Raw genomic sequence first — 72,089 nt, forward strand, 5'->3', positions numbered from 1 at the left:
ACTGCCAGCTCTAGTCATTCACAGTTCTCTCTCCCTATCATCTTCTTAGTGAGGAACATAGTCCAGTAAAGTAGAGTTAGAAAGATTTGAGTTCATATTCTGCCTCAGATACTTATTGGCTGTATGATCCTGATAAATCAATTAACTTCTCAAACTCAATTTCTTCTTCTGCAAAATGGGGATGTCAACAACACCCATTTCCACAATATTTTTTAAGGATATGTATGTATGTGTGTATACATCATAAATAGTAATATATGATATAAGATATAACATAACATATACACATAGTGCACATATAGGCACTTGACAAAATTTAAAGCCCCATGTAAATTCTAGCTACTGTTATGATTACTAACTCCCCTGAGCTTCAATTTCCTTACCTGTAAAATGAAACAGTTGGACAAGATGGACTGTCAAGTTTCCCTTCCAGTTTTAAATCTATGGTCTTATGATCCTGTACTTAAACTTTGTCTCTTCTGTTTGGGATATCTGCCCTTTGATTTATCTCACTTTATATAAACTGGCAACTATCAGGTCTAGATACATAGGGCATGGGTGTATTCTCTTCCTTATATCAAGCAATGGGCTATGGTAGAACGAGACTTTATGTGACAGGAGTCTGAAAAATTAGATTATTGTTCCAACTCTATGACTAGCTTTGGGTGTGACCTTGGACCAGTCACTTCACTTTGCTGATGTTCAATTTCCTGACCTTTCTGATGATGACGACTGGCTTACCTATCTTACCTACTTTATAGAGCTAAGGAAAGACTTTGGTGTAGAGTCAAAGGTATTACTTCTGAACACAGACAACTGAATTTTAAAGTCTGGCTCTCTGTGATCTTGCACAAGTCACTTAAAATCACTGGGTCTAGGTTTTCTCATGACTAAAATCATGGTATTAGACCAGACAAATTTTGTGGTCCCTTTCAGGTCTAAATCAATCAATAATCCTAAAATCTTATGCTTGCATATATTAAAGTGCTTTGAAATGGAAAAAGCATGCTGTAGGATTGCAGTAGGATTAATAAAGTCTTTTGAGGTAGTTTCCAAATCTTGCACAATTACTACCAGCTCTGGAAGGATCCAGTATGGGCATAGAATTGAAGCAAGGAGGAGTTTATCATGCTGGAGATGGGTATGGTCCTGTCCCTATGCATAGGTGGAGTAGGAAACTATCTAAGTGTACCTAAGTATCATGATTTAAGAGGTGCTGAAAGGTCTTTTTCCCCCCAAAACATTTATACTCCCCATTACCTTTCACTCTGTTCCCCTCAATGTACTCAATGATTCTGTGTCATTGGCCTCCTTACAGATTCTCAAAAAATACATTTCATTTCCCGATTTCATTCATTTTAACAGGCTATCTATCACTCATGTCTAGAATCCTTTCCCTTCTCATTTCCACCTTCTGGATTCCCTCACTTCCTGTAAGCCTCCTCTCAAACTTCACCTTCTGTAAGAAGCTTTCCTGAGATTATCTTCATTTAAATATTATATATATATATATATATATATATATATATATATATATTGTTTGTACTTAATCCTTATTGCCACAATTTACTCATCTGTAAAAATGAGTTGGACGAGAAAATAGCAAACCACTCCAACTTACTTAACTCTATTTGCCTCAGTTTCCTCATCCGTAAAATTAGCTGGAGAAGAAAACCCCAGATTAAGTGAAAAGTCAGACTCAACTGAAAACAATTGAACAACAATAACAAAAATGTAGCTGTTTGCATGTTTGAGTTCCTTGAGGACAGGGAATGTTTTGTGACTTTCTTTGTATCTCCAGCACTTAGCACAGTGCCTGCTATGTAGTGTAAGCACTTAACAAATTGCTTGTTAACTTGACAAACCATTTTCCTGCCAGTAAACCAGAAATCCTTAGAGTAACTTCTTTGTGATCAAGATCTTGCCCCTGAAAGGTTCTGTTACAATGCATTTAGTGCTTAAAACTCACAGTCATTCTCACATTGTCACAGTTGAGTTTATCAGATAATCTCATCAGCATTAATGGAGAAGTGTCCTAAGATGATGGAAGCCAGGACAGGTCACTTATAATTTGGGTTAGAGTTGGGAAGATCAGGAAGGAAGGGAAAAGGATACTGAATATGGTTGAGAAGGAAACACATGAATGAAGAAATATGGGGACAAAAAATGAAATTATTGTAAAAGAAGGAAGGGATAGTAGTAGGGAATTTCCAGAGTTTCCAATTCATCCTACCTTGTTTTCAACTTGAAAGGGACGCCAGGCATCTTATAGTTCAATGCATGAACTCTGCTATGAACCTGACAAGTGCTATCTCACTTGAGACGTTTATTGGCTGTATCAGCCTGGGGAAATCTTAACTTCTTGTGCTTAGTTTCCCCATCTAGTTTTGTTTTGTTTTTGTTTGAGACTAGGTCTCCCAGACTGAAACAGTGGGCACTAATGGGACAGGTCTCACTATTGACTGGCATAGGAACTTTGACCAACTCCAATTATGATCTCTATCAATTCACATTCCCATCTCCCCCACTTCTGGGGAATTACTATATTGAAACTTACTCAGAGTAGACACTGGATAATTTTATTTTATTGTAGCTCAAGGACCACCTAAGTTTGTCATTTTCTTCTCCAGCTCATTTTACAGCAGATAGAATGTCAGTTCTGGAGTAAGGAATTCCTGAGTCCAAATCTGGTTTCCAACCTTAGCTGTGTGACTTTGGACAAGTGAGAAGGCAAAACACTTTAGTAACTTTGTAAAGCAAATCCCAAAGGGATCATGGAGAGTTGGACATGACTGAAACAATTGAACAACATTGTGGTCCAGAACTCCCAAGACTTAGAGATCCACTAGCCTCATCCTTGCTGGGTGCTCACTGTGCCCAATTCCATATTTGTAAAATGGCCACCAAGGTCCCCTTCAGTTCTAATCTAATGATCCTATTGCTGTCCTATCTTTGCTTGGAGATCTTTAATGCGAGGTATTCCCAATGGTAGTCTCTTTCATTTAATCTCCTTCACATTTCTGTATGATCCACCCTTATTCCCAAAAGGCTAGGGAAACCCTCTCTTACATTTCTCCTTAATGTGCCCTGCATTTCATTTAGTAAAGTATGAGTTTTTAAAAAGTTAAACCTACTTCTTAATACAGTGGCTTTCTCTCCACATGGTGGAAAATATGCCGAGGTAAAGGGATTTCTGTCTTCACAGAATTATGGCTTTATTTCGGGCTGAGAGGTGTATTTTCTGCAGGGTAGATTAGGTCTCAATCTTGAAAATGAGATCCTAGGCTCCCTTGAGTAGACTCCACAAAAGTCTGATAAGCTGTGGAAGTTTTTAACAAGAGTCTGGCTTAGGCGTGTTAGAAGCCTACATCAGAACCGTAATTGAATAAAATAATTGTGCTCCCTCTCTTGGCCTCCCAAATCATGAGTAACACCATAGGCAGGCAGTATAATGAATGGAAAGACTTTCACTGGAGAACATGTCAGGCTGTGGAGTTTGCAGGTTTCAAAGTGCTTTCACTTGTGGGCACTTTGCCAGAAGCAAGGAAAATACCTGGATAATTAGATGTTGGATTATCAGCCAAATATCCCTTCCCCTCCTCCTCCTCCACCTCCTCACAATACACAATTCTGAAACTCAAATTTGTCTTCTAGTTATCCATTTCATGACCACAGAATGTCAGAGAAAGCCTTGGAGGAAGGAGGGAGAGAGGGTGGGATGTGTGCAGAGGAAAATCACCATAATAATCTCTGTTATTGATACTGTTCCTGTTTCTTTGTTTCTTCAAATTACTTGGACCCTGAGGATACTGAAGACCTAGATGAGTAGTTCTGATTAGAGATGGAGAGTGGACATCAGAGAGTTCTTTTTAGATAATTTATTTAAAGAGGAGACCCAGGGTAGACACCTGACTCATCACTTCTCACCTGGCTGTTGTACTGGAGTTTTCCATTACCTTCAGAAACTCACTTCAGGACTGCTTGTCCCGTGGCCATTTTCTCCCTCTGATTGGAGAATTTGAAAGTTGGATATTATAGAGCTCTTCCCAGATCCTTCATTGAAGTAGGGAGCCCAGGACAGAAACCTCATCATTTTCTACCTAACTGTAGGGCCTTACCATGTCCTCATGAGGGGTACTTTCTGGTGATTCCCTCTCCCTTTTCAGCTTCTTTGAATAAGTTATTTCCCCCATTAAACTGTGAGCTATTTGACGGCAGGAATAGCCTTTTGCCTTTTTGAAGGCAATGATTAGTATTGCCATAGATTCCAGTGGTTAGCACGGTTCTGGTATATATTAGGAACTTAATAATTATTTATTGATTAATTGAATATGTTTGATCTTCTCCCAGACCTGGCTTATAGTGAACAGTAGCTTGTCAAGGAACCCCAAATGGACTTGGGATCTCCAAGTTGCCTTATCTTTTATGGAAAATTCATGACTTTAGGGGGAAACACCTTTTAGACTGGGGACTTCCTTCCTTCTTTCTTTCCTTCCTTCCTTCCTTCCTTCCTTCCTTCCTTCCTTCCTTCCTTCCTTCCTTCCTTCCTTCCTTCCTTCCTTCCTTCCTTCCTTTTACTTTTCTTGTGAAATACAGAATTTTAAAAGTGGTGGGAATGCTCCATAATGACTTAATAATAAATAAATGCATTTTAGGAGACAAGAATGACTTAGTTCTATAGAAAAAAAAGTATTATCCCCAAATGCTTATAAGTTCTTAGATTGATACAAAAATAGGATGATAGCTATAGAAGAGAACTCAGAAACTCTAGTCCGACTCCATTATAATATGAGGAAATTGAGTTGCATGGAAATTAAGTATTTTGCCAAATATCAGTGGTAGTACCTGAATTCAGGTACCTTTGCTCCCTGAGTCAATTCTTCCGCTAACCTATTCTGCCTCCCGAATCCAACCCCTTTACTCCTTTTTGCCTTCATCTCATTCCAAAGGACATATCCAAAGGATGAGTGTTTTTCTGAGTTAGCTTACAACATTATGGAAGACTTTTTCTTGGGAAAGAGATATAGAATGGAAATTAAAATGTATAAATATTATATAAGTTCTGTCTCTTTTTTTCTTTTCTCAGTCACTCTTTTTATTCCTCAATCTTTTTCTCCTCTGACTCTCGCTTTCTCTGTCTCTATTTTTTCCCTCCATCTCTGTCTTGCCCTCTGACACCTTCCATTTTTCTCTATCTTCCCTCCCTCTCCTCTTTTGCTGTGTGTCCCTCTCTCACTTTGTCCCTCTGTCTGTCTCTGTCCCTCTGTCTGTCTGTCCCTCTCTCTGTCTCTCTCTCGATGTCTCTGTCTCTTTGTCTTTCTGTCTCTCTCTGTCTCCCTCCCTTCCCCCACCCCGTTTCTGTCCCTGTGTCTCTGACTGTCTCTTCTTTTGATTTGGTTTGGTTTGGTTTTGTCCATAGATCCCCAGTGCATTGCTCTTGGTAGGCACTTAAATGCTCACTGAACTGCATTGACTCCCCCTAGGGGCTGCTTCTGTTGTTCCATGGTGGAATGTATGTGTACTGGACCTCAGCTTTTCTTTAGTGTAGGGAACTCCGGGTGTAGAAAATCCCTCTACCAGAGCAGGGAGAGGAAGGGAGGGGGAGGAGGGCACCTTCCCTACATGCTAGAGCCTTAGAGATAAATGCCAGAGCACTGAGAATTTAAATGACTTTCCTAGAATCATCCGATGAATAATATATGTGAGGTGGGACTTGAATCTAACTAAATTCAGGACTGCAGTTTCCTGATAGATTCCAGTTAACAAGATAATAGAATCAGCTTGGTAGGGCATGCAAGAGCTTGCAATGCACTGGGAAATTTTGGGGAATCTATGGTCATCTCCCTGCCAATATCTTTTCCGTTTGTCAAAATGGCAGAATATTCTACAACTAGTTTTTGTAGAACTAAAATCATAGACATCCCAAAAGATCACTGGAAGGCATATGACAGTTCTAAGCAGGCTTAAACATGGCACAAAGGATATATGAAAGCTACTGGAGCTCAAATTTATCTATCTATAAAACTTAAAGCTTATCTTCCATTTACTGTGTAGCTATCTTGTATGCACCCTTTATTTACGAGTCATTTCCCCCATTAGAGCATAAACTTGTCTCAAGAGTTTCTTTGTAAAGCATTCAGCACATAGTAAATAAATGCTTCTTGAAATATTTTCTCTCTATCTCTCTCTTTTTAAAGCTTTATTCATCTGAGGGTTTTAATTTTCATTAGGATGGGAGATTGATGTTTTCTTTTACAACATGACTTTTATGGAAATGTTTTGAATAACTTCACTTGCAGTTTCTTAATTGTGGATGGGTATAAGGGAGAGAACCTAGAATGCAAAAAATAATTTTAAATATAAAAAATAGCTTTAAATATAATTGGGGAAAATATTAAATAAATAAAGAGAAATAATTGCTTCTTGATGGATAGATGGATTTATTCATAAAGGATATCCAGGATATGAGTAATAGGCATTGTGAACCTATAAGAGTGAGACCCAAAATAGGTTCATTCAAATGTTACAGTGCTACTCTTAAAATGGTGAGATAATCAGAAGAAGGTTACTTGTACATCAGGTAAATCCACTATCAAGAATTTATGGAAGACATGGGAGGGACCTATCTGAGGGACAGGGGAAAAGAGAGTGATATAGAAGATAACTGCATTGTAAAGACAAAATATATTAACAAAAGCAATCATTTTAAAGAGTTTATGGGACATCACAGATGAGAATAACACAAGGCAAAAAGTCATGGTGACAAACTATGCTGAAGAAAAATAGATCCATTAGTAATAAGAATTATTTAAGAAAAAATGATAATAATAATTAAAATAATAACAACAATAATACCTGACTCTTATGTACTGTTTTAAGTTTGCAAAAGTTGTTCAACTGGATGCAAGCTGGTGAAACAATGGATACAATGCTGTACCTAGTAGAACCAACAGGATCTGAGTTAAAATCTGATCTCAAACACTGTGATTCTTAGAAAGTCACTTAATCTGTTTGCCTCAGTTTCTTTAACTATAAAATGGGAATCACAACAGTACTTACCTATTAGGATTGTTTTAAGTATCAAATACAACAATATTTTCTTTGGGGAGAGGGGCATTTAGCATAATACTTGATGAAGAATAGGTGCTATATGTTTATTCATTTCCCTTTCCTTTTTCAACTCTAAGAAGCAACCTGTTGACTTCTCTGATAGCATAATGGAAACTTTTGGTTTTCTGAATTTACTCAATGTATAGTAATTTTTTTTCCCCACACTCTTATTTTGTATGTATCTTTGTTTTTTAAGTGGTTTTTTTTTACACACTTATAGGTTTATGTAAGCAAGAGATTGTAGGGTTTTTTTTTTCTTGTTAAATGTCACTCTTTTTCACTTTATTGGATTGTTTACTCCATTCACATTGAAAGTTATAAGAGTTTATATATATATATATATATATATATATATATATATCTTTTCTTCCATCTGTTACTAAAATCATATTTTTCAAGTTAGCCCCTCTGCCCCACCCCTTTTTTGCTCTAAACACACAGTATTATGTTCCTTCAGTTATTTTCATCTTTTTAAAAAAGGTATTCTTATTCTCATTGGCTCTCTTTTCCTTACTCCTTATGCCATCTTATCATTTTTTACCCTTTACCTTTAAGGTTTTGTTAATCACATTTTCTCTTCTGCTTTTATCTGGTAAAGTATTTTTCATCCTCTTTTTCCCTTTTTATCCAGACAAATAGATTCCACCTTTTCCTCTTTGCCTTCACCTAAGACTATTCATTGTTGCTGTTGTTTTAATTTAGTTCTTTGCACATTTTTCCAAGAAGTTTTTTTTTTTTTCCTTGCTGAGGCAATTCGGGTTAAGTGACTTGCCCAGGATCACACAACTTAGGAAGTGTTAAGTTTTCACTTCTTTAATTAGCCATCTTCTTTTTCTATTTATTCTAGATCTTCATTCTCTGATTCATGACCTTTATGGTCAGCTTATTTCTTTTTCTCTCCCCTTACTTCTTCCTTCCCTCTCTCCCCTTTTCCCTCTCTCTTCCCCTCTCTTCTTCCATCTCTGTCTCTGTCTCTGTCTTTCTGTGTGTGTCCTCCTCCACCTCCTCCTCTTTCTTCTTGTTCTTGCTCTTGCTCTTCTTGTTCTTTTTGCTCTTGTTCTTATTCTCATTCTTGTTTTTCCTCTTGCTTCCAAAGTATCAATTGTAGGGTCTTCTCTCTAGGTACTTTAAGCCTCTGCTTTGCAGGGCTTACCCTATATATAAATTGTCCTTTAACATTGTGCTTCACTCTTAAAACAATGCCAATTATTATATATCAAAGAAAATAATATCTCTTGGTGAGACCCTTTCCCCTGACCCTTCTAATCTATACCTTTTCTTACTTTTCCTTTAAAAACTTATTATAATATTTTAAGGTTTTTTTTTCCTTTTTCCCTTCCTTCTCCCACCCACTGATAAGATAAGTAATATGAATCCAGATTATATCCAAAATGTCTCCTATCTGTTGTACTCTCTTACACTGTTACAGCTATTAGATCTCTGAAGATCTATTTGCCACTATTTCCTTGTGCACATTTAGAAAGAATTCTTTCAAGTCTTTCTCTTGTCACTGTTTCTTTTGCTGTATATTTCTTTTATTCACTCCTCCTTCGTTTCCATTGTTTGGAGTGTTCAAGAATCAAATAATTTCTTCAAGTCTAGTTTTTTTTTCTAAAAATTTTTCAGACTTTCTTTATTATTTAATATCCACCTTTTGTCCTCTATGGTCAAGCTTAGATTTTCAGAACAGGTCATCTTGGGCTGCATCTTGAGCTCTGGTGTTCTTTGGAAGACATTATTCCATTTCTTTTCCTTTTTAAAAATGGGTTCAGAATAGTCTGCTATTATTCAAATGTTCTCTCAATATTCGAAGATCTTTCTACTTATGGCTTGCACAATGTGTTTCTGAAATGAATAAAATTTAACTACTATGTGTCTTGGAGTTTGTAGTCTTGTTTTGTTGATTTTATTGTTTTCCCTGGAGGCTATCTGTAAATTTGCTCAATTAAAACTTCATTATCTATGTTCAGAAAGTCTGGGAAGTTCTCATCTATGATTTCCTTCATTATGGTGTTAAGATTTTTTATCCTATTGTGTTCTTCTGGGAAATCTATAATTCTTAAGTTGACTCTATGCATTCTGTCTTTGCAAAGTGAATATATTTTCTTTTCCTTTTTTTCCACATCTGTGTATTTGCATGCCTGATCTATTGCTCCTCCCTCCCTTCTTCTCTCCCTCCCTCCCTCCCTCCCTCCTTCCCTTTCTTCCCTACTTCCTTCCTTCCTTCTTTGTTTCTTTCTTTTCTTCTTCCTTCCTCCCTTTCCTCCTTTCTTTCTTTCTTCTTTTTCTTTCTTTCTTGCTTTCTTTCTTTTTTCTTTCTCTTCCTTCCTTCCTTCCTTCCTTCTCTTTATCTCTCCCTTCTTCTTTCCCTCCCTCTATCTCTGCTTCTCTGTCTTTGTCTCTCTTTCTCTGTCTCTTTTTCTTTCTTACTTTCTTTTTGATGGGGCTTGCCACTAGAGGTTCAGGTTTTTAATTCTGTCCATTAAGTTTGTTATACAGGAAATAAATTCTCATCTAATAATTCTTATTTCTTTTAAAAAACCAATTAGCAATAGACTATTGTGGTTCCATGCTCTTATAACATTTCATAGAATTCTCTTTCTTTTTGTTTCTTTCCATCAGATACAGAGTCATTTTCCTTCATTTTATAATTTTTATTCATTGTATATAATTTCATTTGCTAAATCTGGATGCCTTATTTCTTTCTGTGGCTATTATTTCCTCTGTTGTGTTCAAGATCTTCTTTATTTGACACTTTCAATCCTTCCCCCCAACTCTTATTTTCCTTATTATTCACTTCCTGACTCCTTCCCCTCTGACTGCAATTTATTTAGGCATTGGATCTCAAAGCATCTTAGGCTCCTCTTATACTTGGATTCATAATTCATTAGCCTAGGTTTTTCTGCCCCAACTGATTTTTAGGTACTCAGAATTGGCCCTAGCTGTATGTGGCAATCTTCCTCTCAGGTTTGGTAGAGTGTATACTGTTCCACAAGTGTACTGTGTCTTATCTTTATGACTTCCCCTTCTCCCACTATTCCTTAGTTTTCTGGTATGCAACCAACAATTTAGAGTCTGCTTTCCCTTGCATTGACAGTTCCAAGCTTTGCAGCAGTGGTCTTTCCAGGCTGTAGCCCCCAGCAGGCTTTTTCTTCTGAAGGACTGTGGCCAAACTAGCTGTCAAAGCTGAAGAAAACTTAAACAGACTGGGATTGGGGTTTTATCCCAGTAGAAAGAAAGAGGAGGAAACAAAGCATTGGGGAGGATTTTGATATAAGCCTGTATTATATATGTCTTTGGGTTTGCTAGTATAGCCTCATTGCCAGTAGCATGAAAAGTAGGGAAGGGAGTACTGAATGGATTCAGGGTTATTGAACATAAATTTGCTGAATAATTTCTGTTTTGCAGAGTTTTGAGCAGTTGTGAGAATCAAAGAATGTTTCTAGTCTGCTATCTTTATTGCCCATGTCACCCAGAACCTGTTCTTTCAAATCAAGTCAAAAGGCATTTGTCAAGTGCATATTGTGTTCTAGGTATTGTGCTAAGTATCTAGGGATATTAAAGAAAGATTTTTAAAAAAGTTTCCCTGCTCTGAAGAAGTTCACAATCTAATGGGAACTTGAGGCAATTTTTTTGATCTCAGACATGACTACCTCTGCTTTCCACAAACCTTGTAGAATCTTCAGGAATATTTAACTATTAACAACATGTGTGACTGTGGGAAAGTGACAACCTTTTAGTCTCAATTTCCTCATTTATAAAATGAAGGGGTTGGCCTTTATATCCTTGAAAGTCTGACTTTGTGGCACTATATCTGGAGCTCAAAGAGAGCACAGAGGATATCTAGTACAGTCAATCCCTTTTTACAGATGAGGAAACTGAGGTCCCCAAAAGTTAAGTGATTGCCTAAGTTATTCAGGGAAAAAATGTCAGAAAAGAAATCTGAACCCAAGTCCTCTGAATATAGTCAGTGCTTTTCCTATTGTGTCACATTCTTTCTCTAAAAATAATAAAAATAACTAGCATTTACCTAGCACTTTAAGGTTTGCTAAGTGTTTTGTATCTGTTGCTTCACAAAGAACCTATGAACTAGTTGCTATTATTATTTTCATTTTTACCAATGAGAAAACTAAGCTAAGAGAGTTCAAGTGATTTGTCCAGGGTGACACAGCTAGTAAGTGCTTGAGGTAGCAGGAAATAGGATCTGACCCATTTGTTTTTTATATTTTTTGAATGGTTAATTTAGTTTGTTATGATATTACTCAATTGATACCAACAATACTTTTATGGTAACTTTGCTAATTGCATGCATGATCTTTAGCTTTCAGAAAGCAGTAGAATTTGTCTTTCATGTATTTGGAAAAGAGTAACAGCAGAATTATTGCATGGTTATACTTTAAGTTAATAGAGTTGGTGATCAGATCCAGAAAACATTGTCTAAAAGCTACTCACTTACAAGCATAGTTTGTGATACTGTTGTCACCATGGTAGTGACTGATTGTCCCATTTCAGATTTTTAGTTCAATAGTACTATGCAATGGTACTGTGCAAATAAATAGTACTTGGACAATTAGATGGTATAGTGGATAGACCTTTAGGGTCTGGAGTCAGGAAGACTCATCTTCATGATGGCCTTTGACCCTTATTACTTATGTGACTTTGGGCAAGTTACTTCACCTTGCGTGCCTCAGTTTCCTCTTTTATAAAATGAGCTGGAGAAGGAAATGATAAATCACTCCAATATCTTGTCCAAGAAAACCCCAAATGGGGTTAGAAAGAAATAAATACGGCTGAAAACAACTAAGCAACAACAACTATGCAACTACCTTACTTCTGCAGCCTCCCAGCTGATCAGTTATAGAATCATGAAATCAGAAATTTAGAAGGGAGCTCAAAATACATGTAGTCCAACCTATACTTAAGGAGAATTTCCCTTTTTTCAAGAAATGCTTACCTACTTTCTATTCAAGGACTACCGATACTAGGAAACCCTTCACCTCTGGAAGCAACTCATTCCATTTTTTGGACAGCTCTTGTTGTTCAGAAAATATTCCTCATATTGAGCCAAAATCTGTTTTTTGTTTGTTTGTTTTGTTGTTATTCATTCTTCCACTAAATTTAATTCTGCCCTCTGGGACCAAGAAGAGCAAATGTAATTCTTCTTCCACATGACAACCCTTCAAATGTTTGAAGATGATCATCATATTTTCCATCCTCCAAATTTTCTTTTTTCAGGCTTAACAGCTCAGATCTTAAACCAACTCTTATGTAATTATAATTCATTCTTCTAACCCAATTGGATGGATAGGCAATATGATGTGGTGGCTAGGTCTCTGGGCATGTAGTCAGGGGAACTGGATTTGAAACTTATTAGCTTTGACATTGGATAAGATACTTAAATTCACAAAGCCTCATGTTCCTTAAAAGTAAAATATGGAAACTATGATAATGATGATGATAATGACAAATAGATAGATAGGAAGATAGAGATAGATATTATTTATATAGAATTTGAGGCTTGTAGAGTGCTTTATAAATATTAACTCCTTTTATCCTCATGACAACCCTGGAAGATAGAAGCTATTATTACCCCCATTTTACAGATGAAGAAACAAAAGCAAAATGACTTAAACAGAGTCATACAGGTAGGAACTATTTGAGGCAGCATTTGAATTCAGGTCTTCTTGACTCCATATCCAACAGAATCCACTGTGCCATCTAATTACCTCACCTAGTTATGGGACAAAAGTGTTTTGTAAACTTTAAAATGTTTTATGAATGTGATAATTATCTTTTTTATCTTTCTTTTTCCCTAAGTTTCTGTGATAGTACTCTTTTGGTACTCCTTTTATCTCTGTGGCAGCTTTTTTTCTTTCTCCTTTGCTGGATCTTCCTCTAGGTTATTTCTAATTGAGAGTAGCATCCCAAGAAACTCTGTCCTGGGACCTATTATCTTCACTTGCTAATCTCATCAGCTTTTATGGATTTTATTACTATTTTTAATAGTCATTCTTTTTTTTTCCTGAGGCAATTAGGGTTAAGTGACTTGATCACATCCCTAGGAAGTGTTAAGTGTCCAAAGCCAGATTTGAATTTAGGTCCTCTTGATCTTAGGGCTGGTGTTCTATCTATTGAGCTAGGTTCCCCATGCTGATTTCTCACATTTGACTATCTTGCCTCAAACTTTCTGCTGATTTACAATCTTGCATCTCAAATTGTCTTTCAGGACTGAATGTCCAGTAGACAGCTTAACCTCAATATATCCAAAATGAAATTCGTTATCTCTGTCCCCAGTCTCTCCCCATCCCCCACCTTTCCTTTTCTTTTTCCTTGGAGGGCAACACCATCTTCTTAGTTCTTCAGATTCATAATCTAGGAGGCATCTTGGATTCCTTATTATTTCCCATCCCATATTAAAGCTGTTGCTGAGGTCTGTTGGTCTTATCTTTTATTAATATCCCTTGAATATGTCTCCTTTTTTTCCTTGGATACCGCCATCACTCTAGTATAGGACCTTATCATCTTGCACCTAGATTAAGCAATAGCATATTGGTGGATCCACCTGTCTCATGTCTCTGCATTCTAATCTATCCTTCATTAAGTCAGTAGAGTGATTTTCCTCAAGTACATATTAACCCATCTTCATCAATAAACTCCTGTGTCTTCCTATTGCTTTCAGGATCAAATACAAAATGCTTTGTTTGGCATTCAAAGCCCTTTATAAACTAGCCTCTTCCTAATTTTCCTATCTTCTTATACTTTACTTTTGCATACATATACTCTTTGATTCAGTGACATTGACCTCCTAGTTATTCTATATGCAAGATCTCCCTCCACCTCTCAGCTCCAAGCATTTTCTCATCTGTCCTTCATGCCTAGAACAGAGATTCTTCTTCCTGGTTCACTCTGACTACTGACTTGTCTTCCTTTAAGTCCCAAATAAAATCCCATCTCTTTCTGGAAGCTTTTCCCAATCCCTCTTAATTCTAATGCTTTCTTTCTGTTAATAATTTCTGATACATCTTTTATGTAGCTTGCTTTGCATATATTTTTTGCATGTTTTCTTGCCCATTAGATTGTAAGCTCCTCAGGGCAGCTAGGTGGATAGAGTCCCAGCCCTGAAGTCAGGAGGACCAGAGTTCAAATCTGGCCTCAGACACTTAACATTTCCCAGCTGTGTGATCCTGGGCAAGTCCCTTAACCCCAATTTCCTCACAAAAAAAAAAAAAAAAAAAAAAAAAAAAAAAAAAAAGATTGTAAGCTCCTTGAGAACAAGATCTGTCTTTTGCCTCTTTTTGTATCCCCAGTCCTTAGCACAGTGGCTGGCATACAGTAAGTACTTAATAAATGCTTCTTTCTTCTTCATCCTCCAAATTACTTTATTTTATATTCATCTCTCTCTCTCTCTATATATATATACACACACTTACACACACACACACACACACACACACACACACACCCCTATTGTTTTATTGTTTCCCTCAGTTGTTTTGTTATTTAGTTGTTTGGTTATATCTGACTTCATAACCCCTTGGAGTCTAACTGACCATTCTGATGTCACGTCTTTTAGAATTTTAATATGCTAGATAGGACAAAAATACTGGAGTGGTTTTCCATTTCCTTCTTCATTGGATCATCTTTTATCAGAACTCTCCACTATGAACTGACCATCTTGGGTAACCCTGGCATAGTTCATAGTTTCATTGAGTTGCACAACTCTTCTGCAATGATCCAGGAGAAGTTTCCCTCAGTGAGTTTTAATAATAATGATAATAAATAACAGTGCTTCAAGCTTGATAAAATATCTTCATACATATGATCTCATTTGATTGTTGATAACAACCCTGTGAGGTGAATACTAATATTATTCCCATTTTATGGATAAGAAAACTGAAGCAAATGGAGGTTTCATCACTTTCCCAGGTTCACACAAGTGGTAAATGTCCGAGGAAGGATTTAACTCAGATCTTGAATCCAAGTCTAACCCTCTACTTACTCCATCACTGGCTTCTTATTTAAATTTTTACAGAGGGTGGGGGGGGGGGGGTAGTTTCCTTTAGGTATTTGTATCATATGTGCCTAACATAGGACCTTGAGCATAGGAGGTGCTTAATAAGGGCTGATGGAATGAATGTAATAGCCCCATCCTCTCATATTGTATTTGTACAAGTTGTGATTCAAGTATAAAACTTTACTTTTATCAGCAATGAAATTTATATCATTAGATTTGTTCTATTATTCTAGATTTTGAGTTTATTTATTTGCTTGTTTTGGTAGGTTCCTTGTTCTACAATCCAACATGCTACCATACTTCCCAGATTTGGGTCATTCAAAAATCTTGTTTTTTAAAAAACGCTGAAGAGACTAGGACCAAAAACAGACTTTAAGATTTCCATTAGAGACCTGCCCCATTTTATAACCTTATCCCCATATTTCTAGTTAGAATCAATGAAAACATTTCATTGGGCCTAATCATCTTTTTTCCAAATATTCCTTTTTATCTTTTTGTCCAAACTTTTCAGATTTATCTATACAGATATTCTGAAAGATCAAATGATTTAGTAGAGGATATGGCCTGTTTGTGTCTTTTGTTGCTCTAGTTCAGAATATAGGCAAAAGACTTTCTGCCATCTTTTAATGAACTGAAAGAAAATACCCACAGAATACCAGTACATGCTATGAATTGGAGAATGGGTCTATATTTCTTGAATAAGGCTCACCTGACATGCTTGTTTTTAGCAGTAGGCCCTCATTATTCTGTCCCCTCTTTTGCCCATTATAATTTTTTTCTATTGTGCCTCACAGAGATATCAATACATGAAGAAAACATTTAGAATAGAAGTAGTAGCCTGTGTAGCATAAATTCCTGCGTGTCTTAAACCATGTAGTCTAATCTTATATAACCTGTCTCCTGATGATTCTCCTTCTCATTTGCTCTGCCATATTATCTCCATGTCTTCTCCCCCTAGTTAGATGATGACTACTTTGAGACAGAAAGGGAGAGGTTGGAATCTCATACAGTTGTAGTAGGAACAAAGTTAGGGATTATTATTGTAACTGGAGATAAATCCCATGAATGGCTATCGCAGAGATGATGGAGTGCATTCTATCTTCCCATCTTCTGATTGGTTTGCCATGTATTTTTGGAATCATCCCACATATACAGGAGGCTCCTGGACTCTACTTTGAAGATTACTAATCTAATCCAATCTCCCCATTTCACAGATTATGAAACCGAAGAATTTTGCTTGGAAGTGAAATGTAATAATTCAGCAACTAATTCAAAGAATTCACCTTCTCTTTTTTAAAAGTAAGAAAAGTATTTGCTCATATGCAGAGCAGAGGTCACTTGATAAAGACAGAGAGGTGGGTTTACATCTTTTTTCATACTTTTTGTTCCATACTTTTAAGTGTGAAATGTATTCTCTTTGAGAAAAAAAAGAGGATAAAAGTAAGATTTAAGCAGTTTGTCTCCTCTTTGTTGTCAGCTTTCATCAGACTTGTGTGACTGCATAGAAAATTCATCAGCCAATTTGAATTTTTAAAAGACAGGTAAGGAAGGTGGAAGCAAGGGTAGGTCACTTCAGATGAATACAAAAGAGTAGCAAGGTCCTATAAGAATGTCAGGAATGTTTAAAGGCCAGAACTAGCTGAGGCTTGTGATGAATGCTAAGGACAATAAAATAACGATCTTTTCTTTAGCTATGTTGGGGGCAAGGGGAAGATTAAAGAAGAGAGGGCTATTTGTCTGCCTTGGGGCAAGGAGAGAGAAACTCATGAGCCTGTAGTCAGTTTTGCCTTGGATGGCCCAGCCCACACACCAGGCCATGCAGCACATAGCAACAGAGGTCAGCAAGACTCTGTTCTGCATCTAGTGTGGTCATAAGAACCTCCATCTGAGCCTTGGGAATGAAAATCTGCAAACAGAACTACAGGATGGGAAACTTCTTGATAACTCTGCCATCTGAAAGAATCAGAACCCTTAAATAATTCACATTGCACCACTGACAGCAAGATGTCCCATTTTCCATTCTCCGGGGCCATATTGGTTTTTATCCTACCCTGAGTTTTAATGACTAGGTTGTTTGAAATCCACAAATGACCTCTCTGTATACCTCACAGTTTCAGAATTCACTCTTTCCTCTCTTCAGAGGAAGAGTTTTATTGAATTTTGGAAGCAGGGAATAAGAGGTTCAGTTTATATCTGTGTTCTATGTTGTTTGCCTAAATTTTGTTCTTAAAATTAAGAAAAAAGGAATGCGTTGTCAAGAGTCTTATACTTTTCACAATAATTGTAAGAATAGGATTTTGAAAATATAAGTTTATGTAGATGTACCTGAACTTGAGATCAGAGATATAATAAATGATCTCCAGAACCCTCTTCAATATCAGTCTTTGACTCCAAATTCACCTTGCGGTGCTTATTTTGTAATAATTGTCAGCAAGACCTTGCATGCCTTCAGATGTGTGTGAGCCCCAGGGGATAGTTTTGACTTGGTATGATAACTATAATATAACTGTTTCACAAAATGGGTAGAATATAGGGCGATGGTCTGGGTCAAAGAGCAAAAAACCCCGTATATTCTAGCACTACAGGTTGTGTTGTCATGAGGGTAAACGGCACAGCTCATGATCCAGGAACAATATTCATTTAACAATATTCAACAATATTCATTCTGGGACATGGACCTGCTGCCCAACACATTTTCAATATTCTATTCTGCTTCATGGCTTCATGGGATTAAGAATTTAGAGTCAGCTAAGTGGCACAGTGGACAGAGCACTGGATGCAGAGTTAGGAAGATATGAGCCCAATCCACTTTCAGATACTAACTAACTGGGTGACATTGGGCAAGTTACTTAAATTTCTCAGACTCAATTTCCTTAACTGTAAAATGAGAATAATGATGATGATGATGATGATATTAACTAGCTCATAGGGCTATTTTGAGGGTGAAATGAGATATTTCTAAAAAACTTTACAAACCTTAAAAGTAATTTACAAATACCAACTATTTTAATAGTTATCTGTTGTCATTCTTATTTTTATTTTGCTTTTGTCTCAATCCTAGTTCTTCAGTACTTACTGATTTTGTCAGTCATTGTATCTTTATCTGAAAAATAAATTTGGACTAAATGGCCTATAAGGTCCTTTCCAACTCCAAATTTGTTATCCTAAGGGTGCACTTAAATTTCCAGGTCAGCCATGGCTAGGAAGCACTTTTTAGTCTAGTGGTCATATTCTGGGCTCTGATCAAATTTTTAGAATTGGTGTTTAGGACATAGGACTCTTTCTCTGAACTTCTCCTGAACTGGAATCCCAGCAAACATCACACCAGTTGGGCTTTGAAACTTCCAACACTTAAGACACCATTGTGTGGAGGAGGTAGCCCAAAAGGAATCAAGCCAAGAAACACAGTAAACTGACATTCATCATAAGATGTGCCCTCTGGCACTGGCTCTTAGTATTCATTGTAAACGATGAGCCTAGTTTTATATGTTATTCTGTCCTGCTCTATAGCTCAGGGGAAGAGCAATTTTATTTGACAAAGCTTAGCTCCAAAGCTATTGCTTCCCTATTTCCTGATTGCTCAGGGTCCCTCCTCCTTCAGGTCTTCAGTCTGTAGGGTTTCCTTTATGTTTGTTTCCTTAATGTTTGTGTGGCCTGTGACTATTCTTACAGTTGTTCTGTTGAGTGTTTTTAGTGTCTCCTATTTAGCTGCCTCAAGGGAAGGAACCATACCAAAGGCATGGAAAACATTCCTTCCTAACCTCTGGCTCTCAGGACTCCTAGTTTAACTCCTTGGTGCCTTCACTCCCAAACTAGTTTGTATATATTTGCATTGATTAATTTTAAGCTGCATTTTTATATTTACTTGCTCTTTCTTCAAATAGAATATGTTTGTTTTGAGTTGTTATTGAGTTGTTTTGATTATGACTCTTCATAACCCTGTTTGGGGTTTTCTTGGCAAGGATACTGGAATGGTTTGCCATTTCCTTCTCCAGCTCATTTTACAGATAAGAAAACTGAGGCAAATAGTCAAGTGACTTGCTTAGGATCATACAGTTAATCAGTGTCTGATGCCAGATTTGAACTTAGGAAGATGATTTTTCCTAATCTTCTATGCAACTGTGGTGCCATCTAGCTGCTCCTATTCCTTGTGAGAAGGGGTTATTTTACTCTTTGTACTTGCATCCTGATAAAACATTTTTTAGAAAGGATTCCTGGCCAAAGAAGAGTCAGACCCTTTCTTTCTACTCATAAAGCTACCAGCTTTGGTTGAAACCATCATCACCTCTCACCTAAAATTACTGCAGCTGCCTTCTAATTAATCTCCCTGCCTCAAATCTCTCCCCACTACATACTGCTGACCAATAATTCCCCTAAAATTCAGAATGGGGTGTATTTTTAACTTTTAAAGCTCTTCATGTTCTGGTCCTAATCTATCTTTCTAGTCTCTCTGGACATGATTCATACTTCCACAACCTGGAATAGAGTCTGACTGGACTTCTCTGTATTTTTCACACAGAACATATTATCACCTAACATTTTGCTGTCTCACATACCCTGTCTCCTTATCTCTACCTATATAATCACTTTCTTCCTTTAAGATACAATTCAACCACCATCTTCTGCATGACACCTTTCTTGATCCCTCAATTTTTATTTTGCTTTCTACCAATTACTTTGTGGCTAACTTGTTTGTATATATTTTTATTTACTTTTTATTTATGCTTCCTATATATTTATGTGGGTGGCTAGGTGGCAAAGTGGATAGAATGTGGGGCCTGAAGTAAGGAAGACTCATCTTTATCAAACTGGATTCAAACAATCACTGTGTGAGCATAGGCAAGTAATTTTACCCTGTTTGCCTCAGTTTCCTCATCTGTAAAATGAGCTGGAGAAGAAGATGGCAAACCCACTCCAGTATCTTTGCTAAGAAAATTCAAATTTTCCCCATCAATGAAATGATTGAACAACAACATATGTGTATATGTACTTATTATTTCCCCTCTAGAATGTGTAAGCTCCTTGCTAATAGGAATTGTTTCTTTCTTTTTATCTGGCATATTAGACACTTAGTAAATAAAATTTTTGTTGATGGATGGATTCAAAGATCAACTAAAATGTGACTTCCCATATTAGATCTTTACCTAATCCCCTCAGTTGTTATCATACCTGGTCATTATTTTGCATTTATTTTGTTCATACACTTTAACTAATTATGCAGCTTTCTCCCCTACTGGAATGTAAGCTCCCTGAAGTCAAGGACTGTTTCATTTTTTTGCCTTTGTATACTCATCACCAGTAGGATATCTGGAATATAGTATGTACTTAAGAAATACTTATTGCTTCCTTGCTTCATTGATTGACCATGTAGTAGAAATTGCCCTAGATTTGAAGTCCTCATCTCTGGGTGTGATTCCAGTCTCTTTCACCTACTACTTTTGTTACTTTGGGCACATTATCTCACAAGAATCTGACCCCTGTGTGATGAGCCTGGATACAAGATTCTACTGACTCTTACCTTGATAGGAAGAGGAGATGAAGAATTGGACATCTGTCTTATTTCCACATGTTCTCGTTCTCTCTCTCTCTCTCTCTCTCTCTCTCTCTCTCTCTCTCTCTCTCTCTCTCTCTCTCTCCCCCTCCCTCCCTCCCTCCACTTTCTAACTCTTTTTGTTGAGCAATGATCAAATCAATATTGTTTTTTTCTACTTGAAGAACATGACACCCTGTTGTCCCATGTCCCTACTCAGAGGGCAACGAGATCCCTGTGATTCTGAGTGAAGCCACAAGGCAGTAGATTGTCTTACTTTTAGGTGGATGGCCTATTGGTGGCCAATCTATGCTAATCCGAGTGATTTAAGGCATGCTCTGGAGGGGATAATGAGGCAATTGACACTGCATAGCCCTCCCTCACTTAAATTCAATTCACTTGCATATCATGGCATCACCTCTCTCATGTCATGATCCTTTTCAAGAAGGAAGGACAAACAAATAAAAAAAAGGTGGATAGGTCAAAACTCAGTTCTCTGATAACTACTCTTTGCACACACACACACACACACACATATATATATATAATATTTAAAATATATTAATAGATCTAGCATTCTTTCCAAATTCTATTTTGTGATAATTTTAATTGGAATGTCCAGTATTATAAGTATCTATTTTATGAGGAATATATTGTGCTCTTATCTGGGAGATATTTAGGTACAGGTCATATGAGACATCTTTTTAGGGTTAAGCCAGCAAGGAATCTAGGTTAGATTTTAATTTATGGGCAGCTAGGTGATGAAGTAGATAGAGCTCTGGGCCTGGGATCAGGAAGATCTAAATTAAAATCCTTACTAGTTATGTTACCTGGTGAACATTTTATGCTTTGTTCTATATTCAATCTCTGTAATGCTCAATCTGGATGTGGATAGAACTTTCCATCCCAAGTCTATGGAATTGCCTTGAATCACTTTATTGTTAAAAAAAAAAAAAAAAAAAAAAAAAAAAGCCAAGTCCATCACAAATAATTAACATGTAATCTTTTTGTTATTGTGCACAACAAAACCAAGATTTCTAATTTTTTACTCCATCCCAGATCTTGAGAAAAGATTAGAGGAGAAAAATGAAGAAACAAAAAGGGAAGTAGAAAACATCTACCCTGAATGAGGAGGATTTGTGGGGCCAAAGTTGGGAGGGACACTTTAGAATATTTTTGGCTACTCAGACATATGGAAGTGAATTACTATCAATATCACAAGTTACAATTATATAGCATTTAAAGGATATAAAGATATATTAATATTAAATGTGATTATTTCCCATTGCATAATTGAGAAAACTGATTCAAGAAGAGGTTAAATGATTTGCCCAGGATAACATACCAGATAAGTGTCTGAGGCAGAATTTGAATCCAGATCTCCTGACTTGATTCTATATCTTACTTCTATCTTTAAGCTAAGAAAGGACTTTAGAGATCAAGAAATTGACCAAATGAAGTAAATGAAACCTCCAGAAATGAAGTGACTGGTGCAGAAACATATCAATCAATTAAGTACCTACCATATAGTTGGTACTGTGCTAAGCATTGATGATCAGAATTTCAGTCTAGTGCTCTTTCTTTTAAAACATAGCTGGGAAGAATTGAAACTAGATTTTCATTCAGGCTACCTCACTTTGCTGCTTCCTCTCTCCTACCAAGAAAATTGCAGGTTCTCCCACTAACCACCAACCACCATTGCCCCTAGGGCTAGACCATTTTTAGGAGGAATCCTTGGAACTGTAACCCGGTGGCAGAGCCAAAACCAGATGCTTCAACGGGGCTGGAATGAAGCCATTTGCCTCTGTGGTTTCTCTCCTAAGTCATCTTTGCTATCCTCTTAGGGGAACAGATATGTTGTCATTCAGAACAGCTAAAATCAGATCTTGCATACCAACCAATGTAATTGATTTTTCTTGTCCATCAATCTTCACAATAAGGAACTTTATAGGGAGTAAAGGAACAAACATTTATTAAGTTATCTAATATGTACAAAATTACCTCAATTGATCCTTACAACAATCCTGGGGAAGAGGTTTTAGTATTTCCTCCATTTTATAGTTGAGGGAAACAGAAGTTAACTTTAGTGTCTTGCGTAGGGTCATGTAACTAGTAAATGTCTAATACTGGATTTGAACTCATCTTTCTGAATCAATCCATTGTACTATCTAATTGTGAAGAACTTGGGTTAATCATCTTTACTATGACTATGGCCCTTTGCATAATCTGAGAAGTTATGAATTATAAAACGGAAGTCATTAAGAGGGATACAATATATAGCTAGATAGCTAGATAGATGGATGGATGTGTGTGTATGGGGGGTACTCATTCTTGTCTCTTCATTTGAGCACTGCTTGATCGTTGTACTTTCATTACATTTACTTTTACCTTTTTTTTTTTTTTTTTGGTGTCATTCTTTCCATTATCATTGTTGCAATTACTGTGTATATTGTTTTCTTGATTCTGCTGACTTCACTAGGTATCAGTTCATATATATTTTTCTATGCTTCATCACACATTTCTTACAGCACCACATTTCATTATATTCATATACCACAATTTGTTTAGTCATTCTCCAATCCGCTGTCATTTACTTTGTTTCAAAAATTTAGTTAGCACAAAAAGTGCTGCCATAAATATTTTGGAGCCTATGGGGCCCCTTTCTCCTTATTGATGGCTTCCCTGGGGTATAAGCCCACTAATGGAGTCTCTGATTCAAAGGGTGTGGATGTTGTATTCCCTTTATTTTCATGATTTCAAATTAATTTCCAAAATGGAATATAGCATAAAGTATTATTCCAATTTCTGCCTTCTTTTTTAGTTTTCCCAGCAGTTCTTTTAATCAAAAAGTTTGTTTTTCCTATACAATTTATGTTTTCTATTTTATCAAATACTGAGTTCCTTTGATTCTGGGTCTCTCTTGTCTCTTCTATTCCACCGATCCATCTTTCCATTTTTAACTGTTGCTATTATTTCCATTCTTTTTTTGGAGGTAATTGGGGTTAAGTGACTTGCCCAGAGACACAGCTAGTAAGTGTTAAGAGTCTGAGACTGGTTTTGAGCTCAGGTCCTCCTGAGACCAAGGCAGGTGCTCTATCCATTGTGCCATCTAGTTGCCCGAACTGTTGTTATTGTTGTTCATTTATATTCAGTCATATCTGACTTTTTGTGACCCTTTTTGGGATTTTCTTGGCATAGTTACTAGAGTGGTTTACTATTTCCTTCTCTAGCTCATTTTGCAGATGAGGAAACTGAGGCAAACAGAATTGAGGGACTTGCCCAGGATCACACAGCTACTAAGTATCTAAGGCCAGATTTGAACACAGAAAGATGATTCTTCCTGACTCTTGGCCCTGCATCATCTAGATGCCTTTCTTAACCAATACCAGATAGTTTTAATGACCACAGTTTTACATTATAGTTTGAAGTGTGGAAGTATTTCCTCCTTCTTTTCATCATTTGCCCTGCACAAAGTCATTCTAGAGGATTTGTACCCAGCCTGTGGAGGTCAGGAAATCTTCATTCAAGATGTGGTGCCTGAGGGGAGCTTTGAAGGAAGCTAAGGATTTTATGAACTGGGACAGAAGAGGGAGTGCATTCTGGGAATAAGAGATAATCTGTGTAGAGATTTGGAAATGGAGGCTTGAATATCATATATGAGGATGAGCAAGAAAAACATTGTCTGGATTGAAGCAGGCATGAAAGGGCCAGTGTGTAAGGCACTGGAGACAGAATGTAAGGACTTTAAATGACCAACAGAAGAGTTTGAAGTTGATTCTAGGGGCCCTACTTGCTATAATACCTCAACTCCTATTTTAGGCTGGAAAACTTTCTCTCCTTGACTCTCACTCCAAAGCTTCCTTCAAAGCAGCTCAAATTCCACTTTCTGCAGATATTATCTAGTCACAGTGGTAGTTCCCTCCCTCTGAGATTACTTTCCATTTATTTATCCTGTGTACATAGTTATGTATTGTCTCCTGCATTAGAATGGGATCTCCTCAAGGGCAGTAAACACATTTGGGCCTCTCTTTGTATCCCAAGCACAGTGCCTAACACATTTACATTTACATTTACATGTACATTTAATACATGTTTGTTGACTAGTTTCCAAAGTCAAGGAATGCATGTTGAGTATAGAATGAATTAGATCTAAGGACAGAAAAAACCTCAGTGGGTATCTTGCCCAGTCCTCTGTCCCCCTATTTTTACAGATGAGGAAACATATTCAGGGAGGTAGAATTTGTCCAAATTCCATTTAGGAAATAGGTATGAGAGATATTCAAACCCAGATACTCAGGATCCAAAGCCAACACACTTTCCACTGCCTCCCTATCACTTTGGCAACTGTGTGGAAAGAAGATAACTCCCCTCATTTTTTGTAGGAGCACCTACTTCTTTGGGGTGCCAACTTTTGGATGCCTCCTGGGACATGTATATGCCCTATGTGAGTGTGGGTGAGTGTGGTGGTAAGAGGAAGTTGGTATGCAGGTATGCAGAAGGTAATAGGTACAAACTACTGGCAGGGAGATTATTGGTAAGGCCAGGGATGTGTTAAATATTTAACAACCGACTCTCCTTTTAAAAAAAATGTATACACATTAATGCTTAATATGCATTATTAACAGTTACCCATCTAAAGTCTATACAATCAGCAAAACAATAAATCAAGTCCTGATTTGCAGTGTTTCCTGATTTCAGAGTTATAAAAAGCTCACGCTGAAAATTTAACACTTGGCTCTCTTGGGCTATTAGGAATAGCTCCTGAATGCTTCAGTAAGCAGAATGCTGAGTGGCAACCAACTTTGAAATCAAGCAAAAAAGGCTTTAAGAGAGGCAAGCTCATTTATATCTACTGGCTAAATAGCCCTGCTCATACCCAAGGGGACCAATATACCCATTGCTGATTACCCTGAAATGCGTGCTGTTTTAGGAATTTTTCTCTTGACTCCTTTTGGCCTGCAATTCTATGTCTACTAGAGGGCTGGTCTCAAAGGCTTCTGGTTTGAATAGAGAAGATCAAATCTGTCTCAAGCCCTGGAAAAAAAGGATGACTTTCCTCCCCTTCCTTGGCCCCTAGTAGCTTTAGAAAATAGTATTTTTGCTACATACTAGTTGCCAGGGAGCACACAAAGGCTATGTTAGCAAGATCCCACGATCTCTGATCTCATCTTTTTTGCTACATGCATTAGGGAGGGAGATTGAAGGCCCCAGGGAGCATGAGATTGGGAGATAGGAAAGTAGGAAAATTGCATTCCAGGAAGTGAAGGGAATCAAGGACCCTGAGGCTTATCTGTCAGAGAGAGCCCTGAGGATGCTGAATGAGAGAAAAACCCAACCCAGTTGGTATTTATTGAGTGTGTGCCATATGGCTATCATAGGTTAGGTTCTGAGGAAGAGTTAGGAACCTCAAGCTTGTCTCTTCTTCTCTGTCAATCTTTGTTGCTGATGGGGGGGGGGGGTACGGGTGGGAGAGGGGAGTGGTCACATACATAGGAACTTGATTGTATGTAAGGAGACACAGGATGAACACCTGGGTGATTAATTACATCATGCTAAATTTAAAAGGGGATGATGTGATGGTGGATCTTAGGCCTCCACATGTAGAAATGCAGGGGTATTAGAGAGAGAGTGAGAAAGAGCGAGAGCGAGAGGGAAAGAGAGAGACAGAGAAAGACAGACAGAGAGAGACACACACAAAATCAGAGACAAAGACAGAGACAGAAAGTGAGGGACAGAGAGACACAGAGCAAGGCAGAGAGAGAGACAGAGAGAAACAGAGACAGAGAGAGGGATACATACACACACAGAGGAACAGAGAGACACATACACAGAGCAAGACAGACACAGACAGAGAGTAAGTGAGAGACAGAGAGACACACAGAGAGACAGAAAGAGTCAGAGAGACAAGGAGATAGAGAAATTGGAGAAGATGAAGGGAAGAGGTGAAAGAAAGAGGGTGAAGAGAAATGTTTATATGGTGTTCTTTCTTTCCTCACTTTCAGAAGCTGTGACTTGGTCCCTAAGGGAGAAGGAAAGCCACAGCAAACTCTAAATAAACATCTTCCACAGCCTGAGTTTTCTCCCAGACCCCCTGATGAAAGGAGCCTGGTTAGAACAGAGGCTGGGCGGAGCCCAGTTAATATATGACAGTCATTATCAGAGGTGAGCAGGTCATTTTTAATTTCAGGAAGCAGTAGGGAACAGGGTCTCCCCCCTAAGCTGCTAGTGATTTATTGATGTACAAGGAGGCTGCCCACACATGAGAAGCTGGGCTGCAGGAAGAAGGTTTTGTTTTGTTTTGTTTTTCAGGGATTGTGGTACTGCTGGAGAGCTATAGTTCGATCGATGATACTCAGAAAATGTATAGAAAAAAAAGACTAGGCCTATTCCTTTTACCTGTCGGTGTGTCCATACAGTTTCTGGTGGTATCTTCTCCTGTGGAAACAGCTTCAGTCGTGTTGTAGAAAAGAGGTTCTTCACTTGGAGTCCAAGACCCCTTTAAGGGGCCCATAGATAGGGAAGTCTATGAAACTGGGTGGACAAAAATCATCTTTATTTCAATATAATAGGTTTCCTCTATAATCCTATATATTTTATTTTATTTTGAGGGGTGAGGGGGAGGTGGGCAGCAGGCTTATAACAAACATTTACTTTTTTAAATAATAAAAAATTACTGATTTGCAACCTACATATTTTATTTTAAGCACTTTAAATATTCATCTGAGAAGGGGATCATTAGCTTCACCAGACTGACCAAGCGGCCCACGACACAGAAAGGTTAAGAATGCCTGGTCAAGAGGTCCTGTCATCCTTAGGATGATGCTCTCACACATTACACAGGAAATGCATAATGGTTTGTTTTTCGTGGTTCCCAGGACTTGGAGTATGCACACTAATAAAACAAACAGAATTTAAATGATTCATTCTGATAAACAAGATCATCATGTAAGGGATCGTGTGGTGTTGTGGAAACCACACAATCCTAGTATTCTGGAGTTTGGGTTCTTATCTCACTACCATCATTAGCTAGTTTTATAGGCTTGGAAGGTCACTTGCTGTCTCTTGGTCTCAGTTTCTTCATCTGTAAATTGAGGAGATGAGGTGGAAAATCTCTGGGCTCCTTCCAGTTCCAAAATTCTAGGTTCTACAATGAACAAAAATGATATAGGGAGGACAATTTCTCAGAGTCTTGTTTTACAGCCAACTCTCCTTTTTTTAAATGCATAATCATTAATGCTTAATATGCATTATTAACATTTTCCCCACCATTCTCTAAAGTCTATAAAATCAACAAAACCTGGTTTCAGTTATAAAAGATCATACTGAAATTTTATCTTAAATAATAATTATAATATTTTATCTTGAATATTTTATACTTCAAATTTCATGTCTGCCAACAATTCATGATCCCTTATCTCCAGCAGTTTAAATCAGTCATTGAAAGACCATAATAGCAAAGAAGGAGAAACAAAGCATGATGAGCTTTGGTAGCAGGGGGATGCAGGAGTCAACTCCAGCAGTTACTGGGAGTCAATTGTTAAACTTTCATTGTCAGCGCTAATGGATCAGAAATTAGTAAATACTCCAAATTAGGTTTTTTTTTTTGTTTTGTTTTTTGTTTTTTTTTTTTTAATAGTTGTTAGGAATGGGAAAGAAGGCAAACCATATTCTGCTACATCCAAGGGACAAACCACTGTATTTAAAGAAGGAAAAGCTCACACATTCCATCACAAGAGAATGAGGACTATTACTTGGTGAGTTTGTCTTTCCCCTACTCACATCAGGATTCCGTCCTGGATACAAAATTTGATGTGACATAATATAAAGAATAATAGATTTGGATTCAGAGAATTTGTATTCAAATCCTGGTTCTTCCACTTATTGTCTATGTGAACTTAAGTAACTCACTTAACTCTTTTTTTTTCCTTATGTAAAAGGAGGGAGTTGAACTAGATAGCCTCAAGGGCTCTTTCCAGCCCTAAATGTGTGACCTTTTCACTTCTGATCTGTAGTCAGCTCCTAAAGACACCAGTCACTTTTATTGTTTTTATTACAACATAAACTCTTTGAAAACAGGGGTTGTTTTGCTTTTTCTTTGTATTGTAAAACAGTATCTGGACAGGTTAAAGTAATTAATAAAGGTTTGAGGATTGATAGACTTAGAGGGTGGGGTTGGTCCAGGGGACTTGCCTTTAGCTCCATTTTAGTAAAACTTCTCCAAAACCTGTACAATAAACTCAATCTGTACAAACAAACAACAAACTCATCTTCCTTCCTCTGCACCTGCCACAAATGCAGTTATCACTAACTAGCAGCTCCTTCCCTCTTTCATTTTCCCCTACTTCTCTGTCTCCACATATTCCGGGACCACAAACACAGGTTTTATTCATAAAAAAACAATTCAATTCAACTTGGTAGGTGATAGAAGTGCAAGGCTTTGTTCTAAGCACTAGAGAGCTATGGTATGGTTGGGTGTGTACATATCTATGTGTGTGCGCATAAATGTGCGTATGATACACATATAGGTATGTATATATACATGAGTACACATATATAAATACATGCATATCCCTATTGCTATTTGTCCTTTTTTCTTGAAGAAGACCATGATACCAGAGAGGTGATGTCATGACATACAAGTGAATTGGATTTCAGTGAGGGAGGCTATGCAGGATCACTTGCCTCACTTTCTCCTCTAGTCATCTGGGTTTGTTGTCTAGATATAGTTCAGGATAACTGGAGATAATCCCGGATGTAATGAGAGACCTTTTTCATCTAAAGTTTTAAGATGAATAAGAAATGAGATAGAGAATAACTTTTTTGCCTAGTTAAAAAAAAAAAAAAAAGAATCAATCTGAGAGGGGAAAACAATGCTAACTCTTTTTTAAATGTACAAAATCATCAGTTAAGATACATTTGGGACATGGTACCACTTTGTTATTTTAACATTAGTATTCTTAAATGGCTTATTCATGTGAAAAGTTTATAAGAGGTAAGATTGCAAAGCTAGGGACAGATTTATTTTTACTTTTGTAAGACTTGGTACTCCAATTTTTTTTTTTTTTTTTTTTGCTCCCTCCCTTACCTCTCCTTTCCCCAAGGCAGCAAGCAACCTGATTTAGGTTAAATATGTATTACCTTTTAAACATATTTCCATATTTGTCATGTTATGCAAGGGAAAAAAAATCAGACCAAAAGGGAAAAAAAACTCATGACAAACAAACAAAGATGAAAATGCTGTGTTTCGATCTATATTCAGTTTCCATAGTCCTCTCTGGATATGATTGGTAATTTCCATCCCAAGTCTTGAAATTGCCTTGAATCATCACAATGTTGAGAAGAACCAAGTCCATCACAGTTGGTCATCACATAATCTTGTTGTTATGTACAACTGGTTCTGCTTTCTTCCCTCAGTATCAATTCATGTAGGTTTTTCCAATATTTTCTGAAATCAGCCTGCTCATCATTTTTTTAATAGAACAATAATATTTCATTACCTTTATATACCACAATTTTTTTCAGCCATTCCCCAGCTGATGGGCATCTACTCAATTTTCATTTCTTTGCCACTACAAAAAGAAGTGCTACAAACATTTTTGCACATGTGGGACCTTTTCCCTTTTTTATTATCTCTTTGGGATACAGACCCAGTAGTGATGCTGCTAGATCAAAGGGTATGCACAGTTTTACAGCCCTTTGGGCACAGTTCCAGGTACAGATTTATAAGAGGTCTAGAACTTGGAAATCAAATCTGCGTCTTTAACCAATCAAGTTGCACTCTGGAGGTGATACCTTTAAGAACAGAGCCATCATAAGCTAAGTCATCAAGCAGGTATCACAGATCTTGCTCTCTAAAAATTTAATATTTAAGGTGGATGGGAAGACAAATGTACAAATAATTATAAGAGAGAATAAGAGCAACACAAAGAGTTCTAGCTAATGTATTGTGAAAAGTCTGAGAAAGGAGAAAGTCACTTTTACCTGAAGTTAGGGCAGGGCAGGAGGAGGTCAATTCAGAGATTAATTGGAGGAGGTGTCATTTGTAAAAGCATGATCATGGATTGTGGGATCGTAATTTTTAGAATTAGAAAGGATCTTAGAGATCATTATAGTTAACCCCCTCATTTTACAGAGGAAGAAATTGAAACACAGGATGAAATCACATGCTTGTAGCCACCCAGCTTGTACACTCCTCTGAGGGAGCATCAGAACTCAGGCTTTTTTGACAGGTTCATAACTCCATCTATTTTCCATTTGTTGGGACTTGAAGGAAACCAGGCACATCAATAGAAATGAAGAATGAGAAGAAAGAGTCCATTCCTGAGACATGGGCATGTATCTGTGAGCAAAGGCCCCAAAACAAGAAAGGGCACCTTTTCTACTAACCCCCAGCTCCCAGTTCACAGGAGATGCAGCCATTCTGTACACCCTCAGGTCAATAAAGACAAAGAAGTGGTTTCCTAAAACGAACAGAGGGAGCACCATAATCAGCAACAACAGCAACCCTCATAGAGCCAAGGCGAAGCCTTCCGGGGTCAATCAAACATCTCTTACTGCTTATTGTCTTTCCTCAATGATCCAAGTAAGACTGAACTGCCTGTTTCCAGGCAGATTGCTGATCTCCTGTCATCCCAGCAAGCATTTTATGGGCTTTTTGCTGAGTGGATGAAGAAGTTACCGATTTTTAGAAGCCCCTGCCAGAAAGTGAGTAATCATTCAATGTCCTTCCAGAGAAAAAAACCCTGCACCAGCAAGCTCAGACAGAGAGTGAAGTTGGGGACTTGTAGGGATTTGCCGCAGGCACTATGCACTGAACCTTCCCTGTTGATTACACAGCCAGCTGGGAGCCAAGGGGAAGACCGTTGGAACTAAGCCATTCATCTCTCTGAAATGTTCCATTTTTTCTAAGTGAGAAAAATCATAGGGAGAATTTTAAAATTGGAAGGAACAACCTTTGGGGTCATTTACAACACCCTCCCACCCACACTAGACATTTTCTCTACAGCCTCCTTGAATGACAACCACCAACTTCATACTGAGTAGGGAGATGGTGTTTGCTAGTAGGAGTGTTTTCTAGGGTTTTTGAGCTCTGGCACAGGTCATAACAGGCATAACTTCATGAGTTTTTTATAAAGCTGCCTCCAACCTACCATTCCTGACTTATTCAATATCCCTCCCCTTCACGTTCTCTTTGGTTTAGCCAAATGGTATTTCTTGTGTCTTCTGTCTCCCATCATTTTTTCAGACTATTCCTAATGCTATGCACTCTTTCCTCTCTTCTGCTTTTTAATAAATAATAAACTTCAAAGCTTTGTCCAAATATCACTTCCTATATGATGTTTTGCTCCTCTTCTGCTGCTGTGTCTCCCTCCCCTCCAGTATCTTGCATTTACTTTGTTTCTATTTTCTAAATAATTATACTGTGGATATATGTTGTTTCCTATGAGTTCCTAGAAGGTAGGCTCCTTGAGGACAAGAGCTATTTTGTTTGTTGTTTTGTCTTGTAACTTTCTGTCTTAGGATCCTTGCTTTTCCCTAATGCCTAGCCGGTGTTTTGCTCAAAGAAGATTCTTAATAAATGGTCATGAAATGAATACGTGAAATCTAATGGCTTATTTGGGTATTACTAGTCACCACAGTACAAAGCTAAATGAAGGAAATGATATCTAAGTCCTTTAACAGACCTTATATTATTATTCCCATTTTCTAGAGGGAAAGATAAGGCTCTGGAGAGCTCTTGCTTGTGGTTCTGCAGCAAGGATTGTCTTAGTCTTTCTTAAAATCTCCAGTGCTTAGCTTAGTGCTTGGCACATAGTAATTAATAAATATTTATCATTAATAATCAAAGTTGAAATTTATGTGGTACTTATGTGCTAGGCAATATATAATGCACTTTATAATTATTATTTTATCTTTACAATAAACATAGAAGATAAGTGCTATTGTTATCCCCATTTTATGGATGAGAAAACTGAGGCAAAGGTAAAATTGTTTGTCAAGGGTTACACAGCTAGTAAATGTGTGAGGTCAAATTTGAAGGCAGTATTTCCTGACTCTAGGTACAGTGTTATCTATCACTGTGTTACCTAGCTGCCCCAAACTGACATGGAAAATTTAACAATTGTTCCCCATAAGTTGGTATGAGCTGGCTCCAGCATGCCCTTTCTGAAGAGTAATTGTTCTCAGTCAGTAAAAATATGGCTTACCCTATTTGGTAAGTAGAAATACTATAGAGATATATAGAAAATTTATCATCTATTCATTCATCCACCCCTCTATTTGTCTGTCTGTCTATCAATCGCCTATCTTCTATACTACAGATAAAGTCATAGTATGCTTTCAAGGTCATGAAGTCCCTCAGTTTTGATTCATGTCAATTAACTAAAAAGAACCATAGTTAGCATTCATATGATATATTTTGTATATGTTATCTTTTTTGATTTCAGAATTGTAGGATCTTGGAATCGCAAAATGCCAGAGCTGGAATCACTTTTTAGTCTAGAAATCAACAAAACAGTACAACAACAAGATGCAGCTAGATTGACCAGTGGGCAGAGCAGTCCTGGACTCAAGAGGATCTGAGTTCCAATCCGACCTCAAACACTTAACATTAGATGTGTGACCCTAGGCAAGTCACTTTACCCCAAATGCCTCTCAAAAATAAAAAATTCCCAACAGTACAATAAGCCCTGATTTGCAGCATTTGCTTGTTTCAGAAGAATAAATATTAAATATTTATTTCTACTTGAGAATTAGTACAAGCTGGCTCTAGCATAATTTTGAAGTCTGAATAACCTCTTTCAGCCTTAGTTGATAATAGCATCTATCTCCCAGGATTGTTGTAAAGATCAAATCAGATATCATATATAATCTTAAAATGCTTTATAAATGCCAACTTACTATTACTCTAGGATTTAGAATTGTAAGGAACCTCAAACTTCCAGTCCAACCCTCTTTACTTTAGGACCTTGTGTTTTTTTCACATCACTCTTGGACAAAGGGAAGAAAAAATCAGAGTGTGAAGCATCAGAAGTGCAAGCAGCTTTGTTTCAGACAGTGTGTGATGCTGTGTCTTACAACTTTCTAGTTGATGAGCTTTGGAACTCTGGCTATTTGTTTTTCCCATGCTGCCTACAAGTCATTTAGAAGAAGGATGTGGCATAAAAAGTGCAGAATGAACCTGAGGAACTTGCATGGTCCACTGGCTGTGCTGAAAGCTAGAAAACAGATCGCTCACTTTGCAGTTTGAGTATATTTTTGGCAGTATGGACAAAAAATTTGTGTAATGTAATACAATGTAATATATGTGTGTGTGTGTGTGTGTGTGTGTGTGTGTGTGTAATGTATCTAAAAAATGTATCCTGTAGACTATATGATACATGCATGTACATACCCCAAAATAATATATAAAACTTAGCCTGCAAAAGTCTATATAATGTATATGTGTGTGTATACACATATTATATATATGTGTATATATATATATATATATAGCCTGAAAGAGTATATATTGCATACATGTAATATATTTAAAACTTAGTTTGAAAAGTACATAGATATGTAATATATCTAAAACTAAGTAAAAAATCATATCATATATGTATATGTACATATTTACACTCATGTAATATATCTAAAACAGCCTACAAAGTTTGTATAATGTATATGTATGTATAAACATGTATGTAATATATAGAAAAACTTAGCTTACAAAAATCTATGTAATAAATGTATACATATATATGTCTTAGCCTGTAAAAGTATGAATTGCATATATGTATGTATTTATATATAAAACAATCTGCAAATCTGTGTATAATGTGTATATATGTACATATTTTTGTTATATGTTTATATCATATATATAGTTTACAAAAATATGAGTAATACATGTATACTTGTATTTATATATGTTTATATTTATGTTATACATAAAGTTTAACCTGGAAATGGTTCTGCAATTTATGTTTATACATAGTAGCATCGTATATCATACAACATATCATCATATTCTAGTTATAATAAAATATGTTATTATATAGTATAGCATTTAAGATTTACCTAGACGGTTAAATGTATATGTGTGTATACACAGACACATGTGCATATTTATACTTATATACATATATATGTGTTATATACATATTTTAGTGCAAAGTTTTAAATGCTACAATAATCTAGAAATCATCTTCTCTGAACATGGCAAAAATGCCAAGATAGGTATTTCATGCTATGCAAGTTTGTGGAATTTATTGATTTTTTTTCCTAAGTGGGTCTTGACTGTAGGTAAAAGACCCAGCCACATATTTGAACTCTTGTTCTCAGTGGAGGGCAATTGTCTAATTCTTCCTCCTCAGGTTTCTTGTTGTTTCCTGTCTGATTTCAAGCCAGGTCTCATCAGGCAGGCCGGGGCGAGGCTTTGTCCAACTCCTTCTTTTGCCTAGAGGCCCAATAAATGTTAAGATTTGGTTTGGATGGAAGGTTCACAAAAAAGTTACATCTCTAATCTAAGGAAATTTATTTTTTGTAAGTTTTCACCCTTTTCCAGTTCCTACCTTGAGACAAACTGATAAAATCATTAAGTGTGAGATAGAGAAGATTTCACAAGTCATCTAGGGCAGGGCTTCTTAAACTTTTTCCACTCATGACCCCTTTTCACCTGAAAAATATACGCAGGAGTATATAGATATATAAAACAAGTATACAAATCAAACATTTACTAATAATAAATCATAATTTCATAGTCCTCTAATTCAATAAAGACCTCATATGAAGTTGTGCACCACAGTTTAGAAGGTGGGATTATTTCAACTCCCTCATTTTACAAAGGAGGAAAGCAAGGACCAAGTGGGTAAAGGCATGTGTAGGAAGCCTCATAAGTAGCAAATGTCAGGGGGCATCTTTTGAGGCCATAGCTCATTGTTCTGAACCATTCAGCCTACACATCTGAGTTTTTCTTATGAAAAGAAAGAAAGAAGAAACAAACAGATGTGAAACCTCAGGTTAAAAATTCGGTTGAGCTGAGCTTCATGTTGCCATATTTTATTTGTTGATATTAATTAATTTAAATTAATTAATTTAAAGATCTACAAATGAAGTTTAGTTATACATATTGTAAGTCAGTGTTAAGTTTTAGATAAAAACTTTTTAAAGTTGGCTTAGGGTATTCATAAAAGACATGTTGGCACAACTGCATCCAGAGAGAGATCTATGGGGATTGGATGTAAATCAACACATGCTATGTTCACTTAAAAAATTCTTTTCACTAGACTAGGTATCTTTTCCTAAAGATAGGTGGTTGATTACATAGAATTCCCAATCCCTATATTTTTTTCCACCTGCGTTTTTGATTTCCTTCATAGGCTAATAGTACACTATTTCAAAGTCTGATTCATTCTGTACAGCAAAATAACTGCATGGACATGTACACATATATTGCATTTAATTTATACTTTAACATATTTAACATGTATTGGTCAACCTGCCATTGGGGGGAAGGAATGGGGGGGGAGGAGGGGAAAAAGTGGAACAAAAGGTTTGGCAATTGTCAATGCTGTAAAATTACCCATGCATATAACTTGTAAATAAAAAGCTATTAAAAAAAAAAAGATAGATGGTTGGTGGATGTCTAGTTTAGGGTAAAACTAATTCCTTAAAAAATTTTTTTTTGTTTTTGTACTACCTTTATTTCTGAATATATCCTTCTTCTTTCCCCTTCCCTCCGTAGTGACTCATTCTTTGTAATAAAGAAGAAAGAAAAAAAGGAAAAAGCAATTTGGCAAAACCAACAAATAGACTAATTGTGTCTGACAATGTACGCAGCAATTCATAACAGTAGTTCCCCACCTCTGCAAAGAAAGGAAGGAGGTACCTTAAAACAATCTTTTCCAGGACCAAGTTGCCAATCAACATATTTCTGCAGGGTTTTTCTCTAATAGACTGAGGCATCATGAGGAGGGATGTTCTTGTACTGGAGCACTTCCTCAGATTGTCATTAATACCTCCCTTTCCTTTTCATGAATAGCATGCTGACCAGCAGTAATATATTTTTTCCACTTGCCAATAACTCTCATTAGAGTATGATTTGAGGATAGGGACTATGGCTTACATAGCAATTTGTAACAAGAGAAGTGTCATTTGACATTACTCCTTAAATTATAACTTTTTGTGTTAAAAATAAGATTTATAGTGGATAGAACACCAGCCCTGAAGTCAGGAGTTCAAATGTGATCTCTGACATTTAGCATTTCCTAGCTGTGTGACCCTGGACAAGTCGGTTAACCCCAATTGTCTCAGAGGGAAAAAAGATTTACAGCTGAATAGTATTAATATTCTTTTACAGAGGGAAAACTGAGGCTCAGAGAGTGCAAGTGGTTTGTACAAGATCATACAATTAGCAAGTATATGATTTGAGACTTGAATTCAGGTCCTTTAACTCCAAATTCAAAATTCTTTTCACCAAGCAGAACCAGGAAAACATTGTACACATCAAAAACAAGATTGTGTGATGTTCAACTATGATAAAGTTGGTTCTTCTCACTGATTCAGTGATCCAAGATAATCCCAGTAAACTTTGGATGGAAAACACCATCTGCACCCAGAGAGAGAACTATGGGGACTGGATGTAAATCAGCACATGCTATGTTCACTTAAAAAAAATTCTTTTCACTAGACCAAGTATCTTTTCCTAAGAAGATGGTCAATATGCCCAGTTGCACCCAGAGAGAGAACTATGGGGACTGGATGTAAATCAGCACATGCTATGTTCACTTAAAAAAAATTCTTTTCACTAGACCAAGTATCTTTTCCTAAGAAGATGGTCAATATGCCCAGTGTGAACATACTCCTTCCACAAGCAATGTGACATAGTGGAAATCATAATGAACCTGGAGGTTCACTTATCTCTTCTGACACTAATTTTGTGACCATGAGCCTCAATTTCCTCCTCTGCAAAATAGGAGTTAGCCACAGTATAATGTTTTTTCATAGAAAATGATAACATCTAAGCGGAATTCCTGGCTCTGACACATGTCTGCTCAGTGAATTTTTATATGACCTCTCTGGGTTATACTTTCCCCAGAAATAAAAGAATAAGGTCTATATTTTAAAGTTCCTTCCAGATCTAACAGCAGGAACAGAAACTAACACTGAATGAGAAGTCAGAAGACCTAAAGCTCAAGACTTAGATCTCCTGTTGGGTTTTTCTATTTCCTTTGCCAAATTATTGTAGGATGTGGTAGGATGCCAGTAGGAACTGGCAAATGTTTAACAGGCTCTCCCAGAGGAAAATTAAAGTATAATTTTTTTTTGGAAGCATTCAGGGTTAAGTGACTTGCACATTTAAATGGGTTTCTGTCTATCTCCTTCCTTCCTTCATCAAAAAAGGCCCTAATAATTGTCTGAAGCTACATTTGAACTCGGGTCCTTGTGACTCCAGGACTGGTGTTTTATCTACTGTACTGTCTAGCTGCCCCACAATATGCTTTTAAGTTTTATCCATACTAACATAATTTTTTTTCATCATTAATAAAAGCCTAGAAATCTGGGGCAGCTAGATGGTGCAGTGGATAGAGCACAGACCCTGAAGTCAGGAGCACCTGAATTTCAAATGTGGCCTCAGACACTTAACACTTATTAGTTATATGACCCCAGTGGAGTCCCTTAACTCCAGTTACTTTGCAGAAACAAACAAAAAAGAAAAGAAAAGAAACCTCTAGAAATCAACCAAACAATTAATCATGCCCTTATTTATAGTGTTTGCCAACTTATGAGACATAACTGCACTAACAATTTAACAACCAGCTCTCCAAATTTGGTATGGGCTGGCTGCAGCACTCCCCTAGTAGTGAGTAGACTTCAACTCATGTCTCCTGAATACAAACCCAGTCTTCTTGCCATCTCCTCACTTAAATTCCAGAGTGGAGAATCGTTTCTTTGAATAGCAATTGTTTGTTGAAACTACCGTATCAGGCACACACTTTAACAAAACCCCAGAGCTCTAAGCCCCTAAACCAAAGGGCTGTCTATGAGCTGTTTAAATGGCAGGATTTCTACACTCCAGCAGAAAGCTAAGTTCCCAACTGTGGCAGACTCCTTTTTATAGCCTCTGGCTCCACCCTAATGAGCAATTAACCCCAGCTGAGCCCGGCCTCTGGTAATAATGCCTCCCAGAGAAGACACCTGCTCAGGGTTTTCTCCTGGAGCAGAGGCTGGGCTGCTTTCTGTTGCCAACTACAGGGTGGGTCTCTGTCTATCTCCTTCCTTCATCAGTGGGCGGGGTAGCTTTTCAAGTCTTAGCAATGAGAGAAATGAAACAGCCCTCAATGAGGTACTGCTTTTCTTAAGCAAAGAAGGAACCCAGGTCTCCTTTCAAAAATGCATTCCTAAATCTAAGGAGGGAAAGAGTGAGCCAGGGTGAATACTTGTGTTAGAGGTGAAAGGGTAAGATGGTGGGTCATTACCTATAGCCATTTACAGTATAATTGCAAGTCTTGTATTAGAGCTCTTTAAACACACGAAGGACCCAAGTATACTTTAGGGAACTTCTCATTTCTCTAGCTCATTAGCCCATTCGAGATAATTTGGGAACTTCCCTATCTGACATTACCATCAGTATCCCAGGCTATGGTAATTAGCTCCCCTTACAAACATATAGATTGGCAAGGCATGAATAGGTTTATTTGCAGGTCAAATGAAAGAAATAGAATTTGTATCAGAGCCCACTGAAAATGATACCACCTATTCATAAGAAACCTTTTTCTAGAGACCTCTGTCACTGGAATTATTGCCCTGGGTAGATCTCTAGTTGGAAAAATTATTTAATAGAAGAAATATAATAGACACCAAGAGCAATAAATATGAAATAGATTTGGAAGAGTATGTAGGTTTTAACAATTAATGATGGAAAGGACAAGTTCTCATATTAATCACGAGAAAGGGAACTCCCCCATGAGGTTTGGAATATGCCCTTAGCAGAAAGGCTAAATCTGTAGAGGAGTTTAGCATCCTAAAAGAGTTAGCTATAAGGAGAAAGAATAGGAGACATATGTAACGTGGAGAAAGGTGAGGGGAGAGACTCCAAGAAGTAGAGCTTGGTGGTGGACTGACTGAAAGGGATTCATCAAAGATGGCATGTGCCATGGACAGATTTATAAAGAAAACTGAACCTCAGGGGTTTAACATAACTGATTAAGGGATATTATCTGACATAACCAGACATAGCAAGGCAGGGATGCCCATGATCTCCACAGGGTGGGACTTTGGGGCTAAACTGATCTCCTTCAGTACCCTTCCCTATCTGCCCAGGGAGCAATCTCATCAATAAATAATCCATCCAGTAACTACAGCGAGTTACTCAGGTCCTCATCACTGTGAAAACCTAAGTTTGCTCTTTGTAAAGACCTAAGTCACCTTATCCAGATTACAAAGCCTCTGAGATCCAGTGACACTGATCTCTTGACTATTTCTCCAACACAACACTCCATTTCTTAGCTCCAGGCATTTTTTGCTGACTATCTTCCACGTCTAAAATTTTGTCCTCCCTCATCCTATCTCCTATCTTCCCTGGCTTCCTTCAGGTCTTAGACAAGGCCTGCCTTCTCTGAGAAGTGCTTTCACAAGCCTTCTTAATCTTAGTGCCTTCTCTCTGAGATTATTTCCAATTTATTCTGTCTATATCTTATTTGTACATATTCATTTGAATGTTTCCTCTATTGACCATGAGTTCCTTGAGAGCAGAGACTGGTCTTTGTACTTTTTATTTCCCCAGTGCTTAGAACAGTTTAGGGTACAGAGAGGGTGCTTAATGAATGTTGATTAGGTTGAATTGGTTTCACCAGGTGGCCAAAGGGAGTGATACATAGTAGAGGTTAAGAATCTCAAATGTAGAAGAATCCACCTATTACACTTCATTATTTTATACCATATAGACAAAGGAACAATGTCAGAGACCATTGGTAAGCACAGTGAAGTAGGAGACAAGACACCTACCATTATTTAGTTCATCTCTGCCACTAGTTTGCCCTCTGTCTTTGAACACACTATTTCAGATTTTAGTACCTTAGTTTCCTTGTCTGCACAATTTAAGGAGTTATTGACTGGATGATTAGTGGGAAGAAAGGAAAGAGTAATAAGAATAAAAGAAAATTTGTTTACAGAGTACTTGATTGTCAAGTTCCAGGAATCAAGAACCATATGCAAGCATAGAGTGAAAGACCTAATATATATCTAAGAACTGAAAGGTTTCCCCCTCCCAATTTTTTTAGTTTATGTGTCAAAATTTTATGTCTTATATGTTTATGTATTCTTATCTACAAAATGGCTGTGAAATTTTTTGTATTATCTAATAGGTGCTGTGAGGAAAATGCTTTGTAAACCTTAAAATCTAGAAAAATCTGATTTAGGATTGTTATTTTGTATGAAGAAAGGCTGAATGAGAGCTATTAGAAAAACAATTGAATTCAGATTTAAGTATAGTAGTTCAGTAATATAATTTTAGGGGAGCTGAAAGTCCTGTCCTCCCTACTCCTTAAGTGTTGACCCCACTGTTTTTGAAATGCCAAACATAAAAATCAGTCAACACAAGACATTGTGTTAAGAAAGACTTCATTATCTTTTTCATAGCGGTAAGAAACTGCAAACTGAGTGGATGCCAATTAGTTGGAGGATGACTAAATAAGTTATGGTGTATGGTATATGAATGTACCATATTCCATAACAAACGATCAGGAGGATGATTTTAGAGAAGCCTGGAGACACATGAACCGATGCTGAGTGAAGTGAACAAAACTAGGAGATCATTGTACATGGCAACATCAATATTCTATGATGATCAATTCTGATAAATATGATTATTTTAAAAAATGAGATGATTGAGACCAGTTCCAATGATTTTTCTTTTTTTAAAATGGTATGCTAAACCCAATATATGCATACATATTTAGACAATTATCGTGCTGCACAAGGGAGAAAGTGAAGCAAAATAAAATGCAAGTAAACAACAACAAAAAGAGTGAAAATGCTATGTTGTGAACACACTCAGTTCCCACAGTTCTCTTTCTGGATGTACAAAGCTCTTTATCATTGTACAATTGGAACTAGTTTGAATCATTTCATTGTTGAAGAGAGCCATGTCCATCAGAATTGATCATCATATAATCTTGTTGCAGAATATAATGATCTCCTGGTTCTGCTCATTTCACTCAGCATCAGTTCATGTAAGTCTCTTCAGGCCTCTCTGAAATCATCCTGTTGGTCGTTTCTAATATGTATAACATACACTGGATTGCTTGCCATCTAGGGGAGGAAGTGAGAGGAAGGAGGGGAAAATCTGAAACACAAGACTATGCAAGGGTCAATGTTGAAAAATTATCCATGCATATGTTTTGAAAATAAAAAGCTTTTAAAAAGAAAGACTTTATTAAATGTAACTATGTCACCGATTGGATGCAACTCAATAAGCATATAGAGGACTTACTATGCATAAGGCATCATAGGTTCTGAGGATATAAAATGAAAAATAAAAGATTTTTTCCCTGACTTCAGGGAGACTACATTCTACTGGAGGCATAACATAAAATATAGATAAGTAAATTCAAGATAATTTGAAGGGGAGGGGGAGAATACTAAAAATTAGGAAAAGCAGGAAGTTTTCTGTAGGAGGTGGCATTTCAAGTGTGCATTAAAGGAAACTAAGTATTCTCAGAGGTGGACATAAGGAGAGAAACTGTGTTCCAGAAATAGAGAATAACTTTTGCAAAAGCATTGAGATAGAGTCAGAATATTGAGTTTGGGGAGCAGTAAGGTTGCTGGGATGGGACAAAAAGACTGTGTAGGAGAGTGATATGAAATAAGTTTGAAAAGGTAAAATAGAATTAGCTTATGAAAGACTTTTCATGCTAAATTATCTTGGAGGCAATAGGGAACCATTGCAGGTTCTTGAACTGTGCTTTCAGAAACTTATTTTGGCAAATGTATGTAGAATGAAAAGGGGAAAGACTAAAAGTAAAAAGTCCAACTTAGAAGTCATTTCCATAGTCTAGGAAAGATAGTGGATGAGGGTTTGAGGCAGAATAGTAGACATATGAGTGGAGAGAAGGGGAAGGATTCAAGGGATATTGTGAAGAGAGGTTAGGGATATTTTGGCTCATTCAGAGTTTCAGAAAGGAATAATATATCATTGAAAAGCTGCAGTTCTGAAAGGAACATAGTTGTATTGGTTGGACGAAGATTGGAGGCAGGAGACCTCTGCTTACTTTGCCATTAGTAATTTCTATAGTACTGATACATCATTCTGTATCTCTAAGACCCAGTTTTCTTTCCTGCCAAATGAAAGATTTTACTAGATTGATGGTTTTCAATTTTCTTTGATATAAGGATCTTTTTCAACATTAAAAATATTTGTTTTCCCATGACAGTTGTCATAGTTTTAGTATCTGTTAATGGAAAAAAATGTGTTGACAAAAAGCTTACTGTAAACTCAGTAATATTTTTTAAAAAGAATTTGTATATTAAAAATCACAACAGCATCTATTTGAAAAATAGAAATGTATATATGTGTGAGACATTATTCAGTCAACAGGAGGCATGTTTACTTATTTATTGTGAATTACACTGCATATTTTGTTGACTCTAAATAAAAGTTAAAAATGAGAATGTTTACTGTGCATCTATATTTTATGGATTCCTTGCAATAGCTTTTCATCCCATCGTGTATGACCAATGACATGAGGTAGCAGCGTAGAGTAGAAAGAAGACAAAGTCCGGAATCATTTTACTTGAGTTCAGATCTCTCCTTTGATTTTAGTGCCTCTGTGATTTGATCGTCATTTATAATACCTTTGCCACTAGATGGAGCTCTGCATAGAACACTGATCCTATCTTTGGAAAGGCTTAAGAGAAGCTAGATAGTCTGCTGGATGGAACACTGGGCATAGAATCTGGAAGACTAGTCTTTTAAGATTCAATTTCAGCCTCAGACACTTACTAGCTATGTGACTGGGCAAGTCACTTAATTGTGCTTGGCTCGGTACCCTCATCTGAACTGGAAAAAGAAATGACAAAAAACGTCAAATGGGGTAGTGAAGAGTTTGACATTGTTAAAACAAATGAAGAAAAGTTGCATTCTGTGACAAATAACTTAACCTCTGTTGTGAATATCAAATGAGGTAATAATTGTAAAGACCTTTGCAAGCTTTAGTGTGTGAAATAATGTTATTTTTATTATTATTTTGACCTTCATTATATGTGGTTAGACTAGATGATTTCTTAGGACTTTTCTAGCTCTGGAGCTGTGATTATAAGATCTTCAATGCCCCTTCTACCTCTAATTCTATATTTGTGCTATGTCAGGAGAAGGAATTGTAAATGTCTCTGATCTGCTACAGGCAACCATAATCATTAAAGTACTTTCTAAAATGTTTCACAATTTACAAAGCATTTTTGTCACAACAGCCCTATAACACAATTAGCACAGCTATTAATTGTTCCTATCTTATAAATGAGACAAAGAGAAGTGAATTGATTTTCCAAAGGTCAGTAAATGACAGGGACTCGAATCTGGGTCTTCCAACTCCAAGTCCAATGCTGTTTTCATGGTATCATTCAATTTCTTGGCATCATTATTATACAACTAGTAGACCCTGAGAAGACAAACACTCAAGGAAGTCCTCTTGTGATAAGAGTCAAGGGAATACTGATTTCTTTTTTTAAAAAATACTTTGTACAATGACAAACTTAATAGTAATTAACAAAAGCTAGCATTTTCAATCCATTCGATTCAATAAATATGTATTAAATACCTGCTATTTTTCAGGCACTTTGCTAAGCACTGGGGATACAACAACAGATCAAAAGACAATTCTTGCCCTCAAGAAGCTTACAATCTAATGAATTTATATTTTCTTTGTTATATTTACATTATGTATTTTTATAATAGATCCTGTATTTTCCATAAAGATAGCTCAGAGAAAGGGCTATCATACACAATTTGCTTTTGTTTGTTTGTTTTAAACCTTGATAGATCTCAATCATAACTTTTCATTTGTTTTTGTTTCTGGGCTTCCTTTTATTCTCTTCTGTGTATTTTTGCCTGTTTCACTGGCCTGCTTTTTCCTTTCTTTTTTTCTTTTTGTTATATTGATTAGTTTGTTGCCATGTTACCTTAAATTTAAAGATAATACATTTTTCTCTTTGTGTTACTTCTCTCCCTCAAGAAATTCCATTTTCTGGCTCTACTCATTTTCAATGGCTGTGCCCCAAGCCTGGAATTCTCTTTCTCCTCATCTCTGCCTCCTGGCTTTCTTGGCTTTCTGAATCTCAGTTAAAGTCTCATTCTCTACAAGAAGGCTTTTCCAATTCCCCTTAATGTTCTTGCCTTTTCTCTGTTTTGTCCAATTGATCCTGCATATAGCTTGTTTGTGAGTAGTTGCTTGTAGTTGTAGTTGTAGAAGTGACTCCTTCATTAGACTGTGACCTCCCCAAGAACAGAGCCTATTGCCTTTTTTTTCATCCCCAGAATTTATCATAGTGCCTGGCATATAGTAAACATTGAAATGTTTGCTGACAATCTGACTTTATATTCTGGCATTTTTTATGTGGGGATGTTCACTGGATCCTGGACACAAGTCTCTCTGTGTTACCTTGCAGATGAAGAAACATTCTTTGAAAAAATTAAATAAGGCCTTTATTTGATCATCAAAGCTATTTCAAATCTGATGGTGGTGTGCTGTGCTCCTAGACTTATAGGAGTAATAAAATTGTTCACACATCTCTGTTTTTGAATTCTTGGAGAAAGATGCATAACTAGGACTTCAAAATTTCCCTAGGGGCCATTAGGAACCCAGGAAATTATGAGATTAAGGACTATGGAATGTCCAATGATACCCTTGGCATTTCGCCTCCATAAGAAAGGAGCATGTGATAATTTAATATATATATATATATATATATATATATATATAAAATCAATATTTTTCATATTACCAACATTACTTCCCATCCCACCAACCACTTTTCCTCTTTCCATCATTCAGAAATTAAATGTAGGAGTGATTCTTGTTTCCTTTCCTGGTCTACCCTGACATTTTATAGAGAGGTAATTGAGGCCCAGAGAAGGAAAGTAAGTTGTCTGACATCACACTAGTAACAGAATTAAAGTCTCAATCTCCTAAATCAAGGCTTTTTTCATTCTATTTCCTTGCTTTCTTTAATGATAACAGGAATAGTACAGATGATTTCTGTTCTTGGATTCCAGGACCAAGTCAAAGAATTTTAAAAAATTTATTTGATGAAAACCACAGTTTGATGATATACTGAAATATTGAGCAGCATTATGAGCTATTAAAACCTAAGTTGGCTTAAGTAGGGAATGGGAGAGACCTATTTAACTTGGCCATTAGTTTCTTATCCTTTTATTTTAAGTTTTGGCTGCTATAGACAGAGCAGGTGTGCTTAAAAACAGTTTTTCAGAATGCTGAATAACTTGAATTTAGTTTTGAGGAAAATCCTGTCTTTTCAGCTTTTCTTAGAAAAACATACAACAGGATGTTTGGCCATAAGTGGCCCAAATGGCAAGTAGTTTTCCCTATTCAGCATGTTGATAATTGGGCTAATCTGTTGTATTTAAACTAGATTTTAGCAACTAAGCTTTCTGCCGAATTTTTTCTTTCATTGCAAAATTTTCTTTTTGTTTCCTTTTTAGGAAAAAAAAAACCCAGAAGGACCTTCTGAAAGTAACTTTAATGTTAGACCTACCTGTATTCAGCCCCTGACATAAAATAATTAACATTTTTCATATCGCTTTATGTTTGAATAAGGCATCCTTTCTTACCAACATTGTATCACAGTCTTCTTATTTTATAGGTAGTTGGATTTGGTTTCCTTATATTGCTTTCTCAAACCCAGGTTTGATTTCATTTCCATTAAGAGCCAAAGACCTAACCAGATGTTCACCTCTTAATTAGCAAGTATAGTCTTTGGATCTTGGCATATCCTTTACCTGTTACTCGAATTAGCTCTCTAACTTTGGTTAGGTCCAGAACTTCATCTGGATCTTTGAGACCTGATCCAGGCTCTGATGGTAAATGGAGAAGCAATGATGGATAGTCTTTGAAGAGTTAAGCAGTCTCTGCTGGGGGAGAAATGATGTCACCCCCAAACTGGACCTATTTCTGGAACTGAACTATGAAAACACATGACCTGTCTTTATACATAAACGTTGCCAAGTAAAACTGATAAAATATAATTGTTCATAGGGGCCCTAGATGAGTGCTGTTCCGATAAGGAGTTAAACTGTCGTATGTTGGGTAGTATTTGCAGAACTCATAGCACCTACCGCTTTCATGATTTCCTTGGCCTGGGGCGCATTTCCTATGCTGCTCAAATAAAGAGTCCGCACCAGTGGGTACCCCGGCAGAACAATGAACTGTTTTAATGGCCTTATGGAACTTATCTTGAGTCAATAGAAAAGTTTTGTCGTTACTAAGGATATTGTCAAGGGCAGCTGAAACAAGGGCTGCATTCAAGAAAATAGTCATTTGCTTTTTAATGACCTAATAAGCATCACAGCTTCATGTTTTGGATTCGTTTAAAGCCATTTGCTTCTCTGCAGGGCTCATTTTCCATAATTGTGTGTGTAGGAGGGGGAGCACCAAGTCAGATAGAAAATGGGAAATGATATCACACCTAATTTACTTTAGATAGGGATAATACAGAAACTACTTCCTCATCTGTTTGCCATGAAAAAGGAGAGTCTAATTCAGTGCAAACCAATGGAACACTATAGCTTGCATGAGAACTTCCAAATACCTTAAGTAATGCTTTACAGCCTTTGAGGACATCACTCTGAAGCTAAGCACTGAAATAGAACGAGAGAGCTAGAAAGGAACATTAATGACTATTGAATCTGACTTCTTTATTTACAGATGAGGAAGCTGAGGCCCCGAGGGAGGAAGTAATTTTCTCAAGATTCCAACTGTATCAGCATTGGAGTCAAAAGGTGAAGAGCTGTAGATCTTTAAACTTCCCTTCTAGGATCATAACCTGGCCTCCTCTTCTTACCTCTCCAATTTTCTCTCATCTTATTCTTCCATGTATACTCTGAGACATTGCCCTCTTTGCTGCTCCACAAATAAGACACTCCATCTTTCTACTTTGACATTTTCATTGACTGTACCCCATTCCTCAAATTTTCTTCTTCCTCCTCTCCTTCTTCTGAATTCCTTCAGATCCCACCTAAAATTCCACCTTCAAAAAGTCTTTTCCAGTCCCCCATAATTTAAATGTCTTCCCTCTGTCATAACTGTCAATTTAAGATAATTAATAAACAACACCAAAAATAACTGTCAATTTATCATTGATATCTATAAAACTTGTCTTATGGAGTTGTTTGCTTTTGTCTTCCTTCATTAGGCTGCGAACTCTTTGAGATCAGGGATTATTAGTTGTCTTTCTTTTTATGCTCAGCACCTGGTTCATTGCCTAGTCTATAAGAAGTGTTTATTAAATGCTTATTAAGTAACTAACTCATGCCAAAAGGGAGAAACAAAGAATTAGAGCAAATATTTTTAATAGTTTTTGTGCCTTGGACCCTTCTGAAAGTCTGGTGAAAACTAGGCCCTTTCTCGGAATAATGTTTTTAAATGCATAAAATAGAATATATAGGATTACAAAAGAAATGTTATAATATTGTTTATCTATTTTTCTTTCTCTTTCTTTCCTTCCCTCCTTCCTTCTTTCCCTCCTTCCTTCCTTCCTTCCCTCCCTCTTTCCTTTCTTCCTTCCCTCCCTCCTTCCTTCCCTCCCTTCTTCCCTCCCTTCTTCCCTCCCTCCTTCCCTCCCTCTCTCTTTCCTTCCTTTCTTCCATCTGTATCTCTGTATTGGGCAAACTTATTGTTTTATTTGTAACTGGATGGAATCTGATACATAGAATTGCAGGACTGGATTTCTAATAGGTAGTCATTTAGCCTCTGCTTGAAGATCTCCAATGAATGGAAATCCAGTCCTTCAGAAAATGGCCCATTCTCCTTTGAGTTAGTTCTAATTGCTGAAAGGTCTTTAAACTGGATTATGCCTTTCTGTGGCTTCTACACTCAATAGAATTTTGGTCCCAAAGTTGGTATAGCACTTCAGATTCTTAGCACTTTACATATGATATCTCTTTAAATTCTTAGAACCTTCCATATGATGTGCCTTCAGGTTTTTGGGAATAGTTGATTATGTTCCCCTACCTGGTCTTCTCTATGCTAATCATCTTAGATTAATCATATTTCATTAGCACCAAACACATAACAGGAACTTTTAAAATGCTTATTTGATTTGATAAATTCAGTTACAAATCATTTTTTGTTATCAAAAAAAGATTACTTAATAAAGCAGTAAACTTTCTTGCTTATTGCTGAGATATTTTAAAGGTTTTTTTATGAAAGGGAAAATATGGAGGGGCGGGGGGTGGGAAAGGGTGGCACCAATGAATAGAAAGTCTGGCTTTTCAGATTCATGGAGGTGAAAAGAGTCTGTGGATTCTATTCTTCAAAGAATCACAGAGGCCCAAAGTGCAAAAGTTGGAAACAATATCAGAGACCATCAAGCCCAGCCCATATTGGACCAAGAATTATCTCTACAGAGCATGGGAGGGAATTGAGCAGTCTGTTGCATTTATGTAGAGTTCTGTTTGTTGGAAAGTTTTTCTTTATATCAAGCCTAAATTGGTCTCTATAGCTTCTACCCTTTGCTCCTAATTTTACTTTATTTGCCATTTTAGTAATTCTAAATTGAATAAATATAATCTCAGTCCCAAAGCTTATTGATTGGTTTGGGACGCTCTTCTCATTGGTGAAGATCAAGGCTCTGAAACTGTGTAAGAGATGGGAAAGAATTGATAAGAGTAGGAGAAAATAGTTTTTCAGTTCTTATTGAATCATTCAGATTTTTTCGAGAGAACTGTCTGTAAAGGCAGGACAAAAGTTAGATTTGTTGGCTAGTCCCATCCCAATTACTTGATGCTTTAGGATGCCTTTAATTGACTAGGGAAAGAGCCAAGACAAGCCAAAAAATTTTAACACTAACATTTTGAGCAGGGGTTCTTAATCTGAAGCTCAGACTCTGTCTCTCTCTCTCTCTCTCTCTCTCTCTCTCTCTCTCTCTCTCTCTCTCTCTCTCTCTTCTTTGTCTCTCTCTTTTGTCTTTGTCTCTCTCTCTCTCTCTCATCTTTATTTCTGTCCCTCCTTCCTTCCCTCCCTCCCTTCCTCTCTGTCTGTCTCTATCTCTCTGTCTCTGTCTCTCCCTCCCTCTCTCTCCCTCCCTCTCCCTCTCTCCTTCTCCCTCTTCCTCTCTCCCTCTCCCTCCCTCCCCTCCTCCCCCTTCCCCCCCTTCTCGTTTTCCTGTAATGGAATAGACAGCATTTGCCTCCTGTGGTAGTGAATTTTCTGTCATTGGTAATGTTCATGTAGATTCTGGACAGCCAATTCTTTTTTGGCAGATTTTTTTAGAGAAGAGATTAGAGAAGGGAAAGACTAATAGCAGAGAGAACAGTAGGCTATAAAAATAACCCAGGTCAAAAGTAATAAGGGCCTGAACTAGTACAGTGAAATGATGAAAAATTCAGCTATTTTTAATACTGAATATTTCTCCAACTGTTTGGTTCATTCCATATTTCCCTAGAAATGGTTGCATATATATACATACATATATAAAATCAAAGTATAAACAGGTTAATCCCAAAATGTTTAATCTTGTCAAAAGATATTTAATCCATTTTGTTATTTTAAGTGAGTTATGATTTTTCTTATTTTTGTTGGTGATATTTTATCAGAAAGGTGATGATGTTTGTGGGTTTATCTTATATCTTATTTTGCTAATTCATATCAGTCGATTGATGGGTAGAATTGCATTGGGACTGTTTTTTTTTTTTTGGATGTTTGGCATGATTCACTCATGAATTTGGCTGAAAGAGTTTCATTGATTTTTAAAATTTTCTCTGGTTTTCTAAATAAAATGTCATATCATCAGAAAACAGAGATATTTTAAATTTCTTTTTTAACCAGTGCTTACTCTTTTTATTTATTTTTCTTTTCTTACAGTTATGAATAGCATTTGTAGGAATATGTGAATAAAAATGGTGATAGTTGTTGCTCTTTTTTTTAACCCCTTATGGTGAATAGAAAGGTTTTCAAATTTGTCTTAAATGATAAGTTGAATAGTTCTAAGGTTTACCTTAACCTTGATTCTTAAGTTCAAATAAATCTCCTTGCATTGAGAAAAAAAATAAGACAACAACCTTCCATTCTTATGCTGCTCTAGTATTCATCTTTACTTACGTGTTTATGTATTGTGTGCATATGATATGCAAATATACATATTTTGGGAGTTTGCATAAAATATTAGCTCTCAAAATACAAGGGCTCTTTCATTTTTATCTTTATATTACTAGCATGAATCACATTGTCTCACATATATTTGGTACTTATTGTAAGAAATCAAGACTTACTAAGAACTCCATTGACTCACTGATGAATCCAGGAAAAGAATTTTATGTCCTTTGAAGAGCCAGTGTCTAGCTAGTAGGCAGAACCTTGAAGTACAGAAATACAGCCTTTTATTCCCTTTTCTGAAACACAAATCCCTTCTCTGTTTCCTCCATTGGCTATAATAGAGGTTACAGCCTATCTGAAACACCTAATTCCCCCACATGAGCATGTATCTACCCCTGATAACAATTTTCATTGACATTCACTTTTTGGGGGTTATACTTCCCCTCTAATTAAAACTCTCATTCCCTACATTTTGGGTGACCCCAGTCTTTATTTTCCTTTATTCATATTTGGTATGCCCCTTCTACAATTACAATGGTTTCCTTCTATAAGTTTCATTTCCTTCGTCTACCAGCTGCCTAATCTTTAACTTTCATTTCTTAGTTTTCTATTTCATTTTTCTGATTTCCTCCCCATAATGCTGTGGAAATTAAACCCTTATCTAATTCTCACACTTATTAAATATTTTTTAAAATTGAAATGAATTGCCTGGAAGATCATAGAATCCCAAAATGAAAAGGGATCTTAGAGTTCATCTAGTCCAACCCACCGTGAATAAAACTTATACTACAATCTGCACAGCAGTACTTACCTAACTTTTTTCCTAACACCTCCAATGAATAGGAAACTCCTCTCTATCAAGCCAGCCCATTCCATTTTTGGATAGCTCTATTCAGTAAACATTTATTGTAATAAGCATGTCACAAAGTCTTTTGCCTTCTTCTGAGGGTCCACACATTGCTTTGCATCTTGCCCTCCAAGATAAAGCAGAACAAACCTAATTCTTTTTTTCCCATAGTCCTTCAAATATCTTCAGAAAGCAATAGTGCCTTATTCACCTTTTCCTCTGCCAAGTTTTCATCTTTTTAGGTTGTATTCTTAGTTTCTTCACCTGATCCTCAGGCGGAATGATTTTAGGATCTTCTACCTTCCTATATGATCTCTCCTAGATGAAACACTCAAGATAATCAATATTATTCCTAAAATGCTAATTTCAGTTGTGATATGATCACAGAACATGGTTCAATCATATTATCCTCTCTGCAATTATGAATACTACCTTCCTTAGTTTATCTTAATAATTATTTGGATTTTTTTTTGTGTGTTTCATATTACAATGTTGAAAACACAAGATGATGAGCTGAATAATAAACCAGGCTTGGATTCATGAATACAGAAGTTCAAGACTGGCTATTGAAACATGTGAACTGTGTGATCAGGAGCAATTTTTCAGTCCTTCAGATAACTTCCTAAGAATACAATTAATGGAGCATTATAGTGCTTTAAGATTTACAAAACATTTTATACATATTTTTTTATTTGATATTTACAACAACTTTGAAAGGTAGTTGCTACAAGTGTCCTATAAATTATAAATGACTAGTCATTTTGTATCAGGGGAGAAAATTTCCAGTATGGAGATGTGTGCCATGGCCTATTCTTGATGAATTCAAGCTGGCTTTTTATGTATTCCTACTTCCTTTTTTGTTTAGTCATTTCAGTCATGTCTGATTCTCTGTGACTCCATTTGACTTTTTTTGTTGGCAAAGATACTTGAGTGGTTTTCCCCCTTTTCCCCAGCTCATTCTAAATATGAAGAAATTGAGGCAGAAAGGTAATGACAAACGATTCCAGTATCTCTGTCAAGAAAACCCCAAACATAATCACGGAGAGTCGGACCAAACTGGAAAATGGCTTAACTTTCTTGTTCCAGCTTCAGTACTCTATCCATTGAACTACCTAGCTGCCCATCCTGCAAGTGAAATAGCTCTATCTTTTCTGTAAGAGTAAGCTAAGAAACTTTTACACTATATGAAAATCAGGATCAATTCACAACATTCCCTTGGTGTACCTGTCTAGTAATCCTGTCTGGAAAGGGAAATGAGCTTGGTCTATCATAACTCATCCTTGATGAACTCATGCTGGCTCAACATGTTTCTGTTTCTTTTTCTAGATCTTCATTAACCATCCTTTGATTAATATGTTGAAGAATTTTACCAGAAACCAAAGTGAAGCTCATTGGACTACACTTTTCAGACCCCATTCTTCAAGGATTAGAACATTTGCCCTTCTTTAATTGTGTCATCCTTTTCCTATACTCTATGATATCTCCATGATCATTAATGGAAGCTCAGTAATCATGTCCAAGCAATTTTAGACAATCCTCTAAGCTGGACTGGTATCTCAAAAGTCTTAGTGTAGCCTGAAGTTATTAAAATTATTATGCCTAAAGCCTAACTCGAAGACTTGTGAGACGCTCTGTATTCCTTTTGATAGATATGACTTGAACTCCATAAGGGAAGCTGGATGTTCTCTTACTATCTCCCTATTTACTTTATGAATCAACTTCTTCATTTTTGTTCTGATTTTTTTTAGTCTAAAGATCCTTCTCCTTGGCAGAGAAAGGGGAAGCAAATTCAGATCTGACTTCTTTATATCATTTGTTATTGTCAGCCCTCTCACTTCAAGTAATCTTCATATACTTTCTTTGATTATCCACTTTTCACCACTAACATATACATATGAATGCATGTACATACACACACACAAACATACACACATTCTTATTTTTGTCCTTAGTTTTGCCTACTGACTTCATACCATTTTGAGATTTAACACTCTGGACAGTGTTATAATTGTTGGTATTGAGTCATTTTAGTGGTATCTGACTGTGGCCCCAGTTGGAAATTCTGGTTTGTCATTACCTTCTCCAGATCATTTTACAGAGGAGGAAACTGAGGCAAACAAGATTAAGTCACTTGCCCACATTGTATTACCATTTTTAATATAGAAATATTCCCTTACATCAAGTCTAGGGAAATCATTGATGACTCAATTCAGAGTAAATGAAGATTTCGACATTTATTCATTTATTCTAGGGATTATTTTTTGAGTGCCTGCTAGAAAGAAACATTGAAGAATTGTATCATTGTCCCTGCTACCCTAACAACTTTTAGCCTAAGAGGATAAGATGCGTGCAACACTAAGTAATAGAAATGAAAATGTGATCACTATAAAAAACTATATAAAAAGGTTTTATGCCAGTTCAGAGGAGGGAGGAAACATCTGTTTGGAGGACAAAGGAAATCTTCATGGAGATAGTGGCATATAAACTGTGCTGGGAAAGGAAGGTGTTATTTTGGCAGGTAGAAATAGAAGTGGTAAGGAGGAGAATATTCTGAATATAGAGAGAAGAGCATGAATAAAACTGCACGATGGAAAGACTGTCATACATGTTTGGAAAACAGCCATTAGCCTGCCAAATGTTGGCTTTACATGGAGGACAAGTAGGAGATAAAGCTGGAAGGATAGGTTAACTTTTGATTTTGGGAGGGGCTTGAATATCAGACTATGAAAAATTAATCATTTATTCCATAAAGTGAAGCTACTGAGGGATTTTGAGAAAGGGGAAGAGCACAAGACAGAGAAGATGTGTGTGTGTGGGGAAATGGATCATTATTACAGATGTCATAGAAAGAATTTATTTTCACAAACAAGGGGATTGGGTAGCCTTTATGGTCCCTTCCATCTCTGAGATCTCTCCATTGTATGAAGATTCCATTAGCCTGAAAACTGTGTAGAAGATGTGTTAGAAAGGGCTAAGTTTGGAAATAAGGAAGACTGTCTATGAGAGGATTGCAGTGATGCAGTATTATACAGTGTTAGACCTACACTAGACCTACACTATGGGAGAAAGAATATGAGAAATACTGTCGAGGTAGATAAAACTTTTGATTGGATATAAGACAGGAGTAAGAAAGAGGAACCAAAGATGACTTCAGAAGTTTTGTGTATGATGAATTAAGAGGATGATGATATCATTAAAAGAAATGAGAAATTCAAGCAGAACATTTTTTTCCTATAATAAAAAAATCAAAGAATCAATGCAGCCAAATGTTTTCTCCTTTTGATTTTCATTTAATACCATTATGTTAACCAAATTCCTCTCATTCAAGTTTTGGTGATGCTTTATTTAAGTGACTTTCTCATAAAGTCAGCAGTGGTTAGATAAGAGTAGTAGGCCTTAAATCAGGAGGACTAGGCTCTCTTATTCACCAGTTTTGTGGCCCTGACAAAGCAAATCACTTAATTACCTCAGCTTAATTATCTAAAGTTTTTTTTTTTCCTAATCACAGATTGTCACATGATGTTACTTTGCCAATTCTTGCTTTTACTTTTAAATTTAGGTCCTCTATGCTCTCAGCATCAGGCCTTCAACTCATAGCTGCTGTTGGTGTCCATTTCTATCCCCACCCCAATTTATTACTTCAATTCTCCAGACAGACAAACTCATTTAGATTGCATATAACAGTCTTGAAGTGAGGGCCTGAGTTTCTCTCCTTCAGAATAAAGTCTCTACAAAAGATGAGGTACTTAAAGGACTTTTTTGATTGTTTCAGATTCTTGGATGTTTTTAGATAGTTAACACTGCCAGAAACTAATAATCTGATAAGTGGGAGATGGATTGTACTGCTGTTTAAAGACCATATGTATCTATATTTTCATATGTATATGTGCGTATATATATATTCTCATATATACACACATATTCATATACACATGCATATATATTCAATATATAGGTACACACATATACACATATATATACACATGATACAGATATGTAGATACACATATGTTTGTGTGGATGTATATATGTAGGTATTATGTGTACACATTAATACTCTCCTCCCTTCCCTTCCCTAATGTTCTTTGATACTCCTACCTCAAGAAATACCAAATATAATTTTTCTCTTCCTGGAATCTCAAGCTTTCATATTTTTCAAATGATTTTGCTTATATTAGATTAGCCCTTTTTGTCTCCCAGTCTAAACCACCTAATGCGGGATAGTGGAAAAAGTGCTGGATTTATAGTCCAAGCTTCTGAGTTCAAATACCTACTCTCTGCTTACTAACTGGATGATTGTTTTCTTCTAGGCTTTAGTTTCTCCTTTTATAAAATGGGATGGGGGCAATCTAGATCAAATCTTCTTAAAATGTGAGTTCTGACCCTATATGAGGTCAACATAACTGAATGTGGGTGTTGTGGAATTGCGATTTATTATCAATAAATGTTTGATTTGAATACCTATTTTATATACCTATATGCCCATGGCCACATAAAAATTTCTCCTGTGAAAAGGGGTCATGAATGGAAAAAATGAATGGGAAAAAAATAGTTCAAGGAATGGTAGATTGGAGTCTAGATTCTATCATACTACATTTGGTTGAGAAAGAAATAATCTCCACAAACCTACTCTCCACCATTCTTCCTTGATGAGAGTAGTTCATCTCCTTTAACTACTAGAAAATTCCTCTGGGAAAGCTTGAAAATTAAATATAACTCAATATAATGAGTTCTTAAAAACAGCTGTATAGTGCAATGAAGAGTTCCAGGCTTGGAATCAGAAAGAAAAATCTTCCTGAGTTCAAATCTAGCCTCAGACATGTACTATCTGTATGAACCTGGACAAGTTACTTTACCCTGTTTACCTCAGTTTCCTCATCTGTAAAATGAGCCGGAGAAGGAAATGGCAAAATACCTCAGTATCTTTGTCAAGAAAACTTCCAGTCAGACATGATTTAAAAATGACTGATCAACAAAGCACTTTTTGCATTTTTTTTCACTTGGTCTTCATGACAATTCTGTGAAGCATATGAAATTATTATCCCCTTTTATAGATAGAGAGGAAGGAGAGTGAATTATATCTGTAGTTGGGAGTGGTAATGAAAGGGGAGGAGCAGGAAAGTCTTCTTGCAAAAAATAGACCTTGAATTAAGCCTTGAAGGGTAGAGATTCTAAAAAAAAATTTTGAAAGGAGGGAATGCATTCCAGGCATGGGTGACAGGCAGTCTGTGCAAAGGAGACGTGATATAGAATATGATGATAATAAGAGTTGGAGGAAGACGGTGGGGATGAAGTAAGCCAGTTTGACTGGAATATAGGAGGTATAAAAGAGAATAATGTGAAATAAGTCTGGAAAGAGAGCTAGGAACTAGATATGGAAGATTTTATATGCCTGGTTGAAAAATTTCTTATTTAGAGGCAGTTAGGTGGTTATTTGTTGGAATATGGGAACTTGGAGTCAGGAAGATTTGAATTCAAATTTGTTTTTGGACACTATTGGCTGTATGATTCTGTGCAAGTCCTCAACTGTAAAATGGGGATAATAAGCACCTACCTCTTAGAGTTGTTGAGAGAACCAAATCAGATAATATTTGTAAAGTGCCTGGCACATAGTAGGAATTTAATAAATGCTTGTTTCCTTTTTTTTATCCTGAGGGCAAATAGGGAGACACCAGTGCTGAAATACCTCAAGCTTAATATTGTTGTGGCTATTTTACTGTCCTGAATTATTTCCTCCTGTGGTTTAGATAAGCTTGGGCAGGGCTAATATCACCAGAAGCAGATCCTCTGATGAACACCTATATAGATTTGAAAACTTTTGCGCAAACAGCATTGAGCCACAGATCTCAAAAGATAGCCCAAGGAATGCTGAGGGTCTCTGAAACTCTTTTCAGGGGGTTTACAAAGTCCAAGCTATTTTCTTATATTAATAACAGGACATTTAGAATTCTATACATAAATGTTGACTGACATGGTCAACATAAACAAACATTCTTGGGGAGTCCTTAGTAATTTTTAAGAGGATAAAAAAGTTTTGAGATCAAAAAGTTTGAGAAGCACTGACCCACAGGCATGGGTATTGCCATGCTATCAGCACTACCACCTCCCACAGTCATTGGCAGATAGTTGGCCTATATTGGGAAATGACACAAATTGTTTAGCATTGTTCCTATCTGGATAATTTGAATGCCACTATATATATATATATATTTTTTTTTTTCTCAATAAAACAACTGGGGATATCCTATTTTGAAATACTTCTTTTAATTCTAAGATCATTTTTCCTGTGAGCTCTTTTCTTTTATCAGCATTGTACTTCTTGAACTAGTCATTAACTGAGGACTGTGATTTCCCTGTTTTGATGCTGAGAATTCTTCCTTTTCTCGCTGTCATCAAACAACTAATGGAAAAGATCAGTTTTAATCATTTAATCATGCTTCTGTAAATACAAGTCAGTTCTTGCTGCAAGCTTCATTTCTAATTACTTAATTTGCACTAATTCTCCATGCTATTAATTAACATTGCCTAAAAATAACAGTGTCTAGAAAACAAACTTGTCTGCAACACTTTTTATCATTTGAATTTTTTTTTTTTGCGAAAGAGGAAAATCTTCAGCATTTCCAGCTGTTTTACATTTTCCCCTTTTATTTGCTTAGCATTTTGTGCTAAACTTATACATATGTAGTATATGAGAACTTTAAAGAGTATTCTGTAAAGTAATTATTTATAGTTTTAAGATTTTTTTTTTTTTTTTTTTTTTTTAATAAGAAGTGTTTTTCTTCCTCTTGATTCCATGAAATGTATGGCAGGTAAGCTAAGACACACCACAGATAAGGCCAGAGGAGACTGTGACCTTTTACCCTTACTACAACTGGCTCAATAGAAGCCACATGTGTGTGAGATGCTTGGGTCTTGGTCCCCTGAAGAGGAAGGATGGCAAACACACTTGCTAATTATAAGTAATTGCAAATGTGTGTGCCCACATGCAGCTGAACATAGTCCCTCCAGATGATGAGTACATAACTGAGGGAGACAGCTGGCTCATTATATAGCCCATCAGCATTAGCCCGTGGAATCATGAATGAATGGAGCCAAACGTTCGCCAGCATTTTGATGAGTGTTCCAGGAATAGATTCTTCATTCAGTTGTAAGACATGGTGTTCTCTCCTTTTTCCAGATGGAACCCTTTCCAGATTTGCCCAGAAGGCTCACATGGTGACTAATGAAGGATGGAATGGAAAATCAGTCCCTTGAGACAAGGGGACCTTATTCAACAGAGGGGTGCTCTCATTTTTAATGTTCCATCCTCACTTTATTTAGCTGTACTTTTAAGAATCCACTTTTAGTAGAGTACAGTAAATATTCTAACTGAAAAGCAAAAATAACAAAAGCTTAAATGATTTTTTTTTCAGTTTCTGCACTTTTTTTAGGGACAAATAGCACATAAATTGATTAATATAAGATAACAACTGGGTACTTGGTTAATTCTCTGCTAAGGTTAAGGTGAACTCCAGGGGGATGCCACAAGCTCAGCAGAGATTGTCTGTTGTCCTATAGCAGTGATCAATAATCTTTTATAAGAAGAACTAAGTTTCATAATGAAGAGCCTGAGTCCTCAAAGGATCCTGAAATGCCCTCTGAGTCATCAAAGAAAGGTTAGATTACAGGAGGCTACATGGTATATAGAAAATATACTGAATTTTAATTCAGAGTCTAGCATTTATTGCTGGAGGGTTTGGCGGTGTAGGTGGAGTGGCTGCTTCTTGGGCCTCATTTACTTATCTGTAAAATGAGGGAATTGCACTAAACAGTCCCTGAGGTTCCTTTTACTTTAATACTATAATTAGTCAATCAATCAACAAGTATTTGTTAGGCACCTACTATAAGAGAGACAGTGAACTAGGGGCTGGGATACCAAGGGATGGGAGACAATATTTTTTTGTCAGGGGATTGTAGATTCAGAGCTGGAAGACACCTTAGAAATTCTCTATCTCAACCACCTCATTTCACAGATAATTAAACTGAGCCTCTGAGCATTCAGTATCACATAGATAGTGTCAGAGTTGGGATTTAAACCAAGGTCCTCTGACTTCAATATATAATAATACTAACAATTAAATACAAGATTCCCCAAGTAATTTCACCACACTGGGAATTTATTTCCTCATTTGCTAAATGAGACTTTGGGTTAGATTATCTCTAAGCCTCTCCACAGGTCTTAATCTATGTCCCCATGTTCAGTTCAGATTTAGTAGGCTATATTTGCTATATTCTAATTTCTCTTGAATGGTTGATTCATGGATAGCATATATGGCGACCATTGATGAGCAAGAATATTTGAGAACCAGAACACAGCATTCTATTTGTTTTTTTAAGTATACAGTGTCCCAAAAGTTTTAATGTAGTTTTAGTTATGCACTAAGACTTTTAGGACACCCTATATAGCACTTGTAGACACCCACATCTTCCAGACTCTGACCATTGAGGGATGTCAAGTCCCTCAGTACATTCCAGATTGATTTTGGGTTCCCTCTTCAGGAAGTTTAATTTGCTGCTGACACATGCATTTCATAAACATTACCCTGAAGAAATTTCATGTTTTAATTCAATGGAGTAGAATGGGGGTGGGTGGGATGGGGTTCAACTAATGAGATACAGAAGACTAGGCTAGACACAACCCTTCTGGGCATGGGAATAAATACAGTGTAGGGTGTAACCATCTTATTTTCTTGTAACAACTGCTTCTCCTTCCCCATAATTCCTCTTTCTTCTCCATGCCTTTCACCCCCATTCTTAACAAGAACCCCACAAAAAACCCCAAACAACAATAACAACAACAACAAAACAATCACCATACAACTCAGTATGAAAGATGAATTACTTCTGCTCATAGTGTTCATGCAGCAGAAGGTGTAGGTGGGAAAAGGAGGGTGGAAATAACCTCAAAGAGTTCCATTTTATATCCATGATTAACTAGATATTATGTCTTCAGAGTAGAGGTTATAAACAGAACTTCAGAAGGAAAAGAATTATATGAACAGGAGGCAAGAGAGTAATATGGAAAATATTGTTCTACTATGACATAAAGAGAGCATATGCCAGAAAAGAGACTGATCTTTCATCACCTTGTCTTTTAAAGAGAATAATTAGATAGAAATAAGAATGGTCTTGAAAAGACTCTCATTAATACTTTGTATTTGTACTATATTTTACAGTTTCCAGAATTTCTATAGATTCCAGAATGTTTCTTGTACAAACTATGACCTATAGTTGAATGGGTAGCCTATTTATTGCATTAATATATATATATAAACAACCAGGTGATTTACTAGATAGAATGCTGAATCTGGAGTTAGTAGTTCAGTTCCTGCCTCAGATACTTATTAGCTGGGCAAGTTATTTTAAGACTTTATAAGCCTCAGTTTCTTCATCTATAAAATGGGAATAATACTTCCTATTTCATGGTGGTGGTGTAAAAAAGGCAAATATGTAAAGCACTTCAAATATGAAGGCAATAGATAAATACTAGGCTGTTGTTATTATTATCTCTGTGTATATTTCCTTCATATATTATCTTGAGAAGAAAAGTGCAATTTGGATTTGTAGTTTGGAAGACCTGGATTCAAATCCTGCTTTTGAAAGCAGGATGACCCTTTGCAAGCTATTTCAACTCACTGAGCCTCGGTTTTCTCTCCTGTATTATCCTACATAATACCTCCTTGTGAGGATCAAATGAAATAATGGGATTTAAAATTCTTTGTAAATATTAACTTGCTTGTTAAAGAAATATCAGTGATTATTTTTATTGATCCTCCCAAAATCCCTCTTCAACTTAAAATAAGGAAACTGTGGCTTTAAAATGGTCAATAATTTGCTCACAGTATTATAGCAAGTAAGTGAAGGAGACTGAACTTAAATATAGGTTTGCTGACTCTAAGCCCTGAGCACTATGCTCCTTTTCAATTAAAAGTGGCAGTATTAGGAAAAGTTGAATAAGGAAAAAGAAAAATATCAATATTCTTATTCTTTAAAGGAGATGCTGTGAAGGTGAGACTGCATTCTGAATAATTATGAAAGCAAACTAGAAGCTTTTGAAATTTTGTGATGCTGGATTGAATCTAATCCTGGTGATCTACTATTTGTCTTATTTGTATATGGAAATATTCATCACACTTATATGGTTGTTGCTCCTCAATATTCTTATTTCTTTAAAGGAAAATATAATAGAGATTACTAAGTACAATAAAAATCTTCACTAACCACAATACTTGTTTTGTTGTTAAGTAATTTTTTTGGTTGTGTCCAACTCATTGTGAGCTATTTTGGGGTTTTCTTGGCAAAGATAGTGGAGTAGTTTGCCATCTTCTTCTCCAGTTCATTTTACAAATGGGGAAAATAAGGCAAAAAGGTTAAGTGATCTGCCCAATGTCATACAACTACTACATGTCTGAGGCTAGATTTGAAGTCAAGAAGATCGCTTTCCCTGATTGCAAGCCCAGTGTTCTAATCACTAAGCTAAAGAATAGAGATTGATGATAAATGAATTTTTGGCAAATTATTTAATACTTAAATATTTTAATACTTAAATACTTAAAAAAATCTATCCAAAATGAATGTGTTCCAAATAGGAACATCATATTGAAAAGGTATTCATGTTCAGCACCTTTTCTGAATGAGTGAAGTTTTTTTCTCAATAGCATTTTATTTTTTCCAATTACAAAGAGTTTTCAATATACATTGTTGTAAGATTCTGAGTTTCAATTTTTTTTTTCTCCCTCCCTCCCTTACCTCTCCTCTACTCAAGACAGCAAGCAATGTGATTTAGGTTATATATGCACAATACTTTTAAACATATTTCCATATTATGACTGGAGGTTTTGAAGTGCCTGAGGGTAAGTATTTTGAAAAGAATTTGCATTTTTCCAGATCTGTAAATGTGGAAGGTATAGAAAGCTGGGCTCCAAGATATATTCTGAGAGTTTTTCTTTGTTTTTAAACATTCCTGATATGCATTTTTCCTCTGTGTGTGAGTTTTCTACTTTCCCTTAAAAACTATGAGAATCAAAAAATCTTGTTTAATTCAGGGTTCCCATGTATTCATTTCTGATTAATTGGGGTTTGGCCATAAATAAATAAAATCAGAACTTAATAGTTCTGATTGTTTGTCCTGTTGATTCTCACAGAATCACTGTAACGTTATTTAACCAAAATGGGGATATTCATTTTACACAGGAGCCAATTCAGCTCAATAAGCTTTTGTCAGATTCATGTTGAGTGATTAATCACCCCCTAAGTATAATATTCAGCACACACTCATTTTACACAGGAGCCAATTCAGCTCAATAAGCTTTTGTCAGATTCATGTTGAGTGATTAATCACCCCCTAAGTATAATATTCAGCACACACAAAAAAAAAACTTTTGTTCCTCATGATGCTGTGAAGGTGAGACTGCATTATGAATAATTATGAAAGCAAACTAGAAGCTTTTGAAATTTTGTGATGCTGGATTGAATCTAATCCTGGTGATCTACTATTTGTCTTATTTGTATATGGAAATATTCATCACCCCTATACTGGTTGTTGCTCCTCAACCTTCTGCTTTTGTGAACCACTAGGTTCTGAGATAATATAGAGGAAATATGTATTTATCTAAATATTTTTAATAAAAACACATAACTTCATGTTAAATGTAGAAATTTAATCTATCTTCCTTTGTATGCGTAACACAAGTTCAACTTACCAGCGATATTACCATATTTAGTAAGTCACATCCTATTCACCAATCCAAAAAAAAAAAAAAGCATTTAATAAGAGTTTACTAAATGTCACACACAAGGGACAGAAAGACAAAAATGAAAACAGATGAGGAATAGTCTCAGCTGGCAAACAATCTCTATCATCAAGGACCTTATATTCTATCTTCATGATACTTTAAAGCACCACTCCTCCCTTATTTTTTCACAAATATCATTCAAACATAATTTTCCCCCGTTGATATAGAATCCTTGTTATGATATTTTTGGCATATATCATCATAATTCAGTATAAGCTTAGTCTAAACTGCATGGGGAGTCTATCAAGTTCTTACAATGATGTAAATGTTGATGAGTGTGTCAATTCTTTGATTATCTTTCAGCAGTTTTCAGAGTGTGTCTGGGGAAACTTTAAAGTTCCAAATATTCTTTCAGGGGGTCTACAAGATTAAAACTGTTTTATAATGACACAAATTTCTTATATGATTAATACCAATGGATATAAGGGTAAATAAAACATAAGAAAAACTCATTAATATAAACAAAAGCTCTTTAGTGTCCTTAATTTTTTTTAACAATATAAAAGTGTCCTGAGAAAAAAATATCTGAGAATCACTAACCTGTATCAAACAAATGAATAATATACTCATTATAGGAGTAGTTCACTGTTGTGGAAGATGTTGTGTGAAGTGTGCAAATAGAAGTTTCCCTATAGATAATGAGTGGCTCAGGTATTTGTGGATAATACTTTTCTGATTTTATTAAACCCTAGAAAACTAGAGTCTCCTAAAAGAGATCCATAGCAGCTCAAAAGGAATTAGCCTAACAATGAACACAGTAAAATCAAATGGATGAAAAATGGTCACTGTTCAAATGATAATATACAATTAGATGGGCAGCCTACTGAATAATTATGCCAATGCCTACATATGGGATGAAAATTATAAATGGAAAATAGGTGGGACCCACAATTGAATAGGAGGAAAAGAATGAACTGGATTTTAATTGAGAAACTAAAGAGCATTTTCAATGATTCCAAGATATTCTCTGACACAAACTCACACAATATATACATTTTAAAAATACTTTTATTCTTTTAATGATGCAATATGCCTAGAGATCAAGGAATACCATAATCTCTAGAGTCAAAATTCCAGGTAACTCAAAGGTCAATGAGAAGTGAATATAGGTTGTAGCATAAAAGCGATGACTTTTATACAAAGAAAGGCATAAAAGGTATCATCCAGAAAATGTATGATCCAAATAAGAGGTAAGCTACTCATATAAGCAAGAGTGAGAGAAAACAGATGTATAGTGGGGTGCCGTATTGAATGTTAACAGTCTTAGAGGAAGGCCTCTAGACCATAAATTCTTTATGGATGCCTTCATCTTGGTCTTTTAACATTCTGTGGGTACTTCTATGAAGGATTTAGGAAAGGATGTAGACAAAAATAGTACAGAATACATTAAAGTCTATGTATAATGCACTGTGTTGGCTCTGGGAATGTATAAAATGAATTGAGACAGGCTCTGTTGCCAATGAGCTCACAACTTAATGGTGCAAGTGGAGCGAAATAAACCAAGTACATAAATTGAAGGTATTGAATCTTAGAGTTGGAAGAGACTCTTAACATCATCTAGTCAAATTCAAACTTGCACAATAATTACCATAATGACATCCTTGAAAAGTGATCAACTAATTTGTTTTAGCTTCATCATACTAATTTCTTGTTAGGAAAGCCTTCAACAATGGAAAAGAAAGTGCTATTGGGTAATGACAGTGATGTAAAAATAAAGAAGTAAAATAGCATCAATGAAATATTGAAGAATATTTAGAAGAGAAGAAAGAAGTTCAGAAGCAGATAAACAGAGCAAATCTGTTATTAGCATGTTAAAATTATTAGACACTTTATATGAGTTCCCCATTTCATATACCATTATCTTTTTTTGTCCTTTATACATTGAAATTTGGGGGTTTGTTAATTTTTGTTCATTCATACTGAAAAAGAAAATTTAAATTTAAAGAAAAAGTCATTTAAGCTCTAGACTTTTCAGTGCTGGGAAATACTACTTTTCAACAGCCCATCCTGGTTTGGGCACCTCTAATTATTAATCATTTAATAAGTAATTAAGCATTTTAAAAGTACTTACTATGTGTCTGGCATTGTGCTAATCTTGGGATACAAAGAAAAGCATAAACATGATCCTTTCCTTCAAGGAGCTCACATTCTAATGGGAGAAACAATTACAGAGTTTTTCCTTACTTTGGGCTAAAATCTACTTCTGTGAAACCTTCATCCATTGTTCCTAGTTATACCTTCTAAAAAGTCAAAAAGAAAAATCCAATCTCTTTTCTGTCTAGGAGTCCTTTGCTTATTAGAAGGCAGCTATTATATTAGATAGACAGTTGGCATAGTAGATAGAACACTGGGCCAAGAGTGAAAAAAGCAGTGGCAAAAAACTCCAACCCTCCCTCTCCTCATCCCCCAAAAAACCGAATTCAAATGCAGCCTTGGACATTTAGTATCTATATTACTTGGACAAATTATTTAATATCTACCTCCCTTAATTTTCTCAAATATGAAGTGTGGATAATAATAATAACACCTACTTCAAAGAATTGTTGTGAGGATAAAGTATTACACAAATGCTAGCTATTATCATTATTCCTCCCATGTCTTCATTGCTCTAGGTTAAACATTTCTGGTTCCTTCAATTGATTGTCATATGGTATGGTTGCAATGACATATCTTATTTATCCTCTTCTAAGTATGCTCCACCTTGTCACTCTTTCCTAAAATGTAGTACCACAAATTCAATTTAACTTGAACTTGATTACACAGGTATATTATACAATTATGTATATGTATATACATATAGATATAATCAAGTTCTGTGAACTATAAACATAGTCTACAGGTGATCTAACTAAAGCAGAGGACAAGAAGACTATTGAACTTCCATATTTTGATGAATATGGAACCTCATTTCATGGGTATCTTGACAGCAACCATCACATCTTTTTTTCCAATGTAGCTCTCATTCATGGTCTTCTGTAAATCTTCCAAGGAGTAGACATGAATATTTCTCAGTATTTTACATGTGGAATTTGAGGCTAAAAGAGAGGGGAAGTAATTTACCTAGGACTAAATATCTATGATGTGTCTGAGGTAGCATGGAACCTAGATTTTCCTAACTTTCCTTACCACATTTGTTTACTTCCTTGTAGGGCTATAGCATTTGTAGAGGAATATTTGGGACTTAATCTCAAAGTTCTACTTCAACTCCCACTATTGTCTATTATCTATATTTTACTTCTGTGACAAAGTTTTAAACCTAGCTCTTCCTCTGCCAGTTCATTGTGTTGACTCTCTTGAGATGAGTTATTATGTTTTTAGAATATAAAATTACAATTGGCCTAAGCAAAATATAATTAGAAAGGTAAATCTTTGGTGCATTATGGATTGCAAAGTCAAATAGAAATGATGTTGGGGTTGGTGTAGTAGAAAAAGTACTGGGCTAGGAGAGGAACTGCTGCTTATAATTCTTGATATGCTAAGCAATTCAATGCAATTCAACAAAAAATTACTGCATCTATCTTGTGCAAGGTTGGTGCTGACTAAAATATTTATAAGACCTCTTCTTGTAGTGGCATAGATCTAAAACCAAGGGAATGCCCTCATTTGGGGGATAGCTGAACAAATGACAGTATATAAGTACAGTAATACCATTGTGCTTTAAAGAAAGATACAAACTATGGTTTTGTATGTAGGGAAGACTTGGATGAACTGATGTAGAATAAAGTTAGCAGAATCAGGAGAACAACTTATAAATCATCAATGTTGTACAGACCAATAACATCAAATACTTAAGAACCTCAATGAAATGATCAGACTAATACTAAGGAGCTGATGAAGGATACTATCTGCTTTTGAACAAAGAGATAATGGGGTTAAGATGCAGAATGAGCCAATTTTTTTCCCATATTTATTTTACTTGAAGAAACAAAATAAAGACAAAGAACAATAGAAAAGCAATACAAAACAAAATGAAACAAATGAAAAGAGAACATTAACATGTGCCCAGCAGAACATCAGTGAGGACTCAACATATATAACAAGAAATATCAATTTAAAAAAGCATATATCTTGGTAGAAGAAATTATATTCATAAGTATCCAGATTTTCTTTACTTCCTTATAAATTGTTCTTTTGTTCCCTGCTACCCACCTTTTAAATTTTATTTCCCCCCTTTTAATCCGTTCAACCCCTCAAGCAGGTTATAGTTAAGAAAGGATATATTTATATATACATATGTAGAGATATACTTACACATAGATATATACACACATATACACACACTTATCTCCCTTTCATCCCCCATCCCCAAGCAAGCTACAGTTAAGAAAAGATATTTACATATACATATGTAGATACACACATACATATACACAATCACACATACATACCCTACATATACACATATCTTTCCTATCCTTGCTGATTCTTTCATTAAATTCTGCTCCATAACTTGGCTTATTATTACTTAACTCCCCCTCACCCAGGGATCCCTTCCTTGTCTTCTTCCCTCATTCTTTGTTTCCCCATCCACCTATCATTCCCCCTTTATTTCTTTATAGCTTATGGAGGATGCTATACACTCTTCATAGTATATATAATGTTGCCTATTGAGCCCATTCCCAGTGTAAATAGGTTTTCAGAATGATGAGCCCTCCTCCTCCCTCTAATGCTTCTGTGTCTATTCTTCTGCTGCACCTCATTTGTATAACATGATTATTATTTTTACTTTTGCTCTGCCAATTTTTCTTTTGATCTTACCATATTATTGATGTAAATCTTAAACATTAAAGTATACGTTTCCCATGTGAAAAAAAAACCAACAATTTTTTTTTTGATCTTACCATATTATTGATGTAAATCTTAAACATTAAAGTATACGTTTCCCATGTGAAAAAAAACCCAACAATTTTTCTGTGTTTAAATAGTTTGTCCATGTTGAGTTACTTAAAATTGCTCTTTGATATTGGATTTTGTATGTTAAATTTTCTGTTAAGTTCAGGTTTGGTTGATAGAAAGTCCTGAAAATCTGCAAGTTTGTTGAATGTCTGTTTTTTTCTCATTCAAAATTATAGATAATTTTGCTGGATATAATATTTTTGGCCACAGGCCTAACTAGTTCTTTTGCTCATCTGTAGATATGATTCCAAGTCCTATGGTTTTTTATTGTAGCTGCTGATATGTCTTGTACAATTCTTATCATAGCTCCAGCATATTTGAATTGTTTTTTTTTTCTTATTTCTTACAAAATTTTCTCTTTGATCCAAGGGTTTCAAAATTTGGCAGTAATATTCCTATGTGTTTTCCACAAAGGATCTCTTTGAGGTGATGATTGGTAGATTTTTTTCTATTTCTACTTTCCCCTCATGTGCTATCACTCCAGGATAATTTTCTAGGATTATTTCTTGCTTTATTGTGTGAAGGTTCTCTTTGTGGTCATAACTTTCTGGCAGTCCAATTATTCTTATATTTTCTTTTCTTGATCTGTTCTCCAGATCTGTTATTTTTCTTATGAGATGTTTCATATTTTGTACTATTTTCTCATTCTTTATAATATGTTTTGTTGTTTCTTGGTCTCTCACAGCTTCACTGGCTTGCTCTTGTCTGATTCTAATTTTCAAACAATTATTTTCATCTTTGAGAGTCTGCATTTCCTTTTCTAATTGGTTAACTTTTTTTCCCCGTAATCTTGTTTTTCTTGGATGGTTTTAATTTTTTCTTTATTTTTTCTTCAATGTCTCTCATTTGATTTTTAAATTCTTTTTTGAGTGCTTATATAAATTATCTCTGGGCAGGGAGCCATTTCACCTTACTCTTTTGCTGGAATCTTTACAAACTGTTAAGCCATTAGAGTTGATAGAGACAATAATTATCTAATTTGGCATGGTTCAATGATTGATTTGATCTTGGGGTAGAAACTTGCAGGGAGCCATTTCACCTTACTCTTTTGCTGGAATCTTTACAAACTGTTAAGCCATTAGAGTTGATAGAGACAATAATTATCTAATTTGTCATGGTTCAATGATTGATTTGATCTTGGGGTAGAAACTTTTTTTTTTAACTAAAGTATCCTCCTCTAAAGATGAATCCTGGTCTTTCCTGTTCCCATAATATATTTCAATGGTGGGGATCTTTCTTCTTTGCTGGTGCATTTTTTTAAAAAATAAGAGTTATTAGTGTAAGTATCTCTAATTGTGGGATGGGAGGATGGTGCCTCAAGCTTCCCTTCAGCTCTCCACTCTGACCAAGAACCCCAAATCAAGAGCTCTACCCTCCTTCAAGTGCCAACAGCCAGCAGTACCCCGGCCCTGCTGCTTCTGCATTTAGCAGGTGCTGGTTCTTTCTTCCCCAGGGTCACATCTCAGCAGCACAACTGGGCCTGGTATTCTCAGTCAGCTGAAGTTCACTCTGTCTTCCCAGACTCAAACTCCCACTTGACAAACAGTCCAAGAGGTGAAAGTCTCTGTGGTTCCTACTGAGGTTCCAGCCACAACCAACAGCCAAAAGATCCCCATTTGAATTTTCTGTGGAGCTAACCTAGAAATGTTTACATTTCAGATAGATTAAACCCAGTTTAGGGTCTTTCTTCAGATCTTGTCAGGTTGTATTCAGAGTACCCCAGTTCTGCTCCAAGTCTTCTTAGTTTTTCATCAGTCTATGTTCCCCTGATGTACAAATTTGTTCCATTTGTAAGGAAAATTGGGAGAGGTTAAAATTTACCAGCCTCCTCCACCATCTTCCCAGAATCCTTCCCAAGACATACATTTTTGGATTGGTCAATATGGGAATTTGTTTTGCTTGACTATGCATATTTTAAAAATGTATTTATTTATTTTAACATTCAATTCAATTTTATTTTCAGATATAGATTTTTTCCCCTTCCACTATACCTCTCCCATTTATTGAGAAGGCATGAAAATACAAAACAATTATGAATTCATGCAAAACAAATCTCTGAATTAGCCATGCTCCAAAAAGAAAAGAAAAAAAAACAACAAGAAAAAATATGCTTCAACTTATACTTTGAGTATGTCAGCTCTCTGTCTGGATGTGAATAGTGTTTTTTCATCATGAGTTCTTTGGAAATGTGGCAAATTGTAAAGATAAGCATTACTAAGTCTTTGACATTTGATTATATTTATAATATTGCTATTACTATGTAAAATGTTCTCCTTGTTCTTCTCACTTTATTTTGCTTCAGTTCATAAGTCTTCTCAAGTCTTTCCAAAACTATCCCCTTCATCGTTACTTATAACACAAAAGTATTCTATCACAGCCATATAAAATAACTTGTTCAGTCATTTTCCAAATAGATGGGCATCCCTCCAAATCCCAGTTTTTGTCACCACAAAAAAAGAGTTCCTATAAATGTTTTTATATACATGGATTATTTTCCTCTTTCTTTGATCTCTCTGGAGTATGGATCTAGTAGAGGTGTTGTGGGGTCAAAGTATGTATGCTTGTTAAAAAGAATTGTGTGCTGTTGTCATTCAGGAGGAGGGATAGGTAGAAAGATGAAGAAAAAATTATTGTTAAATGAAAAGAACTAAGAAAAGAAATTAAACACAAGGTGTCCCAAAAGGCTTATAGTGATTTTAAACTATCAAAGCTATATATATATATATATACATACATACATACATATATACACATATATATAATTTATTTGTTAAATTCATTACTTAAATTTATTTTTTATAATGATATAAGCTATTAAGCTTTTAAGGCTCAAAATTGCAATAAGGTTTATGGGATACCCTATATTTCTTTTGAAAAGATAAATATTGAAAGGTAATTAAAAGATAAAAGATAATTTTTAAAAAGTTTTGTTATGATACTATAACCAAAAAAAGCCCCAATCTAAAAAAGCTTGTTTATCTCCTGGGGGACAGCAATAATACAATAGTATACAGACAACTGTGATCCAAAGTAATTTTAAGGGGAAGATACTATTAGCTACTGAGGGATTAAAGAAGGCTCTATTTTGGCAACTGAGAGGATCTTTGAAGGGAGATAAGGATCTAAAGAGCCAATATTGAAGAGCCATCTGGAGTAGGAGACAGGATGGGTTGGGGGTAGGGAGAGAGGGTGATGAGTAAAATGTATGAAGGTAGAAGATAGAATGTCAATTCTGTAGAATAGTCAGTAGTTCAATTTAGCATATATAATAGGGAGTAATGTGAAATAAGTCTGGAATTGTTAGGTAAGGGTCAGATTATAGAGGACCTTAAGTGGTCAGCTGAAGAATTTGTATTTTATTCTAGAGAAATAAGGAGTCACTTATATCACGGTGTCTCAGTTTCTTCAAGAATAAGTAATGGAATTGAAATATACTGTTTTTAAGTTCCCTCCTAGCTTAAAAATTCTTTGAGCCTATGTTCGCTTGTTCTACCATTTCTTTCCCATCTCTAATTAGTGCAGATCATTGAGAGTTAGCTATCCAGAATTT

The 72,089-nt window shown here is 36.1% G+C and overlaps 1 long non-coding RNA gene across 3 annotated transcripts; it reads left to right on the forward strand.

Annotated features, from left to right (window-relative positions):
- The first annotated feature begins 14,730 nt into the window (after positions 1-14,730).
- LOC116419733 lies at positions 14,731-59,194 on the forward strand. 3 transcript variants are annotated; one of them, XR_004230024.1, is made up of 7 exons: positions 14,731-14,863; positions 16,339-16,479; positions 16,602-16,665; positions 26,657-26,816; positions 28,291-28,408; positions 47,576-47,649; positions 58,987-59,194. It is a non-coding gene; the product is annotated as an uncharacterized LOC116419733 (long non-coding RNA). The 3 variants fall into 3 exon arrangements; XR_004230026.1 differs by lacking the exon at positions 28,291-28,408; XR_004230025.1 differs by lacking the exon at positions 16,602-16,665.
- Positions 59,195-72,089: the final 12,895 nt, after the last annotated feature.

This window comes from Sarcophilus harrisii, chromosome 1 (genome assembly GCF_902635505.1).
Source record: "Sarcophilus harrisii chromosome 1, mSarHar1.11, whole genome shotgun sequence".
In the NCBI taxonomy this organism is placed as follows: Eukaryota; Metazoa; Chordata; class Mammalia; order Dasyuromorphia; family Dasyuridae; genus Sarcophilus; species Sarcophilus harrisii.